At 37.8% G+C, this 60,948-nt stretch overlaps 1 protein-coding gene across 1 annotated transcript; it reads left to right on the top strand.

Moving 5' to 3' along the window:
• Window positions 1–6,021: 6,021 nt before the first annotated feature.
• ICE1 (interactor of little elongation complex ELL subunit 1) lies at window positions 6,022–41,314 on the top strand. Its single transcript, XM_087961115.1, has 20 exons — window positions 6,022–6,266; window positions 12,749–12,795; window positions 14,779–14,813; window positions 15,735–15,753; window positions 16,037–16,148; window positions 16,953–17,029; window positions 18,341–18,378; window positions 20,780–20,862; window positions 21,756–21,795; window positions 21,896–21,955; window positions 26,300–26,389; window positions 26,522–26,539; window positions 27,528–27,895; window positions 28,546–32,814; window positions 34,731–34,899; window positions 36,651–36,811; window positions 37,253–37,443; window positions 37,931–38,037; window positions 39,016–39,114; window positions 40,171–41,314. Exons 1-20 carry the CDS (start codon window positions 6,174–6,176, stop codon window positions 40,371–40,373), a joined length of 6,279 nt encoding a protein of 2,092 aa, XP_087817241.1. The 5' UTR covers window positions 6,022–6,173; the 3' UTR covers window positions 40,374–41,314.
• The last annotated feature ends 19,634 nt before the right edge of the window (window positions 41,315–60,948 follow it).

Genomic DNA, 60,948 nt, shown 5'->3' with positions numbered 1-60,948 from the left:
ACCCAGTCACATGACCAAGCCACACCCACCCAGTCACATGACTACCGAGCCACACCCACCAACTAAGCCTTGCCCACAGAACCGGTAGTAAAAAAATTTGAATTCTACCACTGATCACGTTACAATCACGTGATATATCTGGCCGAGCGTGGCCTGCATGTGGTGCATCCAGCCCGTGGACCACCAGTTTGACACCCCTGTTCTAGAAGATGCTACAAGTTCCCACTGAAGAAATGATGTCTTTCTAATAAGCAGAATATATGCTAGGGCTAGGCTACTGTGTGAAGATATAGGAAGACCCCCAAATCCAGCAGAACCTAAAGCAGCTGCAAAACAGTGAATCAACGTAGGCAACTCCATTTGGGTGAGCAAAGGGTGCATATGCCCGCTGCTCACAGAGAACCACCTTCCTTCCTCCCTCCCACCCCCAGGCAGGTCTGCAAATGTTGAGGAACTCTGCCATAAAATAATCCTGGCCGTAACACTGTATTAAAAGTTCTTTGTCATCTTGTCAATTCAACAACACTTCAACTTTTTTTTCTCTTTTGGCTACTTTCAAATTTGGGACTATAAATCCATTTTACTGTGGTCTTTGATTCAGAGAACAATAGTATGACTCCAGGACGATATTTCCATAACATTCAGTTAGTGTAATTCTGTCAGTGAATGTGTTCTTCCTGTCATTTTAGTTTATTAAACTCGGTAGTTTCTTTCAGACACAGAACAACGTGCAGTAAATTACCATTTATTATCAATAACATAAATGCCTACACTTGGAAGGAGATATTTGCCAGACTACCATCAGATATAGTTACTCAGTCTTGTTAATGGTTCTTTCCTTGCTTTCTTTTCCCCCTTTTTCCTTTCCGTTTAAAAGGTCTTTATGTAACAGCATCACTATCAGCATCATTTTTCCTCCAGGCTAGTTAATTACTATCAGTTATTATGATAACACTGACAGAGATAATAATGTACAATTCTCTCTAAATACAGATTTATGAGATGAAGTGGACTGATAGGAGAATCATTATTGGACTGGAATTTCCTCTATTACAGTTATCAGGCTGCCCCCAACTTTTTCTGCTCGCTGCTACTTCAACAGTGCTATTATAATACCGAATAGAAGCTCTGGTGCAATCTTTGGTGCCATCTGCAGTATGTTGTCTGGAATGTCAAACTTTCCTTGAAACTGCTACAAATAAAAATCCATTGATAAAATGTTCTTTGTGTTTTCTTTATCTGTTTTATTTGTCTCCCATCAAAAGCATTAAAACAAACAAGAGTTTACAATTTCAATTTCTGAATCCAGACTTCTGTTTACTTATAATTTTTCCATCTTGAAACAGACATGTAGAACTTGCAAATGGTTTAATGAAATATCCCATGAGTGCTTTTAAGTGTTGAGAAGCTACATCATTGTTTTCTTCCCATTATGACTTTTTTTATAGATGCCACTGCCTGTGGGAAACCATAGAGCAATAGCCTAGTTATCAAATTAGCCCCTCACATGACTTTCTGAATGTGGCCAATAGAAAGGAACAGACACATTTTTAAACAGTGTTCCTGAGTCCTATCTGCCAGACATCCCAAAAACAAACCATTATGGTGTCAAAGCATGCTGGATGGTCCTGGAAAACTAGGAAGGTAGATTGTTCTGTATTATTTTTACTATGAATAATTGTTGCTTCTGGTTGGAAACTGGAATGTCAAAGAAATAATCTTGAGAAGAAAAACAAAGTTGTATTGCATAGCCCAGGAAATTGACATGAAGCAGGAGAATAACTTGCACATTTCTATCATATTTCTATATTGCTAATACATGTTTCTAATATGTTTCTCAACAATCAAAAAGATGCCTATATATACATGGATAAACACAGAAGTCAAACTGACTATATTAATTGTATGAGGAAGTATTCAATTATAACAGCAAAGATGGAGGCAGGGGCTAACTGTACAACAGATTGTGGACTGTTCATATGCAAGTCCTAGATAAAGCTACAATGGAACAAGAAAACCAACCTGTTTCCATGTTACAATGTTGAGCACATTTATGTACTACTGAAATACTCATATCTATTTGTAACCTTCAATTGGGTGAAATAGTGCACCATAGGGCAACAAATTTTGAATCACATATCTCACACGAACTAAATTACAGAATACCACCAAATCCAGGACTTCTGTGGAAAAGAAATTTGGGAAATTGTGGCCACTTCAGCACCACTGCACTGCTGTTGCTTCAGTATCGCCATGCTACTACGGTCAACCATAGTCACATCATCCTCATTTCTAACAATCCTCCACAGCTTCTCCCAAGGCAACTGCTGGCTTCTTCATTGAAGGTTGCAAGTTGCTCAGGTGATTCTCCCCCAACTTCAATTTTCACACTCCACCACACCATACTCTTCCCAACCTGCACTGCATCCCATCATGCAACCCTGTATGTTTCTGATTTGCACTGCACTTCTGTGCGCCCTTCAACTTTCACCACACTCCTGCATGCTCTCCCCAACCTGCATGGCTTCTCATGCACTACACAAAGCTTTTCTAAGCTACAATGCACCCTTGCGTGCCCTTCCCAACCATTCCCTCCCTGACCCACGTATCACCTCTTGTATACACTTCCCAAATCACAGCTGCATCCTGTGCCCTTTTTGATCCCCATGACATATTTCATGTACCCTCACACACTCTTTCCATTCCTCTTAACCTCACATGTCCACCCTAACCTGTGTAGCACCCTTTTTATTAAGTCAATGGGAAAGTGGGAGAGAGGGAGGGAAGGAGGAAAGAAGGGGAAGGAAAGGGAAGGAAAGGGAAGGAAAGGAAAGGGAAGGGAAGGGAAGGGAAGGGAGGGAGGGAGGAAGGAAGGAAGGAAGGAAGGAAGGAAGGAAGGAAGGAAGGAAGGAAGGAAGGAAGGAAGGAAGGAAGGAAGGAAAGAAGGAAAGAAGGAAAGAAGGAAGGAAGGATTTTTGACACTGTGTTGGAGTTTCCTACAAGGAATGTGATGTGCAGACTCTATTAATGAAAGTCAAGGAGCACTCTGAAACAAAAGTGGGATTAAGATAAATATAAAGATGACCAAATTAATGACAGATACAGGAACCAGCCTTAGAATTGACAATGAAGATATTGGAGTGGCAGATAGCTTCTGGAATCAGTAGTCGAGAAATACATCACAGACAGTAGCCATGAAGGCCTTGAATAACATATTCAAATGCCAAGATGCATTAATATCTACCAAGATCAGAACTCTTGGACTCCGAAGAAACAGGATAGAAAGATTATTTTTGAAACTTGAAAAAACTCTGGGTAAGCAAGAAAACAAACAAATGGATCACTGAATAAATCAAATCAGAGCTCTCAATTGAGACACACATTACCATGCTTAAAGTATTATATTTGGGGCATATTGTGAAAAAATTTGCTGCTGAGAAAGGTGAAATAACAGCGAAGAGGACAGCCAGCAGCAGCGTGAAGGGACTGAATTAGAGCAGCATATCAGTACACTATTGGAAAGCCTGAAAGATCAGACTGAGAACAGATCATCATGGAGAAAACCTTATATGGTTGCTAAAAGTCAACACCAACTTGGTAACACTTTGGGAATGTCAGATTTAGTTTTTAAAAATTAAACCATCCTATGGTTTATTATATGTCAGATCTTGAAAATAAATGCTTATAGGTATCTATAAGTAAAGGGTAAAAGGAGAGTGCAAAAATTGGTATACTATTCAATAGTAAAAAAAAATGATTTGACAATCCTGGCAAAATTATACACATCAGATCATGAAGAGTTGGAAGTAGACTGGACAACTGAGTAACAAACAATTTTTTTTTAAACAAAACTTCAGTTTCCAAAATACACTAATTTCTCCCAATATACCTAAACACAGCTTGAATCTTTGGATGGGTAGATTCACTTTTTGATTTAGCATCTTATACTTATCAAGAAATCCAATTACAAAGATATTGTAAAAAAATTCTGAGGAATGCGCATTTTTTTCCATTCAGACCTTTCACTCTGCTATAGGCAAAGTTTAAAGAGATGGACTGGGCAATAACCTGACATTTTTTAAATTTAGTTTTTATCCTCTAATTTACCAGGCAGCCCAAACAGCAACAAATTTCTGTAACTGTTCTATAACCTATGGGGCCTATTATGGATCTCTGATCATTGCAAAGTTCAATGATACAACATTTCCCAAAGCGTATCTTGTATTATTTGGATCTAAGAATAGGCAAGGACCATGCTATGCCTGATTTCTAAAAGAGTGCAACATAGGGGGAGAAAACAAGGCACAGGTGGTCAGGACACAATCACAATTCACTTCTCATGATTGCTAATTACTAACTCAGGTGCAAGAGGTAAGTACAAATGCTCAGAAAGATAAGGCCTAATTGGTCTGAGGGAAAAAACCCAGGTTCCAATCAAGATAAGTACACACTTCTTTGGATTCCAGCTGTTAGTCATTATTCATCCAAGCAGTTTGCTATGAACTACTATAGTCTCAAAAACCAATGGAATATTTGCTATGAACTAATCTCCCAAAAACCAATGGAATATTTTTTTACAATGAAGAAGAGAGGAGTCTTTTGATTCATCTGACTCCTCTTCTTCATTATAGAAATATTACATTGGTTTTATTGCATCTTTCACATACAGGAAGGAATTATAGGTAATGAAGCTGAAAAAAAACAGATGTTGTGGACTAAAATAAAAGCAGGGGACTTTTATTATTTATGGAATTCCTTTCAGATTTCTGGGAAAATACAAGAAGACTGGATTTGGAGACCTTGGGTGTGAGCATTCTGGAAGCATGACTTATGAGCACCACTTCAATTTTTCCACAGGGTCATTTAAAGTCTTTCTTCAACATATCTTCAAATATATAATTATTTTGCTTACCCAAAATATATGCATTTTAGTGTATGAATCCTCACGAATTAAGGCAAACATATGCCCCAGGATAATGTTGCAGGATCCAATCTGAGTCTGCACGGGGATCACTGGAGAGAGAGAGAGAGAAAGGGAAGTTCCTTGAGGATGGGCTCCAGCACCAATCCAAAAGCTTGGAAGAATAAACCTCTGGTCCCAGTGACCGACTCAGATTGGATTCGGTATAAAATTCTGCCTGCGGTTTTGTGTTTTGCTAAGGACGGCCCTAGAGTTCCCATTAAAATGTACCGTCTTGCTAACTGAATGATCCCAAAGCAAAATCTGTAAATCAGTTCAAAATGTGTATTAGGACAATATCTTTATTCGACCAGCTCAAAGGTCACAACTTTTGCAAGCTATTGAGATCCCCAGACTCTTCATCAAGTAAAGGGATGTTTTTTAAAATGCTAAGCGCACGGAGAGAGAAAGGGGAAAACTGCATTGTTGATATCCATACCTAACGAGCAGTCTTCCCTGCCTGCTCGAGTTTCTTCTGTTCTTTGGAATTATTTCTCCTCCTCTAGATTGCCTTGGTATTGCTTCTCCCCTTAGCACTCCTTGTATCAGAACATGATGTCTGTCGCTACTGTCTTTTCTACACTTAGGATCCCGGTTCAGATAGGATTTTAAAAAGTTCGCTTTTGTTTGATGCAGTTCCAGATTTCATTTATTCTTGGCTGGAAATTGCATCTGACCCTCGAGGAACATAGTAACACATTCCAAAACACAGGGAATTTTAATTTAAAATTAAAATTTACATTTACGTGTGATTATAATGAAATACAAAAGTTAAATTTTATTTACTGGTCGTATTTCCATCCTGCTATCCGTTTGCAAAAAAAAAAAAAAAAAAAGCTGAGAGAGTTTACAACTTTCTAACAGAACCGCCCATGCGAAGATAACATCATCCATTACGAAAACCCGCGTCTTAGGTTCAAGGCCTAGATTTGAGAAAGCGAAAGTCAAGGTTGCATTGGGAGGGTGGGAGGGAGTTACAGTCCGCCGATTGGGCTGCGGGCATTTTTTTTTTTAATCAGGCACTGCGCGAGACAGCTAATCGCAGCGCCGGCGAAGGGTCTTTCTTCCCTCTTGCGTCGCACTTGCTTCTCGGGAAGATTTCGCTTCTTACTGCTACCGCTACCGCTACCGCCGCCGCCGCCGCCGCCGCCGCCGCCACCGCCCGAGGCTTGGAACGGGCGACGGATGGGCCGCCTGCGCTGCGTTGGGAATCATGATGCCCGGGGAGACCCCGCCGGCGGCCAATACGGCAGCGATCGCGGTGGAGGCGGCCACGGCCTGCGCCAACTGCGGAGCCCTTCAGCAGGTGGAGCTCTTAATCTTTTGCCCCTTTGCCCGTGGCACCCCATTGTGCTGGGTGGGGAGGGGTGGTTACTGGAGTGGGCAGTCCTGTTTTAAGACGGCCTTATTGAATTAATGACCGGCGGTGTTTTAGGGACGGGGCGAAGTGCGCGTGGAGCAAATTGGTGTGGTGAATGGTTCGGTTTCCTGGGGCTCTCTTGAAGTTCCCAAACACCTTTGCTTCCTCCAGCATGGGGTGAGCTGTCCACTTTTGTATTCATCAGGAGACAGTTTTAACAGAAGGGACCTTGGAGGTCTTCTAGTCCAACCCCTTGCTCTAGCAGGAAACCCATTGATTAATTGTTCTAACTGTCAGGAAATTTCTCCTTAGTTCTAGGTTGCTTCTTTCCTTGATCAGTTGCTTTTTGTCCTACCCTCAAGTGCTTTGGAGAATAGCTTGACTCCTTTTTGGTGGCAGCTCTTCAAATATTGGAACACTGCTATTGTGTCACCTCTTTTCATCAAGCTAGACATACCCAGTTCCTGCAACTGTTCTTCATATGTTTTAGCCTCCAGTCCCCTATTCATCTTTGTTGCTTTTCTCTCACTCTTTCTAGAGTCTCAATATCTTTTTTTATATCACGGCAACTGAAACTGAATGCAGTATTCCAAGTTTGGTCTTGCCAAGGGCATATAAAATGGTATTAACACTTCACATGATCTTGATTCTATCCCTGTATTAATGCAGCCTAGGATTGTGTTGGCTTTTTTTGCAGCCGCAGCACACTGCTGGCTCATATTTAAATGATTGTCTACTAAGACTCCAAGATCCCTCTCACAGTTATTACTATTGAGCCAAGTACCACCTATTCTTTGCCTATACATTTTGTTTTTAGTGCCTAAATATAAAACCTTACTTTTCTCTATAGTGAATTTCTGTTTGTTAAATAGGGCCCAGTGTTGAAGTCTTATCAAGTTCCTTCTGTATCTTTTTTTAAAGTTTTTTATTTTTATAACATACAACATAAATAAAACCATCTTTCAGTTTATACAATGTGTCGGTTTGGTATATATATCATGTGCGCAATATTTATAATCCTTTCCTCCTAACTTTACAATCATATTCTAATCAACATTCCATATCATATTGTCTCATTATTATTCTATTATTTAAATTTTAGTTTCGTTAAGTTCTTCTGTATCTTAAGCCTATCTCTGTATCTTGAACCTATCAATTTTTTTATCATTTTCTGATCTCAAGAATACACTGATTGTTGCCCTTGTTGGATAGTCAATGTAATGTTGGGTTGATAGTTGCCCTTGTTGAATTGTGCTGAAATTTTTCATTTAAGTTCCTTGGAAATATCATTTTCCTTTAAAGCAACACAAATTTCCACATATTTATTATATTACACATATGTCCTAGTATTTTGTAGGTTTTGCCAATTTCTGAACAGAGAAATTTAAAGAATTCCAATTGTAAATATGTTGTCCAATCTTAGAAGCAGAATGTGTATATCAGCATTATTGTAGAAGATTAAGATCTAAAGTCACCTCAGAAAAAGTATGTGTAATGTAACCAATTAAATTGCCCTTTTTATTAGTATGTTTTTGCTTTCCTGTGGTTTCCTAAGAGTAAGCCCCCTTGCCAGATCATCTGATTTAATATAATGTAAGTGGAGGTGTACAGTAGTCAATGTTAATGTTACAGTCTATAACTTTTACTCATTATATCCCTACTGATTTTAATGATCAATGTATCATTAAAATACTAGAATTCATTTTTTTCAAGTGACATTGATGTCCAAATGATCAGATTGGATTCCATCATAAAGAAGTTTCATAAGTTTTACAATAAATGCTGTTGTCTGGGTATTTTGAATACTTTTTAAGTTGAAAAAAACACTTTAGGAATATGAATCAGTTCACTTTTCTTTAGTTGTCCTTAGTTTATAGAAGGACAACTAAAGAAAAGTGAACTGATTCATATTCCTAAAGTTTTTCATCTTAAAAGGTTTTCAAAATATCCTACTTGCCTCAGAGCTCTGTTTATTATGAATGTATTACTTGGAACCTTGACACTATCATCTCTTAATTATATATTTTGCTTTCATTTATTTACTTTGATGTCTGTTTTTGACCAATGAATTGTTTAGAAGCTCAAACTTATCTTTTTATATTAATAATTTTTTGTCCTTTTTTATTGTACTCTTCATTTTTTTTACCTTAGGCTTTGACTTTTTTTTCACTTTTCTATGCCATCATAAAATAATGTTCTTTCTTAAAATGATTATTAGCTTGCTTGTATTAAAGTGCTATTTATTAATTTTCTTCATCAATTTAGACCTTCAAGTGAAAGTCTGACTCAGCAGAATTATCTCCCCCCCCCCTCGCTCTCTCTTCCCTACAGTAAGGAGCTTAATAAGTATTTTGTGGTCCAGAGGCTGATTTAAATTCTGTATGATCTTTGATTTTTACTAGAGCGCTTATTTACTTATACTACATTTACAAAGCAAGAGTGCATTTTCATCTTTTTATTCCAGTTAAGCTTTGTTAGTCTACTTTCCAAGATATAAAATCTTTATTTTTGTCTAAGAGAACAAGATGTTTCAGTAAGAATGTAATAAAATTCTAGTCACTCTAGCATTTCTTGAAAGTAGTCTGTAGAAATTGTATGAACCTATTAATCTCTCTACAATACTTCATTGATTTTTCCCCCACATGATTATTGTAGGCTAATATGATGCTTGATAAATGGAAGCAAAATACAAAAATTAATACCATTGAAAGTAGCTTTGCTCAATTTTGGATGACACAAGTGTTCTGTTTATGATGCCTCATTCATTCAAGCACATTCTGTTTTACTATTAAAAATACTTAAGTCAGTTTGGCAGATAAACTGAAACAATTGTGTTTATATAGTATCGTTGCACATACTTTTTACAAAATAACAAATCCACTGTCTATTGAATGTTCTGCTCATAAAACCTTGGGCCAAACAAGTCATAAAAGGGAGCTGGTCACTCAGTTTCAATAAAGCTTTCTGTTTAGGGGTAATTCTTTTTTGTTACAACCAAACTTAGCCTGGCTATTTAGAAGCTAGCCATACCTAAGTGTTGTGACTTGGAGGCTTGAGCCTGCTCTGTTAGAAGACACAGGCTCGAGTAATGAGGAAGAGGAGGATTTGGCCTTGAGGTTTGAGCCTGCTTTGCTGGAAGATTCGGAATCATCTTCCTCCCCTTCCTCCCTGGTTGTGCCTCAGGTGTCGGCAGATAATCAGGAGAGAGTGCCGGGGTCCTTGGCTGAGGATCAAGCTGAGGAATGCTGGTTTGATGCAAGGCAAAGACCCAGGCAGAAGAGGGAAATGCAACGTAAAAGGAAATGTCAAATCAGGGACTGACTTGAGAGACTGACACGCCCCTCAGGAAATAAAAGAGGGCTTGTTAGCTCTGAATCCTCGTTCGGGACAATTTGTTTATTCGGAATAGCAGCTTGGACAAATTCTCTGTGCCCCGTTTGCCTTTTGATTTATGGTCTTGTTTGTTATCATCGGACTTGGCAGGCAGCTTCTGGGAGACTGCCAAGGACTTCTCCAGTCAAAGGAATTTAACTCTATCGTTCCTGGTCCTGTCTGTTTATTTATATTCCTTTGGAGGCTTGGACTCTCGCCTCGTGGTCACAGGTGAGACAGAACACCTAAGTATTGAGCGTCACTTGCAGTGGAATCCTTATCCATAATTCCTAGAATCTGAGAAATAGACATCTGGAATAGGCACCTCTCTGAGCTTTCTCCATTGATTCTAGTTGAATTATGATTCCCTATCCCAGTAAGCATTATTAGCCATTCAGTATACTGCTTGCACCTTTTCACTGCTGGAATATAGGAAACAATACAATGATATGCAAATTAATCCATAGATTAGAGATCTTAGCTTGCATAGAAATGTGATTGTGGTAAAAATGGTTTTTAGTTATGTTTGTGGAATATGAGCCAGAATAAAATCTGACTGGTATTATTGCCCTTACCAAGTAATTGCCCTTATCATTAGCAGGGAATACTGTATTATTTTGACTGGTAATCCAGTCTACAGTTTCTTTGTAGAGGTGTTTCCAAGTTGAAATATTTAGCAGGTGATATCACCATTGCCCAGGGGATGCCCACTTGGGGGCTCCTTTCATGTTCCCATGAATGAGCCCACAGAAGTGGTACCATGCTTTCAAACTGCTAGGTTGAAAGGAGCTAGAGCGAATGACAGGAGCTCACCTCACCACATACAGCACTTGGGTCTCAAACACGGGTGTGCAGATTGTCAACCCAGCATTCTAACCACGTGAGCCACTGCTCTCCTAAGTGAAAATGGATCAGAGCAATAATGGTCAGTAAAGTTTGATATTTATGGGTACTTTTGATGAACCCAATGCACATGAAAGATTAACTCGGAATATCAAAAGAATAAATTCATAAGTTAAGGATAGGATTTAATGAGAAAAATAAGCAAAAGTAAAATAAATAAAATAGGTTAGAAAATAGATAAGCTGTGATAATTAAGGAATGATGGTTACTAAATAAAGGTACTCTAATATTATAGAGTTGAACACATAAAGAAGTAAAGCTGTAGGTTTAATTATGAAAAGACAAAGAGGATGTGAATTGGTGTCATGGTTGTGGTTCATAGGAAAGGAGAAATCTATAACATGGCAATAATTTTATGTTGTGCTGTAATGAATGGTAGTAGTGGAAAATATGAATTTGGAGAAAATTATGCAACATTGTAAATGAATGTGATCAAGGGAAAAAATGGAAACAGAAAATGTGATTGTGCTATTTTGAGAAAAACATAAGAATGCTGTTCCAATAAAAAATAACAGCAATTTCAATGAGATCTAGAAACTGAAGAACGATAATGGTTAATAGGGTGGATAACATATCAGCAGTATACTCAGCCTGTCTGCACAAATCGGTTTCAAATAGAGTTACTTACATCCAGTCATGTCAAGAACAGGGGACCTGATAACTATCTCCCATAGTGTTTGTCACAATTTCTTTTAAACTATATCCAGTTTGGTGGGTTCAAGACACCAAAAGAGCTAACAGTAACCCAGGTCCCTAAAAAATACACACAAGCACTCACATAACTATTACTCACTATTGATATTCTCCACTCTTCCCCACTCCTGCTACAAACTTCTGCTAATCTACCTACTACTTGTGAATAGTGCTAGAGAAAAACACCCTTTTTTAGCTGCTTTAAGCTGCGTTACGGTTTTACATACCCCTCCCTCTCCCTCTCCTTCTCCCATGCACACTCAATTATTTCATAGCAAAGTTTTTATAGTTAACCTTGCCATGCTGTCCTTGGGGAGAGGGTTTAAAGAGAAGGGAAGAAAGCAGTACAGGTGCAGCCAATTTTCTGGGCAACCTGTTCTCAAATTACTGTAACCTCCTCTGTCCCAGCATTATGTGAGAGCTGATAAACTACCAAAACTGAGACAGATGTTAGATATGGCACTTCTTTATTCTTGCCCCAACAGTTCTCGATTATAGATGCAAAATCTTCGTAATAATCCCTAAGAAAGTATTTTCAACAAGGTCTTATTACACATGAATACACTAAAAGCAGCCTGAGGCCATATACTGGGAATTCAGCTTTCCATATTCTAGGAGGCAGTTGCACTAGATGGGATAGGTCTTCTGTAATCCTTTCATACCACTTTCCTATTACTACAGTAATAAGCCTTCCCATATCCATATTTCTTTCTGAGCACTTAATCCTCCCCTCTCAATCCAATTGGGCCTGATTACTATGAGAATGGAGTATTTAAGCATGTGTAGTAAAGTGAGAAGAAATAAGATGAACAGTAAATGGATGCTGAATGACTGAGAATGCTGAATAGAGAAGTGAGTAACTAGTGCAAAAGAAGTACATTGAGGTGGTTTGATAATATGGAGACCATGAACAAGGATTAAACTTCAAAATAAATAGATGAAGAAAGAATTAATGAAAGAAAAAAGACCTGGAAAACTGGTGATAAAAGATGATAGCTTTAGAAAAAGAGCTCTCACTTGCTCACAACTGTTCACAAATTCATTCATATTTCTTCTGCAGCATTTTTTTTTGTTTGGTTTACCTTATTTTTCTCATATAATCTTACCTATAATGGTGTTTAAACCATTCTAGCTTCTTTTTATAAAATTACTGCAACAGATTAAAACTAATTTAAAATGTCATGTCAAGAGATGCTTCTATCAAATCTCTAGTTTGATTTAAATATGTTATGATTATAATATAATAGTTTTATAAAATATTTTATGACAGGGCAAACCTCGACAGTGATTTGGAAAAACAGTTCAGAATTTGCGCAAGTGCTGCACTTCTTTGCTGTGGAGGAAGGCAGCCCATCTAGAAAAAAGATTGTACAAGGTCCAAGCACTTCCTCTAAATCATTTTCAAAGTCGTGACAGCTCTAATAAATATTCTTAATCATTTGTCATCTTTTTTTTTCCAGAATTTGAACGAATATATTGCTGCCTTAATAGCTTTAATTGATGCCGAGTAAGTACCTTTTATCTAACAAAAAGTCTTAAATAATTGATGGGACTAGATGGGAGGCTAAGTACCATGTTTCTCATATAATAAGGCCGGGTCTTTCTTTTTTTTTGACCAATGGAACAAAAGCTAAGGCTTTTGGTGACTTAATTCCCCCTTGTAGTCTTAAACTGATTGCCTTTGAATATAATCAGGGAACCAGGTGTGCAGCAAGTACTTCCTAACAGCCCCACCCCTTTCCCCCCCATGTTTCATATAGGCCTATTTGGGGAGGGGGCTTATTCTTCTGCCTATAAAACAGCTGGGACTTCCTATGGGCTTTAGAATACAGGTAATAGTGCAAATAAATTGGGCATGATGAGCATAAGGAGTCTAATATGGAATATAATCCATTTTATAATCTATAAGGTTCTGATGAAGTACATTTGGGGAGTTCTGTTATGTCCAACACTACTGTGGAAGATGGTGTGGCAAAGATGTCAAGCTGGTATACTTTGCTGTTATGATAACAATGTTTTTCACATTAAATACCTATGACAACTCTCAAAAAGTGTTTGGAAATATTTTTACTTGAATACTCTTTGGAAACCATTTTATACCAACCACTAATTAATTTTCACTGAAATCAGTTTCTTCCAAGCGCAGCTGATGTGCTGGTTTTCACTTCCTGAGGCCTAAAATATAATAGAATATAGGCAACCTTTTGTCAGGCATGGGTACAACTTGCTCCCATCAAAATGTCCAAAATTGTATCTTTTTGACACAATAACATTGTTAGAAGGGGTAAAGCAACTATTTGGAGCACATTTGGCCAGGTGTATGGGTTTAAAGATTGGAATGGGAGCAAAATTTTCCTCCCATCCTCACCCTTACTTGAGAGAGGACCCAAGAAACTGCACTGTCAAATACACTTTCCTGCCAAACACTTTCCTGCCAAATGTTTGCAATAGAATCTCGGATGATGGAGAACTGCAGATGAGCCATGGATTTCCCATGAATAGGTCTGGTGGTGTAAAGGACCACTTTTTGCTTTCTAGGGTAGTGTAGCGTCAAGGGATCTTTATGGAGAAGGCAAGAGATAATAATAAGATGACAAACCTTTTACATCATGCCACAGATGTTGCAATATATTTTGCATTGGGATACAAATATATATGAGTGGCGTGTGCATCATGACATTGCTACATTCATGTTGTCATCTTTTTTGGGACATCCTATAGACACCACAATCTAGCATTTCAATTTTGCACTGTAAAATGTCAGTAGTTCCTGCCAATTAATGTGTAGAAAATGACAAGGGATGGCTAAAGATCCAGTGTATTAAGCATGGGATATCTTTGGCTATGGTCATCTTCCCAAATGCTCAAAGCTATGCAAGGAATCTTTGTTGGAGTTGTGTGCAAAATTATGACTTTTATGGAAATATAACGTATCAGCCATCCCTTGATACTGATTAAAGATATCATTCAGATGTCTGTTTAAAGATATCATACATTCATTCATTCATATTTATATAGTGGCCTGTCTCATGTGACTGATAAAATATGTTAGATTAGATTAGATGCTATGAGCGTAGTATGTGGTCACTTTAAGCACATGGGCAGCAGTTCCCCCACAATTGTGTGGCTCACCCCTCTACTGTTTATAGCCATTGATATACTTACTTGGAAGGAGTTTAGTCACCAGGGTGAAATAGATCCACATCCCCCTCTTTTGGGGATACATTTATGAAAACAAAAATGTCTGCCTGCTGTGAGAAATCAGATCTCAAACATATATTTGCTCAACAGGAAAAGAGAATGCTTTCCCTTTTCTTCTTCTAAGCATAAGAGACCATTTTCTGTAATTACCAGACAACGATATTCAAGATATGCAGTTTAGAATTTGGTCTCTTGAGTTATTTGTCCCCCTTTGCCAGTCAGCAATCTGTCTTGTTTGTTTGTCATGTGTGCACTTTCATCTAATCCTTCTCCTGTCCTTTTCTTACAGCCACCTACTTGCAGAATACCAACAAAAGTGCAATGATATCCTTTTCTGCATTTAAAAAAAAAAACTTCAATGCCTTGCTTTATTGTTGGAAATTTAAATTGTAGCATTCTCAACAGTGGTGTCGGAAGCTTCTAATAAGTGATGAGCAGTATTTGATGGAATACTGAGGTGCATATACTATATATTTTATTCATTCTGACTTCTGAAATCTTGCTGGTGTAATCTGTCTGGGCTTTGATTACCCAGAGTTGCATCAGGCGTTAGTAGTTAGATAGGGAGCGAGCAGCAGCCGCAACAACTTTAGTAGAAAGCATCTGCCTTGTTTCCATGACAATGAGAGCAAATGGTGTTTTTGTGGGGAGGGGATATCTGATACAAAGCATCCATAAAGTCAGAGTCACCAATTATTGTGCCCTGACTCTTCCGTCATCAAGCTAACTAATGACTTCAGGAGATTTTTTTAAAAGAACATTGAATGCTGATACTATTATACCAAATTTAAGATGCGTGCCTGCTACTACAGAAGCAGGGATTAAGGGAGATAACCCCATTCTTTATCTATTCACAAATCCAAGAATCAATAATAGATATCTGGATGTCAGCAAAATGTCTCTAAAGAGATTTCAGGATTTTATAAAGAAATGTTGAACTAGTCAGCTTTGAATTCCTTCCTTTGGCTTCTAATAGTCGTGATCCTTATTTGATTCTACACTGTCATAGGATTTGATCTCCTTCAGTTTTTCTCCCTTGCATTTCAAAGGTACCTTTAAGATTTTAACAACCTTTATTTCTTAATTCAGGCAGCACCCCAAGTTTCTCATTATGTTCTCTCTCTCCTTATTAATGGATTCACAATTTCAAGAAACCTGTTCTCTCCCTGCCCCCCTGTTTTTCCTGCTCTATCATATGTAGCAAAGATAATTCTGTATATCCAGTTTTCTTTAACAAGGCAGCACAGCTTCAATTTGCTAAAAGGTAAGAATTTATTTCAGTTCAATTTTCCATTATTTGGAGTTGTATGAGTTTCTGGGCATTAATAGTTGCTTATAGTGTGACTCTTCCCCAAGCAATATAGCATGACAAAATAGCTTTTGTAGAATTAATCTTTGAATACAGTGTGGCTTTATTGCTTCTTTGGGCCTTTGACAAAACAAATGTACAAAACAGAATTTCAGTTGAGTTTTAAGTTTTGTTTTGTTTTTCTAATCATTTTTAAAGCCATGTTTTCTCTCTGTAAAGTTTCCTGTGTCTGTTTCAGAGAAAACAGTACACTTCATCACCAAGTGGAACAAATGTTCCAGAAAATATCACCTCTGAAAAAGTGTCAAGAAGAGCTTGGATCTGTAAAAGCAGAGCTGGAAGAAAAAAAGGTAGCTTCCTCTTTTTTTGAAATAGAGATCCATATTGTTTAGAGACACTGCATTTTTGTTTTGTTTTTTTAAATATAATTATGATTTGTACCTGGAAATTTATGCATAAAGTTTTGGTTTAGAAATCGTCACTTGGGAATTTGGATGCCTTGATACCATAGTACGTCGTGTCCTTTAAGAAAGACTAGGACTTGAAAAGTTAGCTTACACTCATTTGTTGACTAGCAGCTGTAAATTATAACTCTGTAATACATGATTGTATATTTATAATTATTTATAATTATAAAATCTAAAAAGAAAATGAGGTAGTGTGACTTGCTGGAGATTTAACACTTCACTATGCTGCTTCAGCCATAAGTCCATCTTTTATCTCAATGGACCTTCTTTTCTGATTTACATCATCTCATGCCTAGTGCATTGTTGGACTTCTGGTGAGAAACATACAGGCTAACCTAGGAGGACTGTTAGCAATGAACATTAGTTGAGTGGATGGGTGATTTAGCTGTGGATTTTTACTTCATTAGCAGTTCCAAAGACCTGCTTTTGCTCTATCCTTAAATGTAGTACTAAAATTTAAAACATTTTTGGGGTGCACATTGACGAACTAATGTGGCCCATCACAGACAACAAATAAAAAAATGAACATGTTAATGCCTTATGACTGATATACAGTAATGAGAGATTTTGCAGGACCATGTTATGAATTAATAAAGATAAATGAATTGTCCAAAGGATACATGAAGACAGAATGTCCATCCAAATGCTTAGACATACATATATCAACAGTGTATTCGTATTTTTTAGAGCTCACTTAAGATATACCAAGAGACTCATCTGGAATATGTTCGAGTGAGAGAAGAAATGGATAAAAGTGACAATGTGTGAGTCATTATAATGGAACTAACTAATGGATGTACACTGCATTTGCCTTTTTTTTAATTAAAAAATTCAAATAATCATCCAAGCTCTTCCTGTAATTTTACAGAGAGGGAGAGGGAAGGGGGGAGAGAGATGTACCTTTGGGTGAGGGCAGTTATTGACTTCCTTGACAGATTTGATAAGAGGGAAAGAATTGGTTAATATACTTCCACATCAGCAAGACCAGAACATAATTCCAATTTTTATAGGAAAGCAAATGCAACTCCTATAAAGGGAAGAATGCCACTTAGAAATACCACTTTTCTGATGACTCATTCCCCTTTTGCATAGATTGTCTCCTCTTCTGTGATGATAAATAGTGTAACTAGATAGTTTTGCTTGATGAGAGAAGACGACTTAATTTTGTACCTTTCACTAGTTCAGGGAAGCAAACATCTCAAGCTAGTTGCCAACCAGATTAGCAAGTTTTCTCCCCAATTTTCCTTCCTGCATCTCTTGATGAGTTTATTGTATGTTATGAGCAGTCTTTATTAGGGATGTGCAAAGTATTTGAAGGGACCCTCAGTAAAGCCATGCAAAGTATAAGTCCTTGAAGTGTTTCTCTGAGCATGCATAGACCAGGGGTCCCCAACCGCCGTCCGCGGACCGGTACTGGGCCGCGGAACAAGCCTTACCGGGCCGCTGGTTGCTGGCGCCGCCATCTTTTTGGTAAAAAAGCAATTTTTCGTCAAAAAGATGGCGGCGCCAGCGCTGGTGAGCTTTTCCGGTAGAAAGCCATTTCTACCCGAAAAGCTCACCAGAAGCGCTGGCGCCGCCATTTTTGACGAAAAATCACTTCCGTGACATCACCGGAAGTGATTTTTCGTCAAAAAGATGGCGGCGCCAGCTGACGCCGGAACCGGCGCGGCGCCAGCTGACGCTGAACCGGGCCGCGGCGTCGAAAGGTTGGGGATCCCTGGCATAGACAACACTTCCAATAGTACCACCAGAGAAGCAAAATGAGTATGTATATGCAGATAGCTCAGGGCAGCTTTTGAAATTTTTCAAATGACGTGGTTGCCTCACTGCTAAAAGAACAGATGTTTCACTCACTCTTACACAGCACCCCTTTTTAATGGTTCCACAATTCCAATTGTTGTTATCCATAAAGAACACTATGGGCAGCCAACACCTCATAAAGCTAACCAAATTATGAAATAGAATTAAATCTAAAATGCAACTTTGAACCAAACATAAATTAAAGAAAAATAGATTGAGGAAGTTCTTTGGTCATTTTTCACATATGTATTTTAAAATTTTGTTTATACTTTCAGGAAGAAAAAATTAGAAAATAAAGTGAAAAAGCTTGAAGGTAATTTAATCTTTATTGTTGAAGGGTGATGTTTCATAAGCATAATACAAATGTATAATTGGCAGAAGGTATCTAAATATACAAAAAGAGATTTTAACCATAAAATTGAACTTGCTTCTCAAACTGTCATCTCATCTTCATCCCTGTAAACTAGGTAAATATATTTAATGTAATGCCATGCAGTATAATCAGGGTTAAAGCATCCACTTACTAATGTTTATCCATTCTCTTAATTATCAATATTAATAAAGGAAAAAGATAGAAAGCTAAAAAAGCTCTTATATTCTTCTGGGAGAAGAAAGTGGAACATTATCTCACTGCTTTGTCTCTCTGGCAAAAAACAACAACAACCCTGACACATTGCCTTAGATAGCTGCAGGGACAAATGTACAACAATTACCTCCAACTTAGTTCTGCCTTCTTTACTTTAAATTGAAAAAGTAGATATGAAATAAGGTGGATTCACTATAACCCAATGTTTCCCAAATCTGGATAAATTATCCAAAATTAGATAAAAGTGTTTTTTCTTTAATGCCATATAAACCAATTACCAAATAAAACAAAAATATTTAAATTAACTTAAAGTGTTTTACTTACATTGAGCAAAAAAAACACGTTTCTGATAAATGGTTTTGGGTAATGAAAGAAAAAGTTTGGAAAACACTCCTTTAACCTATATATAAGGGAATAAATTTAAACAGTCTAGAAATCATAAAATAAATATTCCTTTTTGTGGAGTTCCTGGTATTCTCTAAACTTGGTTGTTTGCTTGCAGACATTTCATTACCTGATTAACTAACATCATCAGTGTAAGTGTGGGGTTTGCTTCCTGTTTATACACAGTAGCTTATCCTGCAGGTGTCCTGTCTTGCCCTGCAAACAATACCCTAATCAAGGTACAAGCAGAAAAACCACACCCTGGTTGTGATAACCCATTGGATTTAAGAGTAGGAGATCAGGTGATGCACCCCTTAAAAGATAGATGGTAGCAGCAGGAACTGCCAAGGTAATGCCCAAACAGATAGGGTGAAGCCAAGGTGTGAAAAAGGTTTCTGAGTGATGTGATTTGAAAACCGCTGGTTGTCTGGTTCAGCCAAGCCACTGTGGTCAGTAATTTCAAATTGAATTATCTCTGGTGATCCAGTACAGAGTCCAAGAATGCAAGAACGTAACTGCTTTTCTCTCTGATACATATTTGGAAAGCATCATTACTTTTATGTGGAAACAGATTGCAATATTTGCAGAATTTAAATTAATAATTGTTAGTAATTAATTTTCTGTATATGTCGGCAAACATTAACACCAAATTCTAGATCCATTTACTTGTAATTAAGCTCCAGTTCACTGAGTCTCTCAATGCAATTCTATACATATCTGCTTGAAAATTGAGGAGAAAACTAAGACTGTTTAATTATCAAATTCCATTTATGCTGTTGAGAAGCCGCAGGGTGCTTGAGATTGGAGATCCAACTTACAATCGCCTTAATACAGGTAGTTCTTGCTTACTGACTGCTCATTCAGCCACATAAGTTATGACTATGCTCATAAAGAAAGCTGATCAGTCCTCACCTGATCACCTGTGGTCAGGTGATTGCAATTCAGGCGTTTGGCAACCGTTACAGCTGGCTAACAACAAGCAAGTCATTGGGGAAGCCAGCAGGAATTCACAGATCATAGTTACATGCGGTTTCATTTAATGACTGCAGTGAATTGCTTAACAGTCACAGCCAGAAGGTCAGGCACAGTCACATGATACTTGCTTTACAACTGCATCACTTAACAACAGAGTTGTTGATCCCAATTGTGGTCAGTATATATTTGCACATTTGAGTTATATTTTAATGAATTTGATTAAACGATGATGAACCTGAATAATTTCTACAGAAATGAGAACCTGTTTATTGCATTCTGAAAATATATAAAATGTAACCAATATTTGCATTTTATGGTCTGTCAGGAAACCTTGAGAAAGAATTGATGAAACATCATTCTAGTTATGTATTTTGCATATTTATCATGCAACTTATTTTCTGGAAGCAGTTTTTTTCAAATACTCTTACACTCTAAGAATCATTTTGCTTTCTGAGACCACCAAAAAGGTACTCCAAGCATATGGAGTTCTTTGTTTATACATTTGTAGAAAAGCTGTGGAACTGGTATCTGCTGTTCATGTTTTACTGTGACTCTAACAAAGCAGAATTGTACACACATCCAGTGTGATGAAATCCTAGTGAAATACATACTGGTACAGAGCCCAGTGTTGCAAACCCTGAATATATATTAGAAGGCTAAACCAACAGAAAGGTACTAACATCCAAGTGCACCGATAGATTCGTGCCATAATTTTGAAAGCTACTGTGTTGTTTAATGCATTTTTATTTCTTTGTTTCCTTAAATGAAGAAGCTGCAGCAAAGCACACTCAGGAATTTAAACAACTGAAAGCAGAGAAGAAAGTACTTGAGAAGGAATTGAAGAAAGCACAGGTAACTTTTTAAAGCAATAATATACATGTACAGTTTTCTTTAAAAGACTAAAGTTTGTAGTATTCTTAAGTTGTAAGTAATTCCCCAACATGAACAGGAGTATTTAATGTGTTCTAAGATAAGGAATGAATGTTGTCAGGAGTGATTTGAGACATAAGAAGTTCTTGTGCTCTCTTGGGCACAATTCCCACAACTAAAGGACACCTTCCATTGCTCCTCACATTTGTATCAGATGCATGCATTTATTTTGATAACTTTCCTAATGCAAGAAGGGGACTGAAACTGCAGAACTGGACTGTTGGATTTATAGTTTCTTATTTTTGTGGTCAGTGTGGCAAGAGAAATGCCATCTGCAGAAATGATGGTTATTGCAACTAACTATAATGATAATGATAATATTTGAAAAATATTCTGGATGCATAGTATCTTTGTATGCATGAAGGGGAGGGGTTTGCCCCAGCCACGGAATATTTGGCTTAACTTTGGATGGGCAAAGAAAGGGGCAAAATACATGTCAAACTAGAGGGAGGTGGTAGCAAACACCATGGTAGCAAAGACCAACTGTTTAACCATTTAACAATTATAAGAATAAATTATCCTAAACTGGTTGTTTCTAATTAGATATTATGCATGTAAAGTGGCATTCTTGAATACGATGTTTCTCAGATATGTTGCGATTACAATTCCCAGAATTCATTCCCAGCATAGCTTATTGCCATTCTAATGGAAATTCTAAGAAGCATATTTCAAAGGCATCTGGAACACACAAAGACCACTTTGATGTTTTTATTACTGAATATGAAAACAAACTCACACATCTTTTTCAGTGTCACTACTCAGGCTGTGTACATCCATTAATTTAAATTGTTTTTTCTCCCCTTTTTGGTAAATAGGAAAAGATTGATGGCTTCCCTAACAGAAAGCAAAAGAAAGGTGACTTTTCATGATTTGTTCCTTTTTTGGGTGTGGGAGGAAATATTTTGATTCACAGTTTAATTTTTAATCTGATATGGCTGGTTCTCTTTCCTCTCAGTGTTGAAAAATGCAGAAACCCAGAGTGAGAGTGAGAATTTAGTAGCAAATGTGAACAAAGGTTAGTATATGTAAGTTTTGCATATATTGCCATTGATTATTCTTCTGTTCTTTGGTAACTTGGCTTATTCAGTAGAAGGCTCTGATACTTTGGTATGTATGGATTGTCAGGTTTCAGTCAGGGGCATGACATTATATCTAGGATCTCCAGACACTTAACCCCTTATTTAGGACATGGTCTCTATCACAGGCATGATGAAACCATACACACACACAGAGATGATTTGCTCAGTTCCCAGAAGACATATCAGTCAATGTGAATGCTAGGGCTTTTCTTGTCACATTTCAAAGTCAGTGGTTCTCTTGATGACCCAGTGGAAATCACCTAATCTATGATGATATAGTGGTTCTCTTTAGGATAGGAACCATTGGTTCTTGCATGTCCAGGTTCGCTCTTTGTGGGAGGGTCACAAATTGGAGATTTTCCAAAGGCTGCAAAGGATTTCTTGATGTAATATTTATTCTTTTTTTTTTTTTTGAAAATTTTATTTGGGTTTTCACAAAAAAAACCCATAATACAAATAAAACATCTTTTTTTGAAAATAGCATGGTCCCGGGTTACACTTCTTCATACAGACACAAACTCAATTTCATGCTCACTTTTATGTTCTATTCCATATCTTATTACTGTTTTACATTTTCAACATAGTTTTTCTCCTCTCTTAATTTTCTCAATTTTATTTTAATTATCTCATCTCAATTCAAATCTTTATATTTATACTTTTGTCTGTCCTGTTTCAATTTCATATTTTCTTTTCTCATTAAACAAATTTTCTCCTGTAGTTACTAATTGGAGTATGACACCTTTATATCTTTTAATTTTATCCATTCAACTCTTATTTAAACTTCAATATATACCTTAAGTTTATGACCTTCAATATAATACATAATACATAACTTCCAATCGAATTCTGCTTGATACATTCTTAAAATGCACACTATATTCTTAAAAAGTGATTATAAATATATGTAATTAAAACACTCATTCTATTCCAATTCAATTCTATCATTAATATTCATTAAAGTCTTAACATCTTTAACATTACTTTTCAATTGAATATCATACTTCCTTGGGAACACTTATAAGCTTTCCATAATTAATTTTTCCCTATTTCTCTTCCCTTATATTTTATAAAACATTAAATAATTAAAATGTTCCCATCCTTTCCTAATTCAATTCTCTCATTCATTTTATTTCATTTATTTATTAACAAACATTTCACTAGATTACAATAACTATTTTATCCATCATTTTAATCATACATTGTTTCATATTTTCTAAAATTATTTCTATTTCTAATATAACAATACTATCTTATGTACCTTTGCAGAATCCCTTTTTCAATTAAATTTTCACCTATTATCTCTAAATAGGCCCTATTTCTTCATATCTTGTTTCCGGTCCTTTATAACTTCTTTTCCTTTTCTTCTTCTCCCTCCCCTTTTTATCCCCTTGTCTCTGTAGTTCTAATTCTCTCTTCTGTATTCCTCTCTTCTGTTGCTTTCTAATATTATACTTATTTTTCAAGTTATTATTCCTTTTCTTGGTTGTTTTTTCAAATCTTAAACTTTTCATTCTCTTTTCCCCTTTCCTTTTTTTCCCCCACATAAAATTACTTGTTCATTAAAGATGGCTTCTTCTTTGTCCCAGTCTTCTTGTTCTGCAGGCATTTCTTGTCATTTCTCATAGTTCGAGATCTCCATTTCTAAGAATTGAAATACGAAGCCAAAAGAACCTCTCCTTTCTTGTGCATCTTCTTTGTACTTTTTAAGTTCCATTTTCAGTTCATCTAAAAGTAGTGCCATTTTAAAACACTTTTAAACAACCACCCCATTGATTTTAGTCATTCAAATGCAATAACCAAAAATCCAGAGATCACCAAATAATCCAAATACTCCCAAGCTGTTTCTTCATGCTTTTTTCCACTTTCTCTTCCTGGGGTTCTACTATTTTGTAGCCAAGTTTCAGTTAAAATGTATCTTTTAGAAGTCTTGTTGAGGTTTTACTATAAATTCCTTTTAATTCCAGGGAGTCTCCTCCCTTTTTTCCAGATCCTGCCCTTTTATTCTTTTTCTCTCCTTTCCTGCTTTTAAAAGGTTTTAAGTATCCAGAAATCTTTATTATCCCTTTGACATTTTATTTTCAGCTATTGATGTCAAAGTGGATTTTTTTTCCAATTTCTTATTTAGATCTCTTAGCTGTCAGTATAGAAAAAAGGGGAGAAGAAAAAAACCAAATCCTTTCCCTTATCTCTCTCCTTCACTGCTTCAAAATCTTCTTTGGAAACAATGTTACTTTTTTTTTTAGTTTAAATTCCAGGGTACCTTAGTTGTTGTTTTTGCAGTTTAACCCGGTCAGCCAAAACTTTCTCTTCTTATCTTCCTCCTGCACATTCTTTTCCGGTCGAGTTCTTCTTTGAGGTGGCCATTTCTGACCACCGCTGCAACCGCCTTCGGGAAAGGGAGTAATGGCCAGCTGAGGAGGAGAGATGCGACTCTCCTCCAGCCTGCTGGCAGTCTCCCCACTCTTCACCACCTCTATGGGGTGGCTTAGCCCCGAAACCAGCCGCCTCAGGGCGCTCCAGCGGCGAGCATGGATTGAAATCGCTCACGATCGCGGTTTTGGTCTGTCCGCGAAGAGGCTCAAACCGGAAGTTTCGATGTAATATTTTTTCTGTGTTCCACCACAGTGTTAAAATTATTGAAACATTGAGAATGAGTCCCAAAGGTGCTTTTTCAAGAGGCAATTGGGCTTTCTTGTTTTTCTTTGAAGACATTTTACTTCTCATCCAAGAAGCTTCTTCAGCTCTGAAGAAGCTTCTTGGATGAGAAGCAAAATGTCTTCAAAGAGAAACAAGAAAGTCCAGTTGCCTCTTGAAAAGTCCTTTTGGGACAACCATGACCTGGATGACTGAGAATCTCCATAGACATTGAGAGTGAGATGCAGGATAAAGAGGATGTCTCACTGTTTTCCTAAAAGCCAGAGCAGAAATGTACAGATTGTGAAGATAATGAAGAGTTAAAAGCATTGGAATAGAAAAGAAATCAGTACCCCATTTTTTGGGGGGAAAAAAACCCCAGTGTGATGGTAGTAAATGCAGTAAAAAACAAGCATGGCCAAGGAGCAAATTTTGGAGATTGGCTACAAAACTAGCGTAGAAATTTAGGAAGGAAGAATGTAAGGAAATGGCACATAGAAATTATTTGGTATTTTAGGAATGAAATTGGTTCTATCAACTTTTTCCACAAGATCGTTTGACAGTATGATGATTGGATATCTCTATGCTGAATTTTCTCTATTTGAATTTAACACAATAAAAAAATATCTGAGAGAGGCAGCAAGCTATAGAATTAATTAAAACTAGTTAAGGATTAATTTCTTACCATTTGTTAAGTACAAATCATTATCCTTGAAAGCAAACATATAAAAGCTGCTAGTTTTTTTAAAAAATTCTCCCAGCTCATCTACCATAACAAGTATCTTTTATGCACATAATAACATCTGAGAGTGGAAATGAAGGAAAATGTGTTCTTTCAAATACTTTCCTGTTTGGTCAATTTAAAGTGATCTTTTTTTCCTTATACCAGGTGATATGGTTTAAATTTATGTAATTTTATATGCAGGTAGTACAGAACGAAGTAATTTGAATGCTAAGAAAAAATCAGGTTAAAAATTATATTTTATTTCATTTTTGGGTTCATTATTTAAGTTAATGAAGGGACAGGCCAAAATTACAAGGAAATGATGCAATTTAAATTGACGTGCTTGACTTCTTGGTATTGTTTATCATACCAATAGCCTGAATTCTCCAAGGAGGTGCAAAACTCAGGAGACTTGTAGAGAAGGAAAAAGAGCCTTATGACTTAACGCTTAGATAAAATCAAAATATATACAGAAATACACATATACATACATACATAGCTGATTAAACTATATAAAAGTAAAACAATATTTTATTTGTGACAATGATTTTTACATTTTCATCAATTATATAGGCATGACAATTTAGTAGAAACAACTCAGTGAGGTCAAGGATATCTGTGATTTTCCATTCTTTTTGTTAATGTGTTGTATTTTAGGCCTTGGGCTTTGACCTTTTGATGACAAATGCCTTTTTTTCAAATTTTAATAAAAATTAGCTTTTCTGAATTGTGTATATTCTACACATATGCCCCTTGTTTGGTGAATGTACTATATATCTTAACATTGTGGAGATATGCTTTATGTTTTTGTTCAGAGACAACACAATTATCCACCTGAATTTTTATTTTTACCAATGTCTTGGATTACATATAGCCATCAAACCACATGTAAACAATATAATGATGTGGATTTCTTTTACAGAAAAAATTAAATTTCTGTTGGAAGAACTCTGGCAGTGTATAGAAAGCTCTACAGGAAAAAAGCAGATCAACAAATGTGAACACACAATAGGTAAGATCAAGTACCAGTGCTTTAGAGGAAATTGAAATAATTAAAAAAAACTTTTCATATTTTAATAAGACTAAGTAACACTCATGCTTTTTTCCCCTCCCTCTCTAATTGCCGGTTTTCCTCCTGCTTCAGAAACACATAGAAAGACAAGTAAGTAATTTCCAATTTTATTTATTTATTATTAATTAAAGAAACCTATATAGCCTTCCAACTCATACACGACTTAGAATAAGAGACTAAAATGCAATATTTTTCTTATTCACTTGTACATTCGTTGTCTGTGTCTACCCTTCTTCTGTCTTCCCTTCTTTCTCTCCAACCTTTGTGTTTTGTTCTTTCTATGTATTTGCTTCAGTCTTTGTGTGCCAGCCTTGTGTATCTGTGTCTGATAGCGTTGTAATCTATCCCTCTGTGTTTCTTTGTCTGAAAAAGAAAAACAGAGATAAACAGACAGCATGACCACCCGCCATTAAGATATGGAATTATGCCAAGAATATGCCATACATATCCATGTGCCACACATACCCCCATATCTACCAATACTTAAGAAATATCAGCACTTACACTCCCTTCCTTGTCATTTTTGTGAGAAAGGGATTCTATCCTACTTGGTTGGAGTTCTTTTGATCTATGGAGACAAAACTCTGGAGTAGAGATAATAATATTGTGATCCTTAGGCTCAATCTCTGTAGAAATGAAATTTATTTTGTTTACAGTCAAAAATGCATCTTTGCTTAAAGGAAGGATGTTTTCAGGTGAGCTTGTATACTGCAGTAGCTTTATAGTGTTGGTAGCACCTTAATGTGTTCACATATTAACACAAGTCAGGCTCCCAAGGTGGGAGGAATGGGCAATCCTTTCATTTTTCTTCACAAGAGTAACTAAGTGAAAAATTAAAGAGTTATTTGGAGACATCACAGGAATGTTTCCCCCTATAGGTGACATTAACCTAATCTCATATATATAATTCCCTCTTGGAATTTGAAAGGGAAGGGAAATGTGTTTTGGCTAAACGTCTTATCAACTGGCACAAATTTTGAAAAGTATATTTTTGCTATCATAAACTTCCAGGAATGGAAGTAATGGAATGGAAATAAAATACATCACAGATTTTTTATTTATTTTTTTGGTCTTATAGAAAGAGGGCAAAATCCTAAAAAAGTGAAGAAATCTGAAAGAGCATGGATTTCTATTTTTTCATCAGAGCCCACTACAATGAGAACTTCTCCAACATCACTGAAGATACGGGTGGACAAAAAAATTGCTGGAAATAGTCACCTGATAGAAAACAAATTTATGGAGACCACTAAAACAAACAATGGTGGTGTTTCTGATGAAGACAGATGTCAAGATGGTTTTACTGAGGCAGATTTAGCAACAAATAACATGGATCTTCTCAACAATGAGCAGGAAGAATTTGATGAAAGTCTACGAGATGTTTTGAAATGGATTAGGCCTCTTCCTCCTCTACTGTCACCCATACAGTTTTCACCTGTTACTACTCCGGTAAGTTCCAAAAGGAGATTAAAATTAAATATTTTATTTATTTAACTTCAGAAATTATGTCAAGACTGTTCTGGCTAGAAGTAATTGTTGGCTAAAAGTAACATGAAAAAAACATTGATGTCTGTGATGAGCAGCATAACCAGCAGTTATTTCTGGTAAAGAAGCTTTGTGAGTTTCAAGAATGAACTTCTTTCTTGGGGAAAATACTCTTTCAAAGTTAAGAATTTCAGAATTTGAATAGATACTTTTTTTCTGTAGAGATGGTGATGAAATTGATACAACAGAATTAATGCATGTGGAACAAAACATATTTCAGTTATAGCATTTGCAACTATCCGAACAAAATTTGTTGACATGTGACCAGTTTGTTCCAGAGAACTCCAGAATGTTCCTTTTCTCTATAGACTCTGCTGAAATTGTTCCAGATTGTTATTCTGGAGGCAGATCGTATTTTCCAAAATAAAATGTTGTTCATCAGAAATTATTTAAACTATTTTGGAAACAATATTCCAGGTGAAATAAGCCTGTTCCAGCCCAGAATACTTCTAAGACTTTCTGATATTTAAGCAATATATTTTTCAGGCTAGTTTTTGTAACAACTATATACATTATTTATTAGTATATTAATATTTACATTTTTCTCTTTTAAGGACAGTTTATTTGGAGATATCACAGACTCCAGTGATGATGAAATGGAGCAGAATGCGCAAACACTTGAAAATATTATAGAAGAATATGATGAGGACAAACCAGCATCTAAAACTTTGCATTTGACAGAATTTTGCTCACAAGTTTTAAAACACAGCAGTGTAAAGACTCATCTACAGGAATCACATGAAAGATCCAAAAAATTAGAAAACGAAAAATTGATGTTGTCATCTGATTCTATGCTCAGAGCATCAGAATACCTTCATGAGAACAATACTACAAAGATGGTAGAAAAACACCTGAAAGAAGATTCTGACTTTGAACAAATACACACAGCCCCTGAAACAGTATCTCCCAGTACAGAGAAACTCTGTGAAAAAATGATTAGCAAAACAGAAACAAAAAGTCGAATCTTCATTGGACATGTATTGGAAGAGACTAATGATTTCATTGAAAAGGAGGAAAAGAAGAGGTTAATTGAAACAAAAGAAGATGGTTGGGGTCAAGGACCCAAAGGCAGTGAAGAACAGCAAACCAAAGAACCTATTTTAACTGCTGAAAACATACCAGTGATTTGTAAAAATGTGAAGGATCCTTCTAATTATAAAGAAGGAAGAGTGAGGGAAAACGTTTTTGAGGACCACCAGACAGAATCTTACTCAGAAAAAGCAAGCCTACTTTGTGAAAAGCACATTGAACATATAGCAGTAAAAGGACAATATGCAGCAGCTCAAAGAAATAATGACCCATTAATAGAGGGGGAAAAGAATATCAGTAATTGTGAATTCCTCCCTGAAACAAATCTTAGTGAAAGAGTTGAGCAACCGGGTGCCAGCATAACATGTACAGAATTTATCGAAAAGAATATTAATTCTTTGGATGCATCTAACAAACCTCATTCTGTAGTGAAGATATGCAACCAACAAAATGGAAGTGAGGTAAATGGAAAGAAGCAAGCTGATATTGTAACATTAACTGAGGGTTTGAAGCAATCTTATCATAGCGGCGAAATAATTGAGGCCATGAATGATAGGTCGAGGAAAAATGTGTGTGATGGAGCTAGTGAAGGGACAAAGTTAGAAGATACACCAAAGGAAGAACACCTACAGTTAGAACGGTTACTTGATGAAAAAATGTATATTAAATCAACACAAGAGGAATTAACTTGCAAAAGTAGTACCAACAAGTTACCAACCCAAACATCTACTGCTAAAGACTCTTTGTTGAAATCTGAGGGACTTACTGAAATAAGTCAAGTATCCCTTAAATTACACCATGTCACTGAAAATGCTTCTCAAGTGGGACAAGTTGAAAATGCAAACATTACACCCAAAAACATGTGCAAAGTAGAAAGAATTGGGATTAGTTTAAATAGTCACATGGAAGACTTAAATCCACTAAGAAAAAGGCTTATGAAGATAAATTGTGAATCAAGAAAACTCACTGAAGTGGAAACTATACAATCTCTTAAAGCAGGATTAAGTGAAAAAGACTCACCTGGTTTGATGCATGGACATTTACAAATTGAAAAAAATAGCTCAATGGTCATAAATGAACTACCTGATACAAAAAAGTATGCCATGGAAGAAAAGGGGCTGAATTATGATTATTCTGTATCAAATGAAGTAGCTTCAGCACAGAACATGAGCAATGATACAGTTCAACCAATGCAAAATATATCACAGAGAAAAAATGAAGAAATTGAATCAGCCTTGTCTGTTGTTATGACAAGTGATTCTGAGGCAAAAATAGAATCTATGGATGTTGATTTTCCCTCCCCTGATAAGGAAAATGCTGATCACATTGATCAACATAATTCTGAGGAAAATTGGAAGAATAAAAAGTCAAAACCTATTGAATCAGAGGGAGATAAGATTTTGAATCCGAGAGATTACCACAATCCTAGTAATAAAAAAGATAAAATGGATTTTGAACAAGATAAAAATGATGGCACTTTCAACAAGCCCCAGGCATCAGTTACTCTTAAAAGTTTCAGTAAAGACAACTCTGAAATGCTGTCTTCTGATGGATATTGTCCAAACAATATTAACAGCGCAGATACTTCTACAGAAAACAAATTGCTGTTGAATCACGGGGAACTTGTTATTCCCAGGGCTAAGGATTCAGGCATGCGGTCGAGAGATGATACTGTAAAAAATATCAACGAAAAAACAGCTAAGGACACAGATACTGTATCGGGTAGTGAAATAAGGTCTAAAGGAATAGATGAAGTAAGTATGATAGAAAATTCTGTTTCAGTGGGGAAGTCTTCTGTCTCAGATTCATCAGAAGAAGAATTTTATCCATTAAGAAAGGTGAATTGCACAAAAACACACCTAGGTTGTGCAGTGTCCAGAGATACAACTTGTTCAATCAAAAACAGTGACACTAGTCTTCCACCCAGTATGACTTCTTCAGATGGTGCCAGACATGAGATGTTCCCTGTGGTCACAATAGAGAAATGCTCAAAAGATAAAAAAGCTGAAGTTACTGACTCCTCTGTAAATGAAATGATTGAAAAGACATGGGAACATTCATATGCAGCAGTATGGCCCTGCACTAGTGGGAATACAACCTTAAAAATAGAAGCCTCCCCAACAATAGAAAAGTTAGAAGAAAAGCAAACAGAAGAAAATGTTTCAATAATTGCTTTATTGCCAAGTCAGGATTTATCTAACAAGAAAACTATCTCTAGAAAGTCCCCTATGAATGAGCCAGATGTTAATGATGATACAGCTGTACTGCATACAAAATCCCCTGTTGATAGGAAAGTCCACTCTAACTTACTTGTAAAAAAACCCAACATGGAACTAAAAAGGAGCGTTTCCACTTCAGAATCCAGCTCAGATACAGACCAAAGTTACATCATGACTTGTCTCAATGATGATGATGGTAGTGATATATCCCATAACAAGAGTCATAATATAAATAATGATAAAGAAAGCATTGCATCTAAGACCAACAGGACATCCTCCATATCACCTACTTCTGAGTCTTCCAATTCTAATAATAAACTACAAAAAGTGCTATCAGAAGAATTGGAACCACCGGTTCCTTCTGCAAAGAATAGAGCAGAACAAACATTCAACTCTTCAGACCTTGTCATGATTAAAGCACGGGAAGAGATTAATGATAGTGATGATACCCATCTCCAGACCATATCTATCTGTAAGAGAAAAAAGAAAAACCAGCCTGTCCTACCAGCTGAAACCATTCTAGCCAATGTAGATACTTCTACACAAACTATGTATTATCCAAAAACTTTGACAAAAATTATGCAAGAGATGGGTCCACCATTACCTCCATTGCTTCCACCTTTGCTAGCTACCCCTCCAAGAATTGTTCAGCGCAGTTCCCCTGTAGCATCAATTTCAAGCCAATCTTCTTTACCATCTCCACTTGATGAATTGATTTCTCCTTTACATAAAACCCCAGTTCCTCCTCTAACATCAACATTGTCAAAAATCCCAAAACACAAGTCTTCATCATCATCATCATCTTCTTCCACTTTATCACCTTCCGAAATATCATTAGGTCAGAGAAATTTATCGTCCCCTCTTCAGTTTTGTTCCAGCACTCCTAAACATGCTCTTCCTGTTCCAGGTAGACTGCCTTCATCTACATCTAGTAATTCTGTTCCATCTGTGCCTCAGGAAAACTCAGTGAAAATTTTGGACAGTATGTATCCAGAATTATCTGCTCGGGCAAGAACACTCAATATCCTGAAAGGTAATATTCAATTTAATAGATCATCTTCTGTAGATGGGAAGGGTAGCCATCCAATCAGTGGCTTTAAAGCAATTGCATCCCCATCAACTGCTTTTGTGAAAACAAGGATCAGATTTAAATCTGATCCAGAGAAGCCGCTCTCCAATGTGAATGAGGCTGGGAAAAGGAAGTTGCCATCTGTGACTATGCCAAAGAGTGTGAAAAGACCATGTTTAGAGAGCAGCAGATCATCAACACTGAATCCCTGCTCAGAAGAGTGCTCTGATGGTGGCCTACAGTGCATTCCTGATAGTGACCCTCGGGACAATGGGAATGCTACTAAGTCAACAGATGACCGTAATACAGAATCACTTTTGGAAATGGAGAAAACAGAGGATCCTGATATGTCGGCTGTGACTGTAGCATTGGAAAAAATTTCGGAAGCTTGTTTTGACCTGTTGCCTGTTATTCGTAGCCGTGTTCTTGTTGGTAATACATCAAAGGTTCCAATAATGAGAGATGAAGAGAAAGAAGTTGTTTATGAACTTACTGTTGAAAAGAAGGTCAGCTTTATAACTTTCTGGTATAATACTTAGAGCCTTAGTCATGCTAAAAGAAGCATTTAAGAGCTCTTTTGATGATATATCATTGATTTCTAATTGTCTAAAGATAAGTATTGTTTCAGTGAATTGCTTAAAAATCCCTATCCCTCTTTTAAATATTTGTCTTCCTTTTGGCTATATCACACATATCAAAGGTTGGCCTGTCCTATTGTTTGAGACCTACTGGGTAATCTAAAGGTCAAGAACCTTGGTGTGGGTTACTATTTTAAAGATCTTAATTTGTTTAGTTTAACTTTTAATTATTGCTGGTATATAGATCTTTAGAATGTATTTTGCATGAATTCCATATTTAGGTGGCAGGACTATAGTTGTGTGATTAGGCATATGTGAAAGGTTTTCTAGTCTAGAGAATCCCAAAGGTGCTTTTTTCCAAGAGACAACTGGACTTTGTTTTTCCTTGAAGACATTTCGCTTCTCATCTAAGAAGTTTCCTCAGAACTGTAATCTAGCTTGGTCTTTTCTGAAAAGCAGTGACTTTTCAATCCGCCAAGCAGAAATAACTTCTAACTGAAAATATTTGGAAATGAACCATCCAGAGCCTATCTCTGATGAAGATGGCTAGTTAAGAAGTGTGAAATATCAATCAATCAATCTTTTCCATATAATGTTTATACAATAGTACAAGGATGTGGCCTTCCCCAGAACCATCTCTCTTTTTCTGTTCATTATTCATATATCCCACTCGTGTCCAGCACAAATTGCTTAAGATTTAAATCAAATCATCCAGAAAGGGCTTATTTTTTATAATCAAAGATTTGATATAAAAACAAGAATTAGAAGCTAAAGAGCATAATGAGAATAGGAGATGATACAATAATAGTCACTAGGTAGGCATGGCCAGATTTCAGGGGAATCGTTTTGAGGGCTTGGGGTATTCTTAGATGAATTGAGCTTGAGTTTGAATTAAGGTTTGCTCAGATTATTTTTTCTTTTCCTTTGGGAAATCACGGCACCTTTTCTCAGTTGTTTGCCATAGTTTCTGAGGGCTGCAGGTAAGGGTTTTAAAGGGTCAAACAGTGGCACAATTTGTCAGTAGAACTAGGACACCAGTTGACTTGATAGGAACCAACTTGTGTTGAATTGCTATCTAACTCAGCCTATCAGACTTCCCTGTATAAATAACATATCTTAGTCAATCAACCATACAAAAATGTTTTACAATGGTACTATCAATGTGATAACTGAGTTTTTAAAGTAGCTGTTTTCAAAGAGTTATTAACCAATTCCTGAAAGGAATGATAACCTAAAACTGATGACCTAAAACTGACTCAAGAAAAGGATGCAGTTCTCAAGAATTATAATGAAAATTACAGTACAGTGTCAGATATTTTATGAATTCAGTGCCACCTGACTTTCATGGATGATGTCTTTTAAATGGATGGTTTTAAAGCTGCCTCCAGCAATATATAGAATATAACTTTGAACCTTGTCAAAAAAAAATTCACTTTAGTGCCATGAGAAAAGAAGCACCAATTTGAAAATAATGATACTGTAGTTGATAGAAGCAAAAGAAGAGGGCTAGCGAATTCTGCTTATCTAAGTAAAAAGGCAGGAGAAAAGTCCAAGTAATAGATTCTCCTGTACTCTAGTTAGTGAGAGATACAAAAGGACAGTGCAGTCCTTTGGATTCAAAGGGGAAAATATGCTATGGAACACAGAGGGACATTTATGTAGCATCTGTCAAGAACTCTTCATAGCAGCTGTATCTTTTCTCAGCATTGAGGCTATTCTTCCTTGTTCTTATATTGATGAATTGCTAATTCTGAAGATGATTGTTGTATCTGTTCATTTGCTTTCTCATTATATTGACACTGTTTGAAACAAACTCAAAAGCAAATATTGTTTTGCATTTATAGTCCTTGGCTGAGCCAGCTTTACAGACTATTCTAAATAAACTGAAAAAGCAGAAGATGTCCTTGAGCCACAATTATATTCAGTCCCTCTGCAGGGTCTATGTTGGAATATGCCATCAGCTTGGGGACTTAGAAAAAGCACGTCTTTTCTGCTACGCTCTACTTAAGGAAGGTATAGTATGACTTGCAGTTTATATGTTGCTATAAACTACCATGTATCTAGAAGGTCCAGAAGCATAACCAATTAGATAACGATTGCTGTTAGAGAGGACTAAAAAACTCCTATGAAAAATACGCTAACTTTATCCCTCACAAATATCCAGTTTACTGCTTCAGAACATTTGACTGGCATTCATTTAAAACATTCTCAACCCTGAACTGTATTTTTTAGGCAGAAACAATCTCTGATCCTGCTTTAATTGCAAACTATAGAATCAAGATCACGTGAAATGTTAATGCTACTTTATAAGGCCACACTTGGAATACTGCATCCAGTTTTGGTTGCCATGGTGTAAAAAAGATGTTGAGAAAGAGTGCAGAGAAGAGCAACAAAGTTGATTAGGGCACTGGAGGCTAAAACATATGAAGAATGGTTGCTGAAACTGGGTATGTCCAGTTTGATGAATAGAAGGACTAGGGGTGACATGATAGCATTGCTCCAATATCTCAGGGGCTGCCACAAAGAAGAGGGAGTCAAGCTATCCTTCAAAGCTCCTGAAAGCAGGACAAGAAGCAATAGGTGGAAACTAATCAAGGAAAGAAGCAACCTAGAACTAAGGAGAAATTTCCTGACAGAACAATTAATTAGTGGAACAAATTGCCTCCAGAACAGTGGTGGGTTTCAAACATTTTTACTACTGGTTTTGTGGGCGTGGCTTGGAGGGCGCGGCAGGGGAAGGATACTGTAAAATCTCCAGTCAGTGGTGGTATTTGCCGGTTCTCCAAACTACTCAAAATTTCCACTACTGTTTCTCCAGAACTGGTCAGAACCTGCTGAATACCACCTTTGCTCCAGAAGTTGTAAATGCTCCAACACTGGAAGTTTTTAAGAAGAGATTGGATAACTATTTGTCTGAAGTGGTGTAAGGTTTCCTGCCTAAGCAGGGTTTGGACTAGAAGATCTCCAAGGTCCCTTCCAACTCTGTTATTCTATTCTGTTCTGTTGGATTAATTTCCTACTTTTCTTCTGCTTTCTTACCTTTCTTCTGTTATGGAAGCGAATCTTGAGGCCATTCAGAGGTCCAAACTGAGGCTCCTGTTCTTATTTATTTCAATTTTTTAAATCTGGGTGAGCACCCCTTGGTGAGGTTTTTTTTTTTTTTTTTAATGTTCAGGCTTTGACAGCCATTAGGGATAGCTGCTGGTGACTACAAAGGATGGAGCTGGAATTTTAGCCTTTATTAAAATGCTTTATGATCATAGGGAAGAAGATTTCAATCATTGCAGAGCTTAACTCATTTTATCCCTTATTTTATTAAAATAAGATTGTCAAAAAAATTGGCAGCTTGATCTGGAGTGCTTTAAAGGGATCTAACAGCTACAAATTGCACTAACAGCTACAAATCACTCGGTTTTCTTTTAAACCCCTCAGTTTTATATTATCATTGAAGGTAGGGATGGCTGGCTGCCAACAATGTGAGCAGAACCATTTCTCTTTGAGGGCGATGATGCACTACCCCATCATTTGTATCATCATTATACTATTAAATATTTTTATCCTGCCTTTTATATGTAATCCAAGATGGCAAATGTACCTAGTCCTTCTTCACCTCGTTTTTTTCTTCACAGCAACAACCCTGTGAGGTAGCTTTTATGCCTGAGAGGTCTAGAACTCGCAGTATCGTGGTATTAAGAGATTCACACCTGTTCAATTGGAAAGTCATTTTTCCCCTTTTTGCTTTAATTTTTCTTTCTCCCTTCCAGATTTCCCACGGTCTGACCAGTTGATATTGTTTATTGCAAACATATGGAGTGAAGTGTTCTCCTCTGAAAGTGTGATCAACAAAGCAATCCAGTTAGTAGCTAGACAGCGCGCAAAAGGAGATGTGTTGAAATGCCTGAAAACCTATCTCAATTGGGAAGAGGTACAAATATTTGATGTTTTCTTTGTGTGCAATGAAAGGACAGGCTCCAGACTTGATTTCTTAGTGATTATGTAAGATCAGAACTACATTTGATTTATCTTTTAAAGTACAAAGGACAATGTTGCATACTTCTTTGGTGGTCTGTTGCTCAAATGCTGGTTTCTAAAAAGTAACATGAATGGACTTATCCCCCTAAGTTAGAAATGCAGATTTGATCTTTGCCAAAGTAGTTATATCTCTATAGTACTTAATTTACTTTTTTTTTACCATTTTTTTTGTTCTCGTTTGTTGGGAGATTTTTATATATTTTCCAAAGGAAACAGAAGCATTTTTTTTTATCTCCTGAAATCAGAATTCCCCAAAAGTACTCCCATATATTTTTCTGTCATAGAAATTTAATTTAAGCTAAAGTCATGTTTTTATTGTCTTCTTTTCCCTTAGAGTGCCCCAGGAGATATTAGCATGATGATCTCCAGTCTACTTTGGGCGATACAGTTGTGTCCACAAATGGAATTTCAGCTGAGTGAAAAATATGGAGAAGACCTGAAAGAGAATACATGGCAATATGTGTTTGCTATTGATCTCTTATGCTCATATCAAAAGTGGTGCTGGACCCATGATAATATCATAAGGTACCATGTTTAATTTCATATTTCTATATACAGTTACCACCCTAGAGCAGTGTTTTCAAACCTAGCAACTTTAAAATGTGTGGACTTCAGCTCCCAGAATTCCCTGTCCACTTATCTCCATGGCCATCTTTCTATCTGTGGCAGCCAAGCAGCTAGTTATAGATGCCAGCCTTTTTACTGATGTCAAGATGTACGAAGGCTTTGGAAGAATCTTCCCTTGATTGTGAACATCAGCCAATGTAACTGATTGCATGTTAAGGGAAGGAATGGAATAGAGAGGTTTTCTAACGTCTTGGCTCTGTAACGGGAGAGAATAGATGCCTAATGGCAGTGAGGACCAAGTGAGGTGGGGAAGCCTTATTGTTCCATCCTAGTTTTAGTTGAAATTATCTCAAGCAAAAAAAGCTTTTTGTCCCTCAGAAGAATTTGGCAGGCTGTGTTAGCTTTGAACAAGAATGTGCATATAATTCTCCGTTTTCTTTCGTAGCAAAGAGCTGTGGCCAATCATGGATAATTGGATAAAGAACAGGTCTGGCAGTGGAAGCACTTCCTCCTCTTCTAATATAATCATTGCCACTGTGCTGAGACTGATTGGTGAGCATGTGAGGTTTTCAGATGCAGATATCAGGCTTTTGGACACCTTCCTCTTTTATTTAACACCTCCTTAGGCGAACTGATGAAATATTGTAATCAGCTGCCGGTGATGCTGATTTCTATACCCTTAAATACAATTTCTTAGTATTAAGGAGTAGAGTTAATAGTCTTTTTTTCCGATCTTTAATAATGACAGAACGGTCCTTAGATTTCAAAGAGGGAATATATTAAAGTTTGTCCCTTTTTTTTTAGTCACACCATTCTCCACCTTATTGCTCCATGTCACACCCAACAAGTATATTTATAGTCTGACACTTCCATTCCCCACATACTGCAAAGATGGTAGAAGTTTTTCTCATTGAACTGAGGGATATCCAAGATGAGTGAACTCAGCATTCGTCCTCAGATTTGATACATGATACAAGTTCCATTTCTTCCCAAGAAAAGTTCCACTTTTTAAAAGGCAAACTAAGTGCAAAAAGCCCCTCATTTTCAGAACTCCTTTCTGCCAATTCCCTTTTTTTTTTTTTTTTTTTGTCTCTTTCCTTTCTTGTCTCTGACTTTCATGGCACCAAAAAGGAAGTATGTGCTCAGGAAAACATCCAAGGAGGAAGGCAAAGCAGGTCAGTCATGAGAGGAAAAGAAATGAAGGAAGAAATAGGCCCCCAACGGGTCTTTTGTGTTATACTGCATAACTGGCACACTCTTAAACTAGCATCCCTGTTTCCCTCCAATTTTCCTTGATAGACTCGCGGCCACATCAACACTTTATGAGTGGTAAACTATCGAGGAAAAAAAAACTTGGAAATGGGACTTTTTTTTAACAGTACCAGTTCAGCATCTCATCTATGCTACTATGTGGTACCATTCAGTTATATGAGCCCCCAACTGCAACCTGCAGCAGTACAACTATGAGGCAGGTTGAAGAGATAATTGAAAAATAAATCTCAGTTACTTCTTTCTTTTGACACTTTGTAGGTCATCTAGGACAAATAGGTCTGAGAGAAGGATTTTTTCCTGCTGTGGAAAATATCAGTTCTGTTATTGGAGTCTTTCTACAGCACGCAAAGGAAAAAGGTAATAATCCTACATATTGTATGGTAGTTAGCAAAAATGAATTGTCTGTCAGCCATCCCGGTAAGTGATTTTTCCTTTAAGTAAGGAGAATTGGAAAATGATTTGGATTGGGATATAACAGTAGGACTATACAAGAATCACATAGCCTGCTTTGGGGCTAGAGTCTCATCTACCCTCCGATGCAAGCAGCAAGGGTAGCAGGTGGCTTATATCTATTTATTTCCTGTTCAGTAGTGTTTCATAGATTCCATACCAGATTTCATTTCGCACAAGGTATTTTGCATGTTTGTGTGTATGTGTGTATACACCCACTATCAGGGTTCCAAGTAATAGACCCATAGAAAGCAAAACTCCAAGGCAGGTAGGTTCTCAAAGAACAGCTTTATTGGATATATCATATTGGCACTGATCTGATGAAAACCGACTCTGAAGGTTCCCACAATTTTCACCTAATTAAAAGTAAAAGTTTGTCACTTTCTCAAAACAATGGTCCAATCACGGCGCTGTCTGTTTCCCTGGTGACATAACTCCACCTTCCTCTGACCAGGCATGACAATGTCCTTGATTCCCAAGAAAAAGTATTTTGTTTTGGCTACAAAATCCCAGCTATCTATAATCCCCTCCCCTCCCTATCCTTCAGCTCTAGTGTGGCAACACTGAAGCTTCTAAGATGGCTTTGGTCAGGTCAGCTTTAGGGTTAACACCCCCATGCTATGGAAATATCCACAAAGTGTACAAAGTTCTGTTTTTGGAACAAGGTGCAATTCCCTATTCTTTCCAACACACTAAATTCCCAGCATGCATATTAGAGACCCAGCTCTCGGAAGAGAAGTTGGACTTGAAGATCTTACAAGTTACAAGATGTCCATTCTACAGTGAATGAGTAAAAGGTTACCCTGAATCCACCTCGGGCTTGAATGTCCCACAAGTCATAGGATAGTCCTACTTTGAAGTCCTGGTAGCAGAACCAATATTATTTTAATACTTGCATGTTGCCACAGTGATTTATCCTTTGGTCGAGGATACTATTGATTGCTATATTTCCATCTTTTCCAGATGTGGCCTGGGGTGTCCAGTTAGCAGCCGCATATGCACTCTTTGATTTGGGACCTAGCAATCCATCAAAAATCCTGGAGGCCATCCATGCATGGAAAGCAGTAAACTCTATCAGCCTTCCCTCTGCTGTTCTAAAGGGCATAAGTGAAGTCAGTAGTCTACTAACATGCACAGAAGAACGAGAAGATTGTTCATTAGCGTAAGATTTCCAGTAGAAAATGGAGGTAGCTCCTCTGAAAGTAGTTTCTTCAAAGCAAAAGAGATTTTGAGGGACAGCAGAAAGTATGAATTCTTGCATAGGTGGTGTATTCATAGTATCTTAGCCAATGTAACCTGAAATAGATTGTGTTGCAGATGAGTATGTCCTTAGATACTACTGCAGGAGAGAAACAGCAATGTCTTGTGTACTAGCACTCTATAAATCAGAAAAATCATTTATGGAAATAATGTTCTTTTAGATATGGTCTTCCAAATTGGGAGTCATAGGCTTTTATATGGGCAAATGCTCTCCATATTACCCTTATTGGAAATTAGTTGAAATTTTTTTTAGGTAAACTGGGTTTGTCTATTTGTTCATTGATTATGTGTAAGAATGCTAACTTCAGAGAATTGAATATGTGTTTTTTTTTTGTTTTTTTTTAAAGGCTGTTCCTAATAGTGTGCACCTTCATATCACTTCTTTCTTTAAACGGATTCTGTTAATCCCCAGTTTTTCAAAATTTTCTTATTAGAAAATGACACTGGGACAAAAGAGAGATATTTGTGCCATGGGAAGTGATGTCAACTAATTGCATTAAAATAGATTTGTTTCTACTGTAAATTTCTTAAATCTAGACTAAATCATGACTTTAAAAAAAATACTAGCAGTAGCCCTCCTGCTTTTAATTATTTAAAGGAGGCATAATGTGTTTCCTGTAATATTTAACATCCACATTATATATAGAAGATTGAGATGACTTCTCTATGAGAATTTATATATATATATGTTATATTCAAATAATGTGTTTCACATTTCACGTTGTTCCAGTTTGGGAATGTTATTATCTGTATATAAAAATTGGAAAGAGAGAGACTTGCACTGTTCAATGAAGTTTCACTTATTTTCACTTATATATAAAAATATAAACATTTTTTTCCAAATAAATATGGTTTGGGTCTTTCCTAGTTGCATAGTTTTTATGCCAAGTGTTGCTAATCCTAACTGCCAAAGCATCATAAAACTAATGTCCAAATTTGGATATAGGGAGAGAACAGTTCCTTCTACCTGCATATGAAAAAAGTATTATGTTTTTTGTCTTAATAAATATTTCAGTGAGTTATAGTGCGTTACGCAATCTCTGCTTTTGAATGTACTTGAAGCATCTAACACTCATCCATCCAAAACATCTAAAATAAAAAAAAGAATTACCGTATATACTCGAGTATAAGCCGAGTTTTTCAGCCCATTTTTTGTGCTGAAAAAAACCCCCTCGGCTTATACTCGAGTCAGATTCCCCTCTGGAAAAAAAATGGTGTGGAGCTCTGGAGCTGGGCAGCCGCTTCCCTGCTTCCGTGTTTCCTTTGCAACTTGTAAGCATGGGGGTAATCGGAAGCAGAAAAGTTCTTGCATGAGGATATATTGTTTTTTCTTTTTTTAACTGTTTTTAGGGGGGGGAAGACCCACCATCATGTGAGAATGCTCAGACACGAAATCTATCCTCCCGAAAATAAGTGTGTGGGGGGCGGGGATTTTAACAGAGGGAAGACGTAGGGAGAAGGCAAAAGCAATGGAAGATCCTTCTGGGGAAACTGAGGAGGAGACTCACCCGTGGTCCAGATGAGCTCCCTTCCCCTCCCCTAAGGAAGCAGAGGCAGCCAGCAAGGGCAGGCAAGCCCCACTTCGCGGACTCCATCTGTCCTCGCTCCCACCCAAAGCCACGAAGTCCCCCAATCACGCAGCCCAGATTCGCCCTCCCCTCAGGGGGCAGCAACGACGCCCGGTGTTTCCTGAGACAAGAAGCTCCTCCGTGCAATGAAAGCGCCTGGCTCTAGGCTCGCTCAGAAAACAACGCGAGCCGAGGTGGCTTCAGCTCCGCTTGGCTTCGTTTCCTCAGCCCCAGCTGCTTTCAGTCCACTCAGGAGGAGGAGGAGGTGGTGGTGTGGTGGTGGCTCGCGTTGTTTTCTGAGCTCTAGGCTCGCAGGCTCAGAAAACAACGCGAGCCGCCGCCGCCGCCACCTCCTCCTCCTCCCAAGTGGACTGAAAGCAGCTGGGGCTGAGGAAACAAAGCCAAGCGGAGCCGAGGCACTCGGTTCGCGTTGTTTTATGAGCCTAGAGCTCAGAAAACAACACGAGCCGCCACCACCACCACCTCCTCCTCCTCCCGAGCGGACTGAAGGCAGCTGGGGCTGAGGAAAAACCAAGCGGAGCCGAAGCCACCTCGGCTCGCGTTGTTTTCTGAGCCCGCGAGCCTAGAGCCAGGGCGCTTTCATTGCACGGTGGAGCTTCTCGGGAAACGCCGGGCGTCGTTGCTGCCCCCTGAGGGGAGGGCGATTCTAGGCTGTGCGATTGGGGGACTTTGTGGCTTAACGTGGGGATTTCTGATTCCCCTTACACGCGTGTGGATATGCCACGGGCGTTTTCTTCCAAACGCCCCACTGGCAGAGAACACTGACTTTCATAGTGAGATCGTTTTCCAAATTAATTGATTCACTTATGATCTCTCTCTCTCCGGAATAGTCAAGCTCTTTCCAGCACACGCGATCCGCCGCCGCTCTTTGCACCTTGCAAATGCAAAATCCCGGGGTTTTGCATTTGCAAGGTGCAAAGGGGCGGCGGCGGATCGCGCCTGCTGGAAAGGGCTTGACTATTCTGGGGAGAGAGAGATCATAAGAACGGCTCTTGCTTTTTTCTTGCAAGGGAGAGAGTGACTCCTGCCTCCCACTGTCATCATCGTCGTCTTCTTTTGGGTTAGTGAATCAATTAAACCTTTCATGATAGTGAGATCGTTTCCCAAATTAATTATTTTTATTTTTGAAATTTACCAGTAGCTGCTGCATTTCCCACCCTCGGCTTATACTCAAGTCAATAAGTTTTCCCAGTTTTTTGTGGTAAAATTAGGTGCCTCGGCTTATATTCGGGTCGACTTATACTCGAGTATATACGGTAAGTTAAAATGAATCTGCATTGTGAATATCAGCATCAAAATATTAATTAGCAACTGTCCCAAGTAACCATCTTTTAAATAAAACTATAGTGGGAAAATTGATCCTTTTTTTACAATAGGATTTCAAATTAGTAGCTACAGTAAATACCACTACAGAAAGGCTAAAACTTTGTCTTTATGAGAATAACATTATTACTCCTTTTCTTTTTTCCTTGGTTTATATTTTTTTTAAACTGCAAAATAGATTCCTGAATCTGTGGAATAATGAGAGAAAATGTGAACAGAAAAAATAGGAGTTCTTAACTGGCAGGATTCTTTTAAGATCAATTTTTCTATTAGAACTATGCAAAGCCTTTCAAATTTGAAATGTTCTGAGCTATTGTTTCTACCTCACTGAAAATGTTCTTAGACTTTTGTGGGAGAGTTTGAAACAAGATTGTTTTGAGCCTACAACACCTTTGGTGCAGGGGTGGGATTCAAATTTTTTAACAACTGGTTCTGTGGGCATGGCTTAGGTGCTGGGCATGGCTTGGTGGTCATGTGACTGGGTGGATATGGCTTGGTGGCCATGTTATTGGCTAGATGTGGCCAACTTAATATCATTCCCATCAAGGCACACATGTCGCCTGGCCTCTCAAAACTGGGGATGCTGCAACAGTCGTAAGTATGAAAAATGGTCATAAGTCACTTTTTTCAGTGCCATTGTAACTTTGAATGGTCACTCCACACAAGCAAAGTACCAACAAAGGAGGGGGGAAAACTCCAGAGACATTCCTGAGACAGGAAGTCTATTCCTGCCAAGAATGGAATAAGGGTTAATGGAGAGGCAGTTTCTGTAAGCAACACCAGAATGTTTCCTTCCTGCCTTCCTTACAGGATTAGGCCAGTAATTTCTTCTAACAACTGGTTCTCCGAACTGCTTAGAATGTTAACAACCGGTTCTAGAGAATAGGTGAGAACTGGTAGAATCCCACCCCTGCTTTGGTGTACTTTGAACACTTCCAGTATTATTGGAACAGCTCCTTTCAGTTCAAAACTCACATTTCAAATATGTTTTCCTACTTTTCAATTTTTTTTTCTTTATCAGAAAAAAAAATAGTGGCAGTCTTCCCTACTTGACAGTCAGTGGGCAGAAGGTCCGTTGATAAGCATCTCCTCTTCGTGTTCATCAGGGTTCCTGACTTCGAGCTTCCCGAGAGAGGTTGTGCAATTTTTTGTTTGCATATAGAGATGGATGACAAGTGATCTCAGCATGACATCTTGTAGCCATTTCTTTTCGTTCCTTTTTTTTTTGTCCTTTAGCAGTCCCTAGCTCAGTCTTGCTTCCTTAACATTTCAAAAAGCTTCCCGTAAACCTTTGAGCATGCATCAGAGATTTGCTTCTGCCTTCCCTTCGACCTTTGGCTGCTCAGAGATAATTTTTTATTTCTATTCTCCACTGATTTGCCACTCATCTGAAGGCAGAAATTCAAGTGCTGTGCTGGAGATCTCGAGGCAAAAAAACAAAAATCACCAATGTGTTGATCCCTGAATTCTGTTCTCTGATTCTGTTTTTTTTCCTCTTTCCCATGAGGGGATTTTATATAACCAAGTGGCAAGAGGTGTCCGTTGCATTTTGCAACAGTAAAATGGAACAATTAATTCTGCAACAACTTGTATATCTGTTGATTCTGTTTTGATTTTATTTTGTATTCTTATTGTTAAGCTGATTTACAAATGTGAGGTATGCTCAGAATCATCAGCAATTGGAGTGCCGTATTTGTATGCCCAAACATACAAATAAATCATGCCAATGGATCAATGGGTTTTCACTAAGAATGAATGAATGAATGCCAGTGAATCAATAGTCATCTCATAAAAAATGACACAACAAGGATGGATGTGGTGGGGCATAGCTACACTTATCTTACTGGGTACAATTTATGGTCCGTGGGCCGTAGAAAGTGCAGGATTTTATAGCAGTGAAAGGAGACACAGATTGATTTTGCAAGTGATGATAGTTACTTAGAAACTGTTAATACAGTTTTACAGAGGAATTACTGAGTCTAATTTGTATTTCCATACTGTCTGGTTTGGTACAGCAACCAAACGGGATAGGTACAGACTCCAACAGATAGGACTCCCAAGACTGTAGAAAGAACAAATGCAACCAGCCTACCTTCCATAGAAGACCTGTATAGTGCGAGGGTCAGAAGGAGGGTTAAGATATCTGCAAACCTCTCACATCTTGGACACAAAGCAGGGGTGAAATTCAACCACCTCGCGCCATCTCGGGAGAGGTGGTAGGGACGATTTGAATCGGTTGGCCCTGCCCACACCCACCTGCCTTCTTCCTTTTAAAGACTTGAGTCCCACCAAGCCACGCCCACAGAGCCGGTTAGGGAATATGTTGAATTTCATCCCTCATAAACTTTCTCAACTCCTCTCCTTGGGATATAGGGCGTTGCATGTCCAAAACAACTGGACACAAAAGTTCTTTCCCTCATGACATCACTCTGCTGAACACTTAATTCTCACAGTGCTGTCTAATGCCTAAGTGTATTTAACCATGTAATATGAGTGTAGTATTATTTATCCTTATTGTCTTCTTCCCTCCCCCTTTTCTTGGACTGATGATGATGGTTCTGTTGCTTTTCATGTACACTGAGATTTTCAGCATTGGAGACAAACTCCTATCACACTTGTTCAAATAAAGGATTTGGATTTGAATTCAAAACTCACCATGGGCATATTCCCCTCCCTGACTTCTATCTGCTCCAGAGTCATACCCTCTTTGGGCTTAGTCCGAATGAAATAATAACCACCCCTGAAACAGAATTTAACCTCCAGGCTCACTGAATTCCAAAGAAAAATAGAAATGAAGAAGCGGCTGAATCGTGAAAGTCAAGAGCATAATATAAAGATGCATACTGTAAAGAAAAGCCTGGAAATGCCATAAATATGGAAAGTGTCAGGAAGAGGCCTGTAATTTCCAACTTGGCCACCACTGAGGCAATCTGCTAAGTTTAAAATCTAGTCTTTACAAGCCCATTTCCCAGGGTCCAGACAAGAGTTACCCACTAGGAAGAAGGAAGTAGGTGATCAGCGTTATGCTGTGATGAGTATTATAAACCGCAAATGATGATTCCATGGTTGGATTTTGATTTAGATCTTTCCCTGACCTATCTGTATGAAGTCATTGTGTGACTTAAATCACGACGCAAAGAGAAAGGCAGAAAAATAAATAAATAGTAGTACAAACATTGTTTTTTAATTGATTTAATAAGGTTTGATTAAGTAGGCAACTTCACCAGAATTGCTTCATTTGTAAATGACAGGTGTTCTTGCTTGATGGCCAAATATGACCTCTAACTGCATGCCTCAATATGCTGGGCCCAATTAGACAACTGAGACAAGGAAGATTATGTAAAATGTTTAAAAGAGCTGCAGTGATTAGAATGCAGTGCTGTAGGCCACTTCTGCTGACTGCCGGCTGTCTACAATTTGGCAGTTCAAATCTCACCAGGCTCAAGATTGACTCAGACTTCCATCTTTCTGAGGTCGGTAAAATGAGGATCCAAATTGTTGGGTGCAATATGCTAAACCACTTTAGAGAGAGCTGTAAAGCACTGTGAAGTGGTATATAAATCCAAGAGCTATTTCGATTGCTATTTCAGTTAAAAATGATTCCCTTTAGAGCAGGGGTCAGGGAACTTTTTTACCTTTTACCCCCCAAAAAATTTATAAACGCCGACGTTACCCCCTTGATTTGAAAGGAAGGAAATCATACACTATTTGAATTCAAAATGTTATTGGATGTATTTAAAATTACTTTGAAAGCTTCAACGGGGGGAGAGAAAGAGTCAGTTTGGTGGTTTGCTTGCAGACGTTTCATTATCTGACTAGGTAACATCTGATGTTGTTACCTAGTCGGGTAATAAAACGCCTGCCAGCAAAACCACCAAGTTCAGGGAACGCCAATGCCTCTCATTGCAACCCTGAGCGACAGATAGTCCCTGCAGGACGGCTGAGAAGCCTCGCCTCTCGGCCCTGCCTTCATCAGCCCCATCTCTCAGGTGTCTCCCTCCTCCCTCAGCCTCATCCCTCAGGTGTCTCCCTCCCTCCCTCAGCCCCATCCCTCAGGTGTCTCCCTCCCTCCCTCAGCCCCATCCCTCAGGTGTCTCCCTCCCTCCCTCAGCCCCATCCCTCAGGTGTCTGCCTCGCTCTCTCTCAGTCGCTCTCTCACTCCTCACCAGCCCAGGAAGAAACTGCTTCAAAGAAGCCGGCAGGGTGGCTTTTCCTGTCGGCGCAGCTTCCCCAAAGCGCCCGTTCACCCCCGCCCCGCCCGCCGCCCGCGGTTCAATCCAGTGCTCCGCTCTGCCTGCCTGCCTTCGCTTTCTGGTGGTTTCGGATCCTCCGAAGCGCCCGCTCACCCCCGCCCCGCCCCGCCCCGCCGCCCGCGGTTCAATCCAGTGCTCCGCTCTGCCTGCCTGCCTTCGCTTCTGGTGGTTTCGGATCCTCCGCGCCCGTTCACCCGCCCGCCCGCCGCCCGCGGTTCAATCCAGTGCTCGTTCTGCCTGCCTGCCTTCGTTTCTGGTAGTTTCGAGCAGCTTCGCTGAGAAAAAGAGGCAAATAGTTATTATTCTCAGCCGAAGCTGCTCCGAAACTACCAGAAACGAAGGCAGGCAGGCAGGCAGAATTGATTGGATTGATTGGCGGCAGGGTGGGGGTAAAAACGGGCGCTTCGGAGGAGCTGCGCCGACAGGAAAAGCCACTCCGGCTTCTTTGAAGCAGTTTCTTCCTGGGCTGGTGGAGGAGCGAGAGAGCGACTGAGAGAGGAATGAGGCGGGAGGAAACCGCTGCTGAGCCAGAGAGCAGGACAGGCTTCCGTTGCTTCCTCCCTCCCCTTCTCTCATTTGTGTCCTTGATTCCCGATCCCAGCAGCATTCACCGAAGGCGAACAGAATGTCGGAAATAAAATGCCTGGGGGTAATGAGACGGTCGCGCCAGCGCGACCGTCCTCATTACCCCCAGGATTTTCAGTTTTACCCCATTTGGGGTAATTTACCCCTGTTCCCCGACCACTGCTTTAGAGGAAGGAACCTGGAAACTGATTTACATTTATCTTTGTATAACAAAGAAACTTCAAAGTAAAAGTTGATTGGTTTAGGATAAATCATCTATCCAATTACATCATGAAAAATTAGACATGCAATAATATGTAAGCATAAGGATTGAAAAGAGCATTGTATTCTGAATAAAAGTTAAAAAAAAAAAACATTTGCAAGGGAAGAGCATAAAGATACATTCTCAACGCTACCCCAGCGCTGGGCTCAAAATGTTTATTTACAATGTACCAAATACTGCCGCAAGATTCTGGTTTCTAGAAGAAAGGCTTTTTATGTTCTTATTGCTAGGCCCTAGCAATAGGTTTACAGCCAATTATTAACAATACATTTAAAAAGAAAAGGGAAATAAGGCAAATTAAAATACAAGAAAACCCATGTTAGTTAGTGTTCTGACCCACGCCCTTTTCCAAAGAATCAAACACAATTCAAAAAGAACAGAAACTTTGTAATGCTTTTACAAAATAATTATCTGTGATAAGCACAAGCCTTGCCAAACTGAATGAGACTTGCCAAAAGATAACAGACAAGAAATAATTTGCAAAATAAGAATCTTCAAATACAAACTCATGTCCACGAAGCTGTAGTTTCAAAACGTCTTTGCCCTCTGCAAATTACGTTAGTTCACAGCTGGCTTTTATCTTCTTGAAGGAGGGGGCATTACCTTGCAGCCTTACTCCCGAGTTGCCTGTGCTGTTGTAACTGTTCTTTCCTCCGAGCAATCCTGCGTGCCCCTTGGCATAGGCTCCTCAGGAAACTCCTCATCACTGCTGCTAGCCCCCACAATCTCTGAAGGCAGCAGTCCACTAATGCTCCTGGCCCCTCATCTGAGTCCTCACTCTCCTCAGCCGTCTGCACCTGCTGCCGGCTAACCACAACAGTTAGCCAGTGTAACACTACAACAAAACCCATATTGTGAGTATTACTAAGTCCATTCTACATGGCCCTCACACTTCCCAGTAGACAATAGAGTGTAGAAACATAGGCTCAGCTTCAGGTAAAAGATTAGAGCAGGAAAGAATTGCAAGGAACAGCAATAGCAATGGCACTTAGACTTATCCACTGTTTCATAGTGCTTTATAGCTCTCTCTAAGCGGTTTTAGAGTCAGCATATTGCCCCTGACAATCTAAGTCCTCATTTTACCAACCTTGGAATGCTGAGTCAAACTTGAGCTGGTCAGGATCAAACTGCTGACAGTCGGCAGTGTGAGCCTGCAATACTGCATTCTAACCACTGCACCACCATGGCTCAGGCAATGAATTACATTAACCGGACAAATCCTGTAATCAGTAGAATATCTTCCCATACTAGATCCACAATCAAGAGTTGGGTTGCTGATTGGGCTTAAGAACAGAGGGCTCAGGCTACAAAACAATAAAAACAAAATAATACTTAACAATATTTTTACAAATCAGCAAGAATTAGTGAAAATGTATAGCAGCATTTGTGCAGTCAAAGGCCTTGGTTACAAAAGCTGTAATCAAGAGATAGTCAAGCAGAAATATTTCAAACAAAAAAGATGATGGAATGAGGAATCCTTATGCTGAGGAAAGTGGATCTGTTGCCTGTAAAAGCTTTAGACTGACTGATCCAATTGCTTGGCTAAGATGTGATGACAAATGAAACGTCAAGTAAACTGCCAAACTTCTGGTTAATAAAGAACTGTTATATTTCATCAGTAAACAGTACGTTTTCCTATACGGCACAGTATGAAACTAGTTCACTTCCGTGTTTTTCTCTCTAAGCTTAGAGCCCCCAAATTTATACTTTGTTCCAGCAGAGGGCACTTGTGAACTGTGTTCTGAGCTCTTGAGGGAAGAAAGGATCAGCTTGAAAAAAACCAGCACAGGAAATTTAGCCAAAGGCGAGTTCATCTGGTTTGTTAAGGATGCGGTGTGAGAAAGAATTGAGAAATTCAGGTAAGTAGCCTCATGAAAGATGCAAAAGAGAGTTGGAAAAGAGAGTTGAAATGGTTACCAGCCTGAAGAAAATACACTTTAAAGAAGATTTGATCTAAATTGTCCCAAAAAAAAAAAAAAAAGAACAGAAAAGCAGAAGAAATTTAGCTGATTAAAATAGAGGCATCAATTTCACAGGCAGGAAATAAGATACACCCCCATCCCTAAATGTAGCAAGGGACAGTGTTGCTTGGGCCTGTGATTTAAGATACTATATTTTGGATCTGACACCGCTCTCTGAAGAGATATCAGAGGCTGGAATAGATTTGTTGAAAAAGCCATTCTGTTCCAAGGTCATTCATGAATTTAATGGATGAGAGAGGATTTAACTCTTGGTTGTTTATTGTCAAGTCTATCATTTCAACTTATTACAAATGAACCATATTTTACTGCCTTTCAGTCTGATTACAGTGTTCCAATCCTATGACTTTACAATACAATACAGCAGAACATTCTCTCGAACTTGAAACTGAAAATGATGATGCATTGCTATACTTGACACCGAAAGCCATCTCATCCCCACTGAGATCCTTTCATGACTTATGCACAGGGTTCATTGTGTCCATCATTTGTGCCTATTCCTGGACTGGATAGTCATCTCTCAATTGGACTAGTGTAATGCATGCTACATAGGACGGCCCTTGGTGATCACTTGAAAGCTATAACTACTTCAGAAAGCCTCAGACATGGCTGTGTCATAGAATGCACAACCATCCCTGCTACTTCACAAACTGTACTGGCAATTCATGTTGCCAATGATCACTTCAAAAGCCCTTCGTGGCATAAGATCTGGCTAACAGAGGGACCATCATGCTGGCTGGGGAATTCACACATCTTAAAGTTGCCAAATCTGAAAAATATGCATCTAAATATGCACTTGGAAGGAGTTACAATCCTCTTACAGATCTGTGTTTCCTGTCCCTTTTTGGATACAAGTAGCACCTTTGTTAACGGATTTCTCCAATTATTAGACCCTTTGTTTGCTTGCTTCCCTAGTAGTTGGTGGGTGAACTTTAAATTTTAATCAATGTGCAGTTGCACATTATTGAAGAACAGTGGAGAAAATATTTGATTAACAGGCTTTCATTGTTATGCCAAAAAAATAGGAGGAAATGGAAGAAAGTTATATTTCAAAAAAAGCAAAATGGCTGCTAAGGAAAAAGAAACTGATCAGGCATGACAAGACATGCACCACTGGGGGCCACCAGCAACAATTTCATGGACAAGCTGGCAATGAAATTGTAAATGAATTAAGAGAAGTCAAATTCAGATTTCACAAATATAGCAAAACATGGAAAATTGGAAAACACTGAAATGCAATACTTGAAATGTGACATTTGAGATGCAATGAAATGTTGGCATTGTCAAGCTTCTCAAAGAAAAGAATTAAATAATTATTTCAATTATAGAGAAAATGAATTGTGCAGAAGCAACACTGGCTAAAAACTGTATCTCAAGCAAGACGTGTTGGCATATCCCTGCGTTGGACTGATTAAAAATATATGAAAGGAAACATATACTGCAATTGGTTTCCAAGGTCTCCAATAGTTCTCCATCACAAAAGCAATGACCCTCAAAAACAGTTCCTGAAATTGGTAAGTTTGAAACAATAATTAGCAGGCCTCTAGTTCTTTGTTCACGGTTTCAATACCATCAAAAATGTTCCAAAGAATAAAATGAAGGAGCCTCATTCTCACTTCCTATTTCTCTTTCAACTGCAAATCAGTCTCTCTTTGCTGAATACCAGAACAGATGGTGAAGATTTTGTTTAATCTGCTCATTATAATGAAGTATGTTGCCAAGTTATCATTGGGGTTTGCCCCTTTGGAAGATACCAGAAGGAAATCTAATCAATCAAGCTTTTAGCTAAAATATGTGGCATGTTTACAGGTTATGTTTATGTGGCATTTAACTGGGTTTTTTTTAAAGTGAAAAACATGAACAAAACCAGATTTGGGGTCACTGGACTTTCAGTAAATCCTACCACAATGCCAGGAGCTTTCATGATGGTTAGAGCGATAATAGGCCTTCACGGAGACCATGGGTAGTGATGCAATAAGATAACAGTAAGGGGATTCAGGGCAACAATTTCATAAGATAACAGCACAGAAACATCAAGAAGACCTTGAAAACTGTCATGTCCAACCTCTAGCTGGCATCTCAGAGCTTCCTCTATTCTGAATGAAGGTTAATTGTCTCCATGTGAAGGTTTGGAATAAATAGAACTCTAGCCCAGTGTAATGTATTCAGACCACTCTAACTATTAAGACAACTGTCCCATAACTTAAACCTACAGGTAGTTCGTTTAGTGACTGTTCAAAGCTACAATGGCAATGAAAAAAGTGACTGATGACTATTGTTCACACTTACAACCATTGCAGCATCCCCTTGGTCATGTGATCAAAATTTGGATGCTTGGCATTGGCAACTGGTTCATCATTATGACGGTTGCATTGTCCTGGGTACCTATGATCACCTTTTGCGAGCTTCTGACAAGCAAAGTCGATGAGGAAGGCAGAGTCATTTAAGAACCATGTTACTAGCTTAACAACTGCAATGATTCTTTTAACAACTGTGACAAGAAAGGTCATAAAGTGGGGCCAAACTTACTTAACAAATGTTTTGCTTAATGACATACATTTTGGGCTCAATTGTGGTCGTAAGTCAAGGACTACCTGTATTGGATTTAGTTCTACCTTTGTAGATATTAGAAAGCATTTAAGGACTTCTGTCATGAATCCTAGTCTTCCCTTCCCTTCCTTCAAATTCATACTAGATCCATTGATTCTAGGATTTGTTTGCCATATAATTGTTCCAATTTTTCCTTATGCTTCATCCAAAATGTATCAAAGGCAAATAAACATATTGTTGTGTTGGCTCTTACTAACATATTACAGATTACTTGGACAATATTTTCATCAATACCAAATTAAAGCTAAAGAAACCTTTGACTGGAGCTTCTCTGTTAGTGATTGCACAAAACTTTTGGCTGCACCAAACTTGATTGCAGGAAATACGACTTCAGCAACAGAGTGGTCAATGTCTGGAATACTCTACCTGACTCTGTGGTTTCTTCCCCAAACCCCAAAAACTTTAACCTTAGACTGTTTACTATTGACCTCACCCCTTTCCTAAGAGGTCTGTAGGGGGCGTGCATAAGCGCATCAACGTGCCTACCGTCCCTGTCCTATTGTTTCTTTTATTTTTATTTTTATTATATGTATCCATATATATGTACTGTATTCATAACTATGTTTTTACTTATACCTATTATCTTGTAAGCAAATAAATAAATTAGTTTGCTGTTTCCTTTTTCAGGAAAGTTGTGTTGACTTCACAATCTACTCTGCAGCCAAGGAATTACTTGGTAGCCTCTAATCCACATACCAACCAAGATCAACCTTGCATAATTTTCAAACCTAATCAAAGTCAGCCTGGTGCTGCCATCTACTGAGGCAGGATCAACAAAATCCTTATGCAATAGTTCGTTACTTTATAATATTTTGACTGAGCCTAAAAAAAACCCCAGTTGTTCTACTGTGAATTTTATTAGGGACTTCAAGAACTATGGTGCTATTAGGGCATCATACCATCACTGGGGCAGGGAAAGTGTGTGTGGGGGGGGTATCAATACAAACAGGGCTGCTTGCCCGCTTTCCTAAGACTTCACTAACATTATTGTGGTTTAGATATTCCAAACAGATTTTATAGGAAACTCAAATCTACAACATATGACCAATGTGGCTCTACTTAAATTCTCTGAGGTCTACAGCAGAGGTGGTATTCAGCAGGTTCTGACCAGTTCTGGAGAACTGATAGCAGAAATTTTGAGCAGTTCAGAGAACTGGCAAATGCCACCTCTGACTGGCCCCTCCCCCAACTATTCTCTGCCTCCCGAGTCCCAGCTGATCTGCTGGATCTTCTTTTGTTGCCCTGCACAGGAGAACGGAGCTGGAAAGAGGTTAGTGGGGTGGGGAGGGAATGGGGATTTTACAGTATCTTTCCCCTGCCACGCCCACCAAGCCACACCACACCCACCAAGCCACACCCACAGAACCAGTAGTGAAAATTTTTGAATCCCACCACTGGTCTACAGTCTTGCATAGGTCAAGCTTAGCAACACGTTAAGATGAGTTTCTGGTTGTGATATCTTTCTTGGATCATTTGCACAGTCTGGCCAATTCTGTAGTGGGTTCAGGAGCAACAATTACACTGAAAGTAATGCTGAAAGAAGCATGAGGTCCTGGTAGGATCACTGTCACTGGCATGGCTGAAAGGAGAGGAATGATAGGGCAGGTGAGGCTTCTTTTTTCAGGTATGAAGGAAGCCAACCCACATAGGACTGAACGGGTCAGAACCCCTGATTATTCTTTTCCAGAATATTTACAATGAACAAGAATCTATTGTATTTTAATTTTATTGTGCTTTTAGAATAGTAATAGAAAAAAGAAAGATAACACACAAAGATAATTATGATGCAAGTACATACATTCTCAAAGGAAAAAACCCCCATAAAAAAGGGCTTTTTGAAAAATAAAAGTTACATAAATATTTTAAAATACTTTAAGAAAAATAAAAAGAGCAGAAAAAGAAAAAAGAAAATGAAGTATAATACATCATTATAATATTTACCAATTGCATTTCTATGTATACATAACTAACATAAATATTCAAATGTATATTTTTAACCTATTTATTCTAAATAAATGAGTTTCATATTTCATTATGAAAAATACTATAAGCTATTTCTATACAACAGATCTGGAGAAACAAAATGGATCCGTATAAGGAAGGGAGGTGAATCAAGAATTCCTGCCATATATCTTTTTAATTTATATGTTATAAGAATAGCAAGTAAACGGTTGAAATATTATCACACTGGGATATGCAAAAATGTTGTTGGCTGAAAGTAAAAAATGCTTTAAAGAAACTCATTAGGAATATAAAATAGTAAGTAAATCCTGGATTAATATAGAATATTAAGAAGAAAAGGAAATGTCAACCAACCTGCTTAATCAACATTTCACAGCAAGGAAGCAAGAAAATGAAGTGTTAATAGCTATGTTTTCTGGGGCACAAAGAACCATCTGGAAAAATAAAAAGATAAATCTAAGGAAGAAGGCAACCAGAGGAAAGATCCTGAAGGAAAAGGACAATTCAAAGACAAGAAAGATCAGACTAGTTAGAGCAATTGTCCTTTGAATGGAAATTTACAACTGGGAAAACTGGACAGTGAAGAAAGGCAAGGGAAAGAAGATAGATGCTTTTGAACTATATATTTGGTGACAGTAACAGTAGCATGAACTTGAAAGAACACATCACTCAAACCCGGAGAAAACAAAATCTGACTATTCTCTTTGGGAATGTTTAGTTATTTTTATTTTTTATTTATTTATTAATTTTGTTGAGCATGTATTAGATAACAGATATAAGTATAAACATGATTATGAATACAGGAAATGGATACGAATAAAGGGAACATTAGGCCAGTGATGGTAGGCATGTTGGTGCACTTATGCACGCCCCTTAAAGACCTCTTAGGAATAGGGTGATGTCAACAGTAGACAGTCTAAAGTTAAAGTTTTTGGGGTTCGGGGATGAAACCACAGAGTCAGGAAGAGTATTATTCCAGGCATTGACCACTCTGTTGCTGATGTCGTATTTCCTGCAATCAATGTGATGGACTCAGTAAGGGATGGACTCAGAAAAAGGCAGGTTGAAATAAATAGAAGAGGGAATTATAAAGGAAAGGTGGATGGATAAGACCAAAGAAATTACTTGAATGTCCTACAAAAGCTGTACATTATTATAGGGCTCTGCAGGGCTAGTGAGCATTCACAGTAACCAGAGCTGAAGACGATTCAAACATGACCTTCAGAAAATTATTCATTCTCTACAGTGTTGGTCAGGACTTTTTTTTTTTTACTTTAATGGTATACTGGGTAGATGAGTCCATCCCTTACTGAAGGACAAGGACAATGATGGTGTAGAGAAACAAATTATATCAAGGTATGGAGCTTCTCTCTCTTTTGACATTAATTGCAGCAGACTAGCATAACCAAGCTATGCTTGTTTCTCAATGACATGCAGGAGAGCCTCATGAGATTAGTTGTAGTATCCATGACCATTTAAAATCACAAATTAGAAAATGTGCTGTTGCTCCTTAACAATATATTCCAAAATTTGTATATTGGCTGGAAGTAATGGGAATTACACCAAACAGAGGAACGAAGACAAACTGCTAGAAAGTTTCCATCCTTCAGATCTGACACTCTGCTTAAATTCTTTCTATAAAATTCTTTATAGAACACTTAGATGCTGGGGCATAGGATTAATATTGGTGAGGAATCTCACCATTTTTGTTTATTCTAAAGCTTATTTAAAGAAATTAAAGAAATTAATACTGGTAGTTGAAGCAGTGGGAATGTTCCACTAATTTTGAAAAATGTACTACATAGAGCAGTCTTTGAATTGTTCTTCAGTTTCGGCAGCTAAGCAACCTGAGTCCTACTGTGTATGATATATCAGCAATGATAATAATCTGCTGTTTGGTTTTGCTGATCTTTACACACTGGAGACCTTTGATAATAAATTTTCTTCCCCTATTTGTGTCTGTGCTAATCTCTCTCTGCCAAGGACAAGTTAACAACATTAATAGAACAAATGTGCTCATAGCCACTCTTCATCTTAATTTTTCCACTACATAAATTGTTCTAGGAGGCAGATTTTCCATAATTTTGTTTCTTCTTTCCATTAGGGTGGGCATGTGTCCAACTTTTTCAGAGGGCAGTTCTCTAGTTCAAGGACAATCAGTGAATAGCCTTGTATCTGGAGGCATTCTTGGCAGGAAAGCCTCTCTGATTCAAATCCAGTTTAAAATTCAATCTAAGGACTGTAGTTTAGAGGAAAAAATAGTGAAAGGGAGGCTGAAACTAACCTCACATTCTGTTCAAACAAATAAAAATACTTGAAACAACTAATATCTTGTGATGATAACTTTAATATTATTAAACAACAACATCTACCTATCTCAGGGCCCTGGGGAGGACTTAATCAATGAGCAGAAATGCCAAATACCAGCTAAGCATCTGGTTGGCTGTGCAACCAACCACAATAATAATAAACATGTTTATGATGTTCCATTCCAATCAGCTCTGAGAGAAAAAGGCCTTTAAATGTGCCCAAAAAATCACAAAATTTCACTTTTGAATGCCTTAAGTACAAGGTGAAAGATACAAAGTTCCACAGGCATCTTAAGTAACAAACTCCCAGACTGAGAAATACTAAACCTGTCAACACAAAAAGCAATGATTGTATCGCATCAACTTCCCATGACACTGTCCATCATTCATCAACATCAATGAAAATATGCCTTGTGGGTAAATACAGACAATTTTAACTATTGATGCAAAGTGTCCAAATATTTATAGCGTCATTAATAATAATTCATTATTGGTAAGAATGTGTTTATTTTTCCCCTTTTATATTGCAGAGTACATAAAATTATTACCCAATAGCCTCTATTTTTTCTGTGCACTCATACTCATTATAGTAGAATTAGTGACTATTATTATAAGTAAATTTATTTATACACTAGATAGACATATCAAATAATGAAATCCTATTAAATTTCTTGGCTAATTTTGGTGATAAAACTTTATTAACTATAAAGAATTTAAAAAACAATAAAAGGAACTCATATATATTTGTGTGTGTGTGTGTGTGTGTGTGTGTGTGTGTACATATATGTATGTATACAGAATGTATGTGTGTGTAAATGATCACACATTAATAGGTATATATTGATTTTAACTTTGATTTCATTTATGTGATATGAATTTTGGACTCTTCTGCAATATTTTAGTTGCTATTTTAAATCTACTTTATTGAAATGATTTGTTCAGGTCTCTGGCCTTTGACTGTAATACACTTGATTTTATCTGATTTATTGAAATGGGAATTTTAATTTGCATTATACTAATAAAGGAGAAAATCTGTAGCTCAGGGTTGAAAGGAGGGGTCCTTGGTGCTCTCTCGGCTTGTTTTCTTGCAGACATTTCATTACCCTAACCAGGTAACATCATCAGTGCTAGTCCCCATTAACCCTGTGATGTTACCTAATTTGGGTAATGAAACATCTGCAATAAAACTACCAAGGTCAGAGAGCATCAAGGACCCCTAATTTGCATTATAGTTTGATTGTTTCCACAGATGACACCTTGGAAGATTTTCTGTCATGAAAGATATCCTTTAAATGTTCCAAACTCACCAAGGAAAAAAAAAAATCAATAGCCTTGTAGTTGCTTTTTGATTTTCCTTTTATACCACAGTAGTCTAAAATTACTGGCATAGAGCACACTGAGTCCAAACACATTGAGGAAAATGAGTAGTATTGTTTTTTTGCTGCACTATGTAGCTCTGAATATATTTCTTTGTGGGGAGGGAGTGAATCTTTAAGCTTGACCTTTCCTCTGGTCTTTTTATTTCCAAAGTACACCCTATGCAAAAAATAACAGTATTGTGTTAATCAGAAAATTTCATATCCATGGCAACAGCATTTTCCAGTCTGCTTATCTTTTCTCTCAATCCTCAACCTTCAAGCTTTCTTTTACAGAATGTAACTTTTTAATATAATACAGTAACTTGATGTCATACTTTTGACAAGCGTTTTTTTAAAAAAGTAAATAGTTCAATTCATTTGGCTTCTCCATTTTTACTATAGCTGCTATCCATCAAATATGGAATCGAGTATCATATCGTGGTCAGCTAAAAATGTGCCATTCTTTAAAAAGTAATTACTCTCTTCCCAAGGATCATAGCAATTGCTGTTACAGCTTGTATTATTCAAATCCATGGACATTTCTTTAAGTCAGTTCACACACATAGATAAGGTTATAAATTTATAAACCATGTTTTGGTTGGGTTGATTTTAGCTAAGAACCAGTTTAAGGCTTCAAGCTAGAAATTGGAGGCCATGAATTTTAGTTCTGACTTAGCTGAGTAACCTTGGACCAGTCATTCTCTCTCAAACCTAGGAAACCAGCATTTCTGGAAAAAAAAACCTTGACAAGAAAACTCCAAGGAATTGTCCACAAACCAAGCCATTCTGGTTTATAATTTGTGGTTAGCTCAGGAATAAAGATCGGTAGATGGGAGTAAAAGTAAAACTGAAAACCTGTTCTCTCTCTGATACTTTTTTCCAGACTTCCCTGTAAATGAAATGAAAAGAGCTCTTTCCAGATCTTTGGGTGATCATTTGCATGGGGACATTGATATTTGTCCAAGGCTTCATACACTTAGTTCTAGTGCTCCATACCTTTAATACTACCTTTGGCTTAATGCAATGCATTAATTATGCTACTATGGCTTGTTCAACAACCCATGGTTAAAACAGATGCCTCGAATATGAGTTGAGTGGATCCACAGACAGTAGTTTAGACTTTAGCAAGTCTGTGTAAATCCTGTAATACAATACATGAACTTGGGGTTGAGTCCATAATTATGGCATTATTTGATAACCATAACAATGGTTTTTTCTCCTCTTGCATTTCTTTGAATGCAATAGAAGTAATTCTCACATTCAGGCATAAATCAAATATGACACATTACAGAAAAGATCTTTGATCTATATTTGAGGCCAAAGCAACCTGGGGAATCACCTCAGTTGTTTTTCTCTCAAGAATGAGGGTTCTTTTTCTTCAGCAGATACAGAAGTATCTGGATCAGCATCCTGAGAGGAAAAGATAAATCAGGCTTTCCTCACCTGCCCTTTTCCACTTTTCCAATTGCTGAAATCCAGAAAATTGCTTATGTTATTCAGTTGTATTCAAGCATTGGTGGAGCCCTACCAGGTACTCAATGGCAATATGTGCAGTTGCAACATTTGTTAACTACATTGTTTGAACCAGAAGCTGAGATACTAGAACAACTTGTTCAATCCTTTGCAACTAAAACAATAAAAAAATTAAAAGCCATTCATTTCCATAGATATTTGTTATCAATAAATCAATTTGATATGCAGATATTACAAAATGAATAAAGAATTAGAGATTCCCATATGCCAAGACAATGGGTGAGTGTTTTAACTTCTGTAGCAAGAATGTCAATGGACCTCAAATTAGGACTTATACAACAAATTATTGGACTCTTGTTGTATTTATACAGTATAGAAAAGGACTGTCAAGAACAAAGGTGGAGGGGATCTGAGTGCTGTCTTGAATCCACTATATGTTGTTTGCTTATTTAGTGTCCTATGACTATCACTGAATTTGTTATCTTATGAGTTATGATGAATATATTTTATGAACATGATTTATCATTTGTTGCTCATATGTACACTGAGAGATTATGCACCAGAAGCAAATTCCTTATGTGGTCCAATCACACTTGGCCAATAAAGAATTCTATGTAAAGAATTTAATTTTGCTGGAGATACCTCCTGTCTGAGCAGCGAAAGTATAAAAAGAGGAAAAAATTTGTTGTTTTTAAAAATGTACATTAAAGTCTTGCTTCTATTCCTCCTTTATATGGATTCCTCACATCTGACGAAGGATTCTATGTGCTCTTGGCTG

Source organism: Notechis scutatus, chromosome 3, assembly GCF_049901735.1.
Source record: "Notechis scutatus isolate UNSWTSFEM ecotype Mainland chromosome 3, rNotScu1.2, whole genome shotgun sequence".
In the NCBI taxonomy this organism is placed as follows: Eukaryota; Metazoa; Chordata; class Lepidosauria; order Squamata; family Elapidae; genus Notechis; species Notechis scutatus.
This window is presented reverse-complemented; position numbering and strand designations above follow the sequence as displayed.

Excerpts from the sequence above, each read along its gene's own strand:
- ICE1 (XM_087961115.1), top strand. The coding sequence starts at position 6,174 with ATGATGCCCGGGGAGACCCCGCCGGCGGCCAATACGGCAGCGATCGCG. Across the intron at positions 18,379-20,779 it reads TAAAGTGAAAAAGCTTGAAG|AAGCTGCAGCAAAGCACACT; the intron begins GTAATTTAATCT and ends CCTTAAATGAAG. Across the intron at positions 20,863-21,755 it reads AGGAATTGAAGAAAGCACAG|GAAAAGATTGATGGCTTCCC; the intron begins GTAACTTTTTAA and ends TTTGGTAAATAG.